Source organism: Suncus etruscus, chromosome 14 (genome assembly GCF_024139225.1).
Source record: "Suncus etruscus isolate mSunEtr1 chromosome 14, mSunEtr1.pri.cur, whole genome shotgun sequence".
Lineage (NCBI taxonomy): Eukaryota > Metazoa > Chordata > Mammalia > Eulipotyphla > Soricidae > Suncus > Suncus etruscus.
Genome location: NC_064861.1, coordinates 4,398,384 through 4,470,472, shown reverse-complemented (window position 1 = coordinate 4,470,472; position 72,089 = coordinate 4,398,384). Strand labels below are relative to the sequence as shown.

The 72,089-nt window shown below is 38.5% G+C and overlaps 1 pseudogene; it reads left to right on the top strand.

Moving 5' to 3' along the window:
- The first annotated feature begins 39,266 nt into the window (after nucleotides 1–39,266).
- Nucleotides 39,267–46,167, top strand: LOC126027487 (protein MEMO1-like; annotated as a pseudogene).
- Nucleotides 46,168–72,089: the final 25,922 nt, after the last annotated feature.

The window sequence follows — 72,089 nt, the reverse complement described above, 5'->3', positions numbered from 1 at the left end:
TGTAATCATTCTCAGAGACAAATATAGGAGGGCTAGAAGGTCCAGCTCATGACATGTAGCTCACCACAAAGAGTGATGATTGCAGTTAGAGAAATAATTACACTGAGAACCACCATAATAAAATGTAAATTAGACAAAACTACACCTGACCAATGGGGCCCGACTGTGAAAAATTGTGAGTGCTGCCTGTGTGAGTCTGTCTAGAGTCCTGTTGCATGAACCTTTCGGGAGTGGGCCGAAAAGAGGCTCCAGCAGAGCATGGCCGATCCGCTTTGCTCGGTGGCCGTGCACTCTTTCTAAGGAAAGAACACGATCACAACAAGAAGAAAAAAATCACACTAAGAACTGTGCTGGATCACTGAAGCCCAGCATTTCTCTCCCGACTGTATTCTCTGCAGCGTGTTCAGGCCTAAGATTTGATCCTGTGTAAGGCTTCATCCACGGAGGACTCCCCTCCCTTGGAGGCAAATCGACCCATCCAGAAAGGGTGGATCCAGAGGAGTGTGGCTGCCTACATCATTTAGCCAATGAATACCACCACAATATGTAGAAAAACACACAATACTAGTGTGACAATGGGGAAACAACGCAGGCCAGCATCAGACATAGAGAAGGAAGATGACAATTCTGATGACCAGATAATGACCAACCAACTAATCAACCTCTCAGATAAGGACTTTAGACAAGCAATATGGAAGATGCTCAATGAACTCAAAGAAACCATGGATCGAGTTGAACAGAACACTAATAAGAACCAAGAAAATATGAAGACAGAAATCACAAAACTCCAAACTGAAATAACATGTCAACTAACAGGCCTGAAAAATTCAGTAAATGAAGTGAATGACAAAATAGATAAGCTCTGGGACAGGGTATCAGAAGCTGAGAATAGACTTGGTGCTGTAAAAGATGAGATAAATAACAATTCCATACAGCAGGAAAGATTGGAAAAAACTTAAAGCAAATGAACAGACAATGGAAAAATTAGTCAAAGAATGGGAACAGATGAAAATAGAAGTCTATGATAAGCTCAACAGAAACAACTTAAGAATCATTGGAGTCCCAGAGACCCAGGAAGAAAATTTCCAGGAAGAATCAACGGTCAAGAACATCATTAAAGAGAAACTTCCAGAGCTAAAGAATATATGTGATCAAATCCTGCATGCTCGAAGAGTACCAACCAAAAGAGACCCCAGAAAAAATGCCCCAAGACACATCCTAGTCACAATGACAAATCCCACAGATTTCAGACAGAATTCTGAAAACAGCAAGATCAAAAAGGGAAATTACATTCAAGGGAGCATCCTTGAGATTTACAGCAGAGCTGTCACCAGAAACACTCAAGGCCAGAAAGAAACACTCAAGGACAGAAAGCAGTGGTGGGATATTGTGACAAGACTGAATGAAATGAATGCTTTAACTAGAATACTGTATCCAGCAAAACTCACCTTCCAGCTTGATGGAAGAATACATGGTTTCACAGACAAAAAACAGCTCAGAAACTTTACAGACTCAAAAGCAGTCTTAAGAGAAAAACTGAAAGACCTAATTTAAGACAAGACTAACCAAAAGACACACCAAATTTTGATATAAAGATGGCATTAAATCCCAGGACAATTCTTTCTCTCAATATCAATAAACTAAACGCACCAGTTAAGAGACACAGAAGTGGCTAAATGGATCAAAAAACTCAATCCAACCTTCTGCTGCCTACAAGAAATGCATCTGAATAGTCAGAACAAACATAGACTCAAAATAAAAGGCTGGAAAAAAATTATCCAAGCAAACAACACCCATAAAAAAGCTGGAGTGGCCATAATAACAGATAATGCAAACTATATACTCAGGAAGGTTGTAAGGGACAAAGATGGACATTTTATATTAATCAAAGGGTATGTAGAACAGGAAGAAATAACTCTCCTAAACATATATGCACCGAATGAGGGCCCTGCAAAATATTTAATACAATTGTTGACAAATCTAAAAAATAATATCAATAACAACACAATAATTGTGGGGGACCTCAACATGTCTTGTCAACAATGGATAAGCCCACCAGACTGAAACCCAACAAGAATATACTAGACCCGAAGAGAGAAATGGAAGAAAGACGCCTAGTGGATATATATAGGACACTCCATCCCCAGAAACCTGGATACACATTCTTCTCCAATAAACATGGGACATTCTCCAGGATAGACTACATGCTGGAACATAAAACATACCTTCATAATATCAAGAGGATAGAAATTTTGCAGGCTACCTTGGCTGACCACAATGCTCTGAATTTATTTGTGAATCATAAAGGAACACAGAAGAAAAACTTTAACACCTGGAAGTTAAACAGCCTCATACTGAATCACCAGTGGGTCTGAGATGAAATCAAGGAGGAAATCAAAAGGTTCCTGGAAACAAATGACAATAAACACACAAACTATCAGAACTTTTGGGATGCAGCAAAAGCAGTACTGAGAGGAAAATTTATAGCTTTGCAAGCACACATCAGGAAGGAAGAAGGGGCTTACCTGAGTAGCTTAATGACACAGCTAATAGAACTAGAAAGTGCTCAATAAAAGGACCCAAAAATGGGGAGACAGAAGGAAATAACAAAGCTGATAGCAGAAATCAACTAAGTGGAAACCCAAAAATCAATCCAAAAGATCAACAAAAGCAGCAGTTGGTGCTTTGAAAAAATAAACAAGATTGATAGACCACTGCCAAATTAACAAAGAAAGAGAGAGCGAGAAACTTGATAACTCATATTACGAATGAAAAAGGAGAGATCACTACTGATATGGCAGAGATTCAAAGGGTAATCAGAAATTACTTTGAGAAACTCTACGCCACTAAAAATAAAAACCTAGAAGAAATGGATAAATTCTTGGACTCTATAATCTTCCATGGTTGAAGGAAGAGGATGTAGCATATCTAAACACCCCATCACTATTGATGAAATAAATGGTAATCAAATGTCTGCCCAAATACAAAAGCCCAGGCCCAGATGGATTCACTAATGAATTCTTTCAAACTTTCCAAGAGGAACTACTACCAATCCTGGCAAGACTCTTTCATGAAATTGAATAAATGGAGACACTTCCAAATAACTTTTACGAAGCCAATATTACCTTGATTCCTAAACCAGACAGAGTTGCTACCAAAAAATATTATAGAAAAATATCGCTGATGAATGCAGATGCAAAGATCCTCAACAAAATCCTGGGAAATAGGATTCAATGCCTCATTAAGAAGATTATCCACTATGATAAAGTAGGTTTCATCCCAGGAATGCAAGGCTGGTTTAACATCCATAAATCTATCAACATAATACACAACATCAACAACAAGAAAAATAAAAATCACATGATCATATCAATAGATGCAGAGAAAGCATTTGATAAGGTCCAACACCCATTCTTGATCTAAACTCTTACCAAGATGGGAATGGAAGGAACCTTTCTCAATATAGTTAAGGCCATCTACCACAAGCCAGAGGCAAATATTATCTTCAATGGAAAAAAAATAAAAGCCTTCCCTCTAAATTCTGGCACAAAACAAGGCTGTCCTCTCTCACCACTCCTATTCAACGTAGTAATGGAAGTACTTGCTATAGCGATTAGGCAAGAAAAAGATATCAAGGAAATCCAGATAGGAAAGGAAGAAGTCAAGCTCTCACTGTTTGCAGATGACATGATACTCAACTTAGAAAACCCTAAAGACTCTATCAAAAAGCTTCTAGAAACAATAGACTCATATAGCAAGGTGGCAGGCTCCAAATTTAACACACAAAAATTGATGGCCTTTCTATACACCAATAGTAATAAGGAAGAAATGGACATTAAGAAAACAACCCCATTCACAATAATGCCACACAAACTCAAATATCTTGGAATCAACTTGACTAAAAATGTGAAGGGCCTATACAAAGAAAACTATAAAACTCTGCTCCAAGAAATAAGAGAGGACACGAGGAAATGAAAACACATACCCTGCTATAAATTGGCAGGATTAACATCATTAAAATGGCAATACTCCCCAAAGCATTATACAAATTTAATGAGATCCTTCTAAAGATACCAATGACATTCTTCAAAGAAGTGGATCAGGCACTTTTGAAATTCGTTTAGAACAATAAACACCCTAGAATAGCTAAAGCAATCATTGGGAAAAAGAATATGGGAGGCATTACTTTCCCCAACTTTAAACTTTACTACAAAGCAATAGTTATCAAAACAGAATGGTATTGGAATAAGGACAGGCCCTCAGTTCAGGGGAATAGGCTTGAATACTCAGAGAATGTTCCCCAGACATACAATCACATAATTTTTGATAAAGGAGCAAGAAATCCTAAATGGAGCAAAGAAAGCCTCTTCAACAAGTGGTGTTGGCACAACGGGCTAGCCACTTGCAAAAAATTGAACTTAGACCCCCAGCTAACATCATGTACAAAGGTAAAATCCAAATGGATTAAAGACCTCGATATCAGCCCCAAAACCATAAGATATATAGAACAACACATAGGCAAAACACTTCAGGACATTGAGACTACAGGCATGTTCAAGGAGGAAACTGCACTCTCCAAGCAAGTGAAAGCAGAGATTAACAGATGGGAATATATTAAACTGAGAAGCTTCTGCACCTTAAAGGAAATAGCACCCAGGATACAAGAGCCCCCCACTGAGTGGGTGAAACTATTCACCCAAAACCCATCAGACAAGGGCCTAATCTCCAAAATATACAAGGCACTGACAGAAATTTACAAGAAAAAAATATCTAATCCCATCAAAAATGGGGAGAAGAAATGAACAGACACTTTGACAAAGAAGAAATACAAATGGCCAAAAGACACATGAAAAAATGCTCCACATCACTAATCATCAGGGAGATGCAAATCAAAACAACGATGAGATACCACCTCACACCACAGAAAATGGCACACATCACAAAGAATGAGAATAAACAGTGTTGGCGGGGATGTGGAGAGAAAGGAACTCTTATCCACTGCTGGTGGGAATGCCATCTAGTTCAACCTTCATAGAAAGCGATATGGAGATTCCTCCAAAAACTGGAAATTGAGCTCCCATACCATCCAGCTATACCACTCTTAGGAATATACCCTAGGAACACAAAAATACAATACAAAAACCCCTTCCTTACACCTATATTCATTGCAGCACTATTTACCATATCAAGACTCTAGAAACAACCAAGACGAATGGCTAAAGAAACTGTGATACATATACACAATGGAATATTATGCAGCTGTCAGGAGAGATAAAGTCATGAAATTTTCCTATACATGGATGTACATGGAATTTATTGTGCTGAGTGAAATAAGTCAGAGAGAGAGAGAGAGAAAAAAGCGAAAAGGTCTCACTCATCTATGGGTTTTAAGAAAAATGAAAGACATTCTTGCAATAATAATTTTCAGACACAAAAGAGAAAAGATCTGGAAGTTCCAGCTCACCTCAGGAAGCTCACCACAAAGAGTGATGTGTTTAGTTAGAGAAATAATTACATTTTGAACTGTCCCAATGATGAGAATGTATGAGGGAAATGGAAAGCCTGTCTAGAGTACAGGCGGGGGGTGGGTGGGGAGGAGGGATATTTAGGACATTGGTGATGGGAACTTTTCACTGGTGATGGGTGGTGTTCTTTACATGACTGAAACCCAAACACAATCATGTATGTAATCAAAGTGTTTAAATAAAATATAAAAAAATTAAAAATTAAAAAAATATAAATAAAATGTGAATTGATGAGGGAAGTATAAAACCTATCTAGAGAACAGGCGGGGATGGGGTGGGAAGGAAGGACATTTGGGACATTAGTGATGGGAATGTTGCACTGGTAAAGGGTTTTTTTTATAAATATATATATATAACAAAATAAAAATGAATCCAACCTTCTGCTGCCTACAAGAAACACACCTGAATAGTCAAAACAAACAGATTCAAAATCAAAGGCTAGAGGAAAATCACCCAAGCAAACAACACACTTAAGAAAGCTGGGGTGGGAAAAAAAACGAAATATTTTTCCATGTTTATTTCTACAGTATGCTAGATAGATGCTCCTTGAGTAGAGAGAAAACATTTTAGGTAATGAAATATTTCCAGGTACCATTTTAATAACCAGCACAGGGAAATAACTTTGTCATGTTGAATAAATGTATTATGTGTATCATATAATAATCCAGATTTAATGAATTTTTAGAAAGATATAAAGAAACAGGCTGGAGCAGTGGTGCAGGGTGCAAGGCATCTTTCTTGCCATGCTACCCTAGGATAGATTGTTGTTCCATCCCCTGGCGTCCCATATGGTCCCCCAAGCCAGGAGCAATTTCTGAAAACATAGCCAGGAGTAACCCCTGAGCATCACTGGGTGTAACCCCCCAAAAAAGAAATTTAAACCCAATTCAGCCTTTAAATGTCAAAACAGCTATGATGTTTTTTCTTACACTCAGAATTCAATCACCAAGTTATGTAAGATTTTCTGCTTAAAACATGAGGTATCCTGAAATCTATAGACTTTTATTTTTATATTTTAGATAAATTATATTCAGTTATATAATTGGGTTTTATACACACACATATATATATTATAAACTCCCCAAGAAATTAAAACTACATTTAAAAATTCCTTATGCAAATTGTTAGTATTAAATACACGATTTTCTCTTATAAATTTTGAAGTACCTGTCCAATAAGCTTACTATTTCCAGGACCCAGATGTTTTCTGCAGTGCCTTATGCATCAGTTCCTAGTAAGATGCTGCAGGTCCTTCCAAAGACATTTTGAGGCAGCTATTTACTAATCATGAAAAGATATGCCTTACACATTGCTGATCGTTTCCAAAAATATCCTCTATGGATACTGGTGTAAGATTATAGTAAATCACACAAATTAATTAAAAATGAATTTAAAATCCCAAAATTAGACCAAAATTCTTAAAATACAATGAGTAAAACGTAAGTGAAACTTCAAGATATGGGCTTCAGTAGTGTTTTCAATTATTTGACTCTATTGGCAAAAACAAAACATAGAAGAAAATGGCACCATATCAAATTAAGAAGCTTTTACTACATTTCCAAAAGCACTCGTGTAAAATAGACACACTATTAAAATTCAAAAAATATTAGCATAGAATACACCACATAAAAGGCAAATATCTAAGACACACAAAATTCAAGAACCACAACAAAACAATAGCCTCCTTCTAGTCTACTTTCTGGGAGGTAAAGTGGAGACGGGGATGGAATATGGAATATGGAGAGAAGTGGACACAGATGGTGAAATATATGCTTTAAATTCAATTATCAATAGCTTTGTAAAAATTATGGTGCTTTAGTTTAAAAATAAATAAATAAATAAATAAATAAATAAATAAATAAATAAATAAATAAATAAATAAAGGTGCTGAAGCTGTGGCACAGTGGTAAGACATCTTTCATGCTAGCCTAAGACGGACTGCGGTTTGACAGACCCTGGTGTTCCATATGGTCTCCCAAGCCAGGAATAATTTCTGAACGCATATCCAGGAGTAACCCCAGAGTGTCACTGGGTGTGGCCAAAAGCAAAATGAACAAACAAATAAATAAATAAAATCTAAAAGGAATTACAGATACAAAGATCCTCAACAAAATTCTGACAAACAAGATCCAATGTCTCATCAAGAAGATCATTCACTACCAAGTAGGTTTCATCCCAGGAATGCAAGGATGGTTTAACTTCCATAAATTAATCAAAATAATACACCATATCAAAAAAAGAAAAAGAAAAACCATATGATCCTATCAATAGATGCAGAGAAAGCATTTGATAAGGTCCAACGCTCATTCTTGATAAAACCTCTCATCAAGATGGGAATAGAAGAAACTTTTCTCAATAACGTAGAGGCAATCTACCACAAGCCAATAGGATATATTATTCTCAATGAAATAAACTAAAAGCCTTTCCTCTAAAATCTGGTACAAGACAAGCTGCCTTCTCTGACCACTACTATTCAACATAGTGCTGGAAATTCTTGCCATACCAATTAGGCTAGAAAAAGATATCAAGGGCATCCAGATAAAAAAGGAAGAAGTTAAGTTCTCAATGTGTGCAGAGGACATGATACTATATTTAGAAAACTTTAAATACTCTACCAAATAACTTCTAGAAACAATAGACTCATATAGCAAAGTGGCAGAATACAATATTAGCACACAAAACTCAATGGCCTTCTTATACACCAATAATGATAAAGAAGAAATGAATATCAAAAAATAATCCCATTCACATTACTGCCACACAAACTCAAATATCTTTGAGTCGACTTAACTGAAGATGTGAAGGACTTATACAAAGAAACTACAAAACTCCGCTTCAATAAATAAAAGAGGACACATGGAAATGGAGGCATATATCCTGCTAAAATGGCAATACTCCCCAAGGCATTGAACAAAATTAATGCAACCTCTCTGATATCCATAACATTCTTCAAAGATATGGATCAAACACTCTTGAAATTCATCTGGAACAATAAACACCCAAGAATAGCTAGAGCAACCCTTGGGAAATGGAATATGGGAGGCATCACTTTTCCCAACTTTAAACTGTACTACTAATAGTCATTAAAACAGCATGGTATTTGAATAAAGACAGACTCTCAGATTAGTGGAATAGACTAGAGTTTTCGGAGAATGCTCCCCAGATCTACAATTAAATAATCTTTGATAAAGGGGCAAAAAATGCAAAATGGAGCAAGGAAAGCCTCTTCAATAAGTGATGTTGGCACAACTGGTCAGCCACTTGCAAAAAAACAAACTCAGACCTCCAGCTAAGACCATGCATCAAGGACATATTCAAATGGATTAAAGACCTTGATATCAGGCCTGAAACCAAAAAGTTTTTATGAAGCTCATATAACCTTGATAACAAAACCAGACTGTGATGCCAGAAAAAAAAGAAAACTGTATAGACCAATATCCCTGATGAACACAGATGCAAGATCCTCAACAAAATTCTAACAAATAGAATCCAATGCCTCATCAGAAGGTCATACTCCATGACAAAGTAGGTATCATTCCAGGAATGCAAGACAGGTTTAAGGTATGTAAATAAATCTATATAGTGCACTGTATCAACAAAAAGGAAAACAAAAACATATGATCATATCAATAGATGAAGAGAAATCATTTTATAAGGTCCAACACCGATTCTTGATTAAACTCTCATCAAGATGGGATTGGAAGAAACTTTTCTCAATATAGTCAAGGGCATCTACCACAAGCCAATAGGAAATATTATTCTCAATGGAGATAAACTAAAAGCCTTTTCTCTAAAATCTGGTACAAAAAAAGGTTGCCCTCTCTCACCACTCCTATTTAACATAGTGCTGGAAGTTCTAGCCATACCGAATAGGCAAGAAAAATATATCAAGGACATCCAGATATAAAAGGAAGAAATCAAGCTCTCACTGTTTGTAGATGACATGTTATTATATTTAGAAGACCCTAAAGACTCTACCAAAAAGCTTCTAGGAACAATAGATTCATATAGCAAAGTGGCTGGCTACAAAATTAACACGCAAAAATCAATGGCCTTCTTATACACCAATAATAATTGAGAAGAAATGAACAATAAAATACCAGTCCTATTCACATTACTGCCACACAAACACATACCTTCGAGTCTATTTAACTAAAGAGATAAAGGACCTATACAAGGAAAACTACAAAACCCTGATTCAGAAATAAAAGAGGACACAAAATAATGGAGACACATACCCTACTCAAGGATTGGTAGGATTAATATCATTAAAATGGCAATACGCCCCAAAGCATTGTACATATGTAATACAATCCACCTAGTGATACCCATGAAATTATTCAAAGAAGTGGATCAAACATTCATGAAATTAATCTGGAAAAATAATCACCTGCAAAAAGCTAGAGCAACCCTTAGGGAAAAATATAGGAGGCATCACTTTCCCCAAATTTAAATTGTATTACAAATCTAGAGTCATTAAAACAGCATGATATTGGAATAAAGACAGACCCTCAGATCAGTAGAATAAACTTGAATATTCAGAGAATGTGCCCCATATATACAATCAATCAATTTTTGATAAAGTGGAAAGAAATGCAAAATGGAGCAAGGAAAGCCTCTTCAACAAGTGGTGTTGGAACAACTTGTCGGCAACTTGCAAAATACCAACTCAGACATCCATCTAACACCATGTACAAAGGTCAAATTCAAATGGATTAAGGACCTTGATATCAGGCCTGAAAAAATAAGTTATATAGAACAATACGTAGGTAAAACATCCATGACATTGAGATTAAAGGCATCTTCAAGAAGGAAACTGTACTCTCTAAATAAGTAAAAGTGTAGATAAATAGATGGGACTACACTAAACTGAGATGCTTCTGCACCTCAAAGAAAATAGTAGGGAGGGACTTCAGAGCATAAAAACTGGCTAACCTTTGCAAAAGCTGGCTCCCTGTGTGTGACACCAGGCGGGGAAAATCCGCGAAAGTACACCGGCCCAGTGGGGCTCAGCTGTGAAAGACTGTGAGTGTGACCTGTCTATGTCTGTCTACTGTCCTCTTGCGTGAAACTCTTGCGAGTGGGGCAAAAAGAGCCTCCAGAAACCTCGCTCGCCCAGACACCATTTTCAGGGAGGGACTTCAGAGCATAAAAACCGGCTAACCTTTGCAAAAGCTGGCTCCCTGTGTGTGACACCAGGCGGGGAAAATCCGCGAAAGTACACCGGCCCAGTGGGGCTCAGCTGTGAAAGACTGTGAGTGTGAACTGTCTATGTCTCTCTACTGTCCTCTTGCGTGAAACTCTTGCGAGTGGGGCAAAAAGAGCCTCCAGAAACCTCGCTCGCCCAGACGCCATTTTCAGGGAGGGACTTCAGAGCATAAAAACCGGCTAACCTTTGCAAAAGCTGGCTCCCTGTGTGTGACACCAGGCGGGGAAAATCCGCGAAAGTACACCTGGCCCAGTGGGGCTCAGCTGTGAAAGACTGTGAGTGTGAACTGTCTATGTCTCTCTACTGTCCTCTTGCGTGAAACTCTTGCGAGTGGGGCAAAAAGAGCCTCCAGAAACCTCGCTCGCCCAGACGCCATTTTCAGGGAGGGACTTCAGAGCATAAAAACCGGCTAACCTTTGCAAAAGCTGGCTCCCTGTGTGTGACACCAGGCGGGGAAAATCCGCGAAAGTACACCGGCCCAGTGGGGCTCAGCTGTGAAAGACTGTGAGTGTGACCTGTCTATGTCTGTCTACTGTCCTCTTGCGTGAAACTCTTGTGAGTGGGGCAAAAAGAGGCTCAGAGGAGCACGGCCGCTCCGCTTCACTACGCGGCCGTGCACTCTTTCTAAGGAAAGAACTCCATTGCAACAAGAAGGAAAAATCACACTAAGAACGGCGCTATATCACAGAAGCAAACATTCCTCTCTGGACTGTCTTCTCTGTTGCATGCTCGGGCCTAAGATTTGACCCAGTGTGAGGCTTCATCCACGGAGGACTCCCCTCCCATAGAGGCAAGTCAGCCCATCCAGAAAGGGAGGAGCCAGAGGAGTGTGCTGCCTACATCATATAGACAATGAATACCACTACAACACGTAGAAAAACCCACAATACAAGTGTGACAATGGGGAAACAACGCAGGCCAGCATCAGACATAGAGAATGAAGATGACAATTCTGAGGACCAGATAATGACTGAACAACTAATCAACCTCTCAGATAAGGACTTTAGACTAGCAATATGGAAGGTGCTCAACAGACTCCAAGAAACCATGGATCGAGTTGAACAGAACACTAATAAGAACCAAGAAAATATGAAGGCAGAAATGACAAAACTCCAAACTGAAATAACATGACAACTAACAGGACTGAAAAAGTCAGTAAACGAAGTGAATGACAAAATGGATAGCTCTGGGACAGGGTATCAGAAGCTGAGAATAGACTTGGTGCTGTGGAAGATGAGATACATAACAATTCCATACAGCAGGAGAGATTGGACAAAAAACTTAAAGCAAATGAGCAGACAATGGAAAAATTAGTCAAAGAATGGGAACAGACGAAAATAGAAGTCTATGATAAGATCAACAGAAACAACTTAAGAATCATTGGAGTCCCAGAGACCCAGGAAGAAAATTTCCAGGAAGAATCAATGGTCAAGAACATCATTAAAGAGAAACTTCCAGAGCTAAAGAATATATGTGATCAAATCCTGCATGCCCGAAGAGTACCAACCAAAAGAGACCCCAGAAAAACCACCCCAAGACACATCCTAGTCACAATGACAAATCCCACAGATAGAGACAGAATTCTGAAAACAGCAAGATCAAAAGGGGAAATCATGTTCAAGCAAACTTCCCTGAGATTTACAGCAGACCTGTCACCAGAAACGCTCAATGCCAGAAAGCAGTGGTGGGATATTGTGACAAGACTGAATGAAATGAATGCTTCACCCAGAATACTATACCCAGCAAAACTCACTTTCCGGTTTGATGGAAGAATACATGGTTTCACAGACAAAAAACAGCTCAGAAACTTCACAGACACAAAACCAGTCTTAAGAGAAAAACTGAAAGACCTAATCTAAGACAAGACTACCCAAAAGACACACCAAATTTTGAAATAAAGATGGCGTTAAATCCCAGGACAATTCTTTCTCTCAACATCAATGGACTAAATGCACCAGTTAAGAGACACAGAGTGGCTAAATGGATCAAAAAACTCAATCCAACCTTCTGCTGCCTACAAAAAACGCACCTGAATAGTCAGAACAAACATAGACTCAAAATAAAAGGCTGGAGAAAAGTTATCCAAGCAAACAACACCCATAAAAAAGCTGGAGTGGCCATACTAATATCAGATAATGCAAACTTTATACTCAGGAAGGTTGTAAGGGACAAAGATGGACATTTTATATTAATCAAGGGGTACGTAGAGCAGGAAGAATTCACTCTCCTAAACATATATGCACCGAATGAGGGGCCAGCAAAATATTTAATACAACTGTTGACAAATCTGAAAAATAATATCTACAACAACACAATAATTGTGGGGGACCTTAACACGGCTTTGTCAACACTGGACAGGTCAACCAGACTGAAACCCAACAAGAATATACTAGACCTGAGGAGAGAAATGGAAGAAAGAGGCCTAGTGGATATATATAGGACACTCCATCCCCAGAAACCTGGATACACATTCTTCTCCAATGTACATGGGACATTCTCCAGGATAGACTACATGCTGGCACATAAAACATACCTCCATAAGATCAAGAGGATAGAAATTTTGCAGACTACCTTCGCTGACCACAAGGCTCTGAAATTATTTGTGAACTCCAAAGAAACTCAGAAGAAACACTTTAACACCTGGAAGTTAAACAGCCTCATGCTCAATAACCAGTGGGTCCGAGATGAAATCAAGGAGGAAATCAAAAGGTTCCTGGAAACAAATGACAATAAAGACACAAACTCTCAAAACTTATGGGACACAGCAAAAGCAGTACTGAGAGGAAAATTTATAGCTTTGCAAGCACACATCAGGAAGGAAGAAGGAGCTTACCTGAGTAGCTTAATGACACAGCTAATAGAACTAGAAAATGCTCAACAAAAGGACCCAAGAATAGGAAGACAGAAGGAAATAATAAAGCTGAGAGCAGAAATCAACGAAGTGGAAACTCAAAAAACAATCCGAAAGATCAACGAAAGCAGAAGTTGGTTCTTTGAAAAAATAAACAAGATTGATAGACCACTGGCAAACCTAACAAAGAAAGAGAGATAGAGAAACTTGATAACTCATATCAGGAATGAAAAAGGAGAGATCACTACTGATATGACAGAGATTCAAAGGGTAATCAGAAACTACTTTGAAAAACTCTACGCCACTAAAAATGAGAACCTGGAAGAAATGGATAAATTCTTGGACTCTTATAATCTTCCACGGTTGAAGGAAGAGGATGTAGCATATCTAAACACCCCCATCATCATTGATGAAATTAAAACAGTAATCAAATGTCTGCCGAAAAACAAAAGCCCAGGTCCAGATGGATTCACTAATGAATTCTATCAAACTTTACAAGAGGAACTACTGCCAATCTTGGCAAGACTCTTTCATGAAATTGAACAAACAGAAACACTTCCAAATAGCTTTTATGAAGCCAACATCACCTTGATACCTAAACCAGACAGAGACGCTACCAAAAAAGAAAATTACAGACCAATATCACTGATGAATGCAGATGCAAAGATCCTCAACAAAATCCTGGCAAATAGGATTCAATGCCTCGTTAAGAAGATCATCCACTACGATCAAGTAGGTTTCATCCCAGGAATGCAAGGCTGGTTTAACATCCGTAAATCTATCAACATAATACACAACATCAATAACAAGAAAAATAAAAACCACATGATCATATCAATAGATGCAGAGAAAGCATTTGATAAGGTCCAACACCCATTCTTGATCAAAACTCTCAGCAAGATGGGAATGGAGGGAACCTTCCTCAATATAGTGAAGGCCATCTACCACAAGCCAGTGGCAAATATTATCCTCAATGGAGAAAAACTGAAAGCCTTTCCTCTAAATTCTGGCACAAGACAAGGCTGTCCTCTCTCACCACTCCTATTCAACATAGCACTGGAAGTACTTGCTATAGCGATTAGGCAAGAAAAGGATATCAAGGGAATCTAGATAGGAAAGGAAGAAGTCAAGCTCTCACTGTTTGCAGATGACATGATACTCTACTTAGAAAACCCTAAAGACTCTATCAAAAAGCTTCTAGAAACAATAGACTCATATAGCAAGGTGGCAGGCTACAAAATTAACACACAAAAATCAATGGCCTTTCTATATACCAATAGTAATAAGGATGAAATGGACATTAAGAAAACAACCCCATTCACAATAGTACCACACAAACTCAAATATCTTGGAATCAACTTGACTAAATATGTGAAGGACCTATACAAAGAAAACTATAAAACTCTGCTCCAAGAAATAAGAGAGGACACACGGAAATGGAAACACATACCCTGCTCATGGATTGGCAGGATTAACATCATCAAAATGTCAATACTCCCCAAGGCATTATACAGATTTAATGCCATCCCTCTAAAGATACCCATGACATTCTTCAAAGAAGTGGATCAGACACTTTTGAAATTCATTTGGAACAATAAACACCCTCGAATAGCTAAATCAATCATTGGGAAAAAGAATATGGGAGGAATTACTTTTCCCAACTTTAAACTGTACTACAAAGCAACAATTATCAAAACAGCATGGTATTGGAATAAGGATAGGTCCTCAGATCAGTGGAATAGGCTGGAATACTCAGAAAATGTTCCCCAGAGATACAACCATCTAATTTTTGATAAAGGAGCAGGAAATCCTAAATGGAGCAGGGAAAGCCTCTTCAACAAGTGGTGTTGGCACAATTGGATAGCCACTTGCAAAAAATTAAACTTAGACCCCCAGCTAACATCATGTACAAAGGTAAAATCCAAATGGATTAAAGACCTCGATATTAGCCCCAAAACCATAAGATATATAGAACAGCACATAGGCAAAACACTACAGGACATTACAGGCATCTTCAAGGAGGAAACTGCACTCTCCAAGCAAGTGAAAGCAGAGATTAACAGATGGGAATATATTAAGCTGAGAAGCTTCTGCACCTCAAAGGAAATAGTGCCCAGGATACAAGAGCCACCCACTGAGTGGGAGAAACTATTCACCCAATACCCATCAGATAAGGGGCTAATCTCCAAAATATACAAGGCACTGACAGAACTTTACAAGAAAAAAACATCTAACCCCATCAAAAAATGGGGAGAAGAAATGAACAGACACTTTGACAAAGAAGAAATACGCATGGCCAAAAGACACATGAAAAAATGTTCCACATCACTAATCATCAGGGAGATGCAAATCAAAACAACGATGAGATACCACCTCACACCCCAGAGAATGGCACACATCACAAAGAATGAGAATAAACAGTGTTGGCGGGGATGTGGAGAGAAAGGAACTCTTATCCACTGCTGGTGGGAATGCTGTCTAGTTCAACCTTTATGGAAAGCAATATGGAGATTCCTCCAAAAACTGGAAATCGAGCTCCCATAAGATCCAGCTATACCACTCCTAGGAATATATCCTAGGAACACAAAAATACAATACAAAAACCCCTTCCTTACACCTATATTCATTGCAGCTCTATTTACCATAGCAAGACTCTGGAAACAACCAAGATGCCCTTCAACAGACGAATGGCTAAAGAAACTGTGGTACATATACACAATGGAATATTATGCAGCTGTCAGGAGAGATGAAGTCATGAAATTTTCCTATACATGGATGTACATGGAATCTATTATGCTGAGTGAAATAAGTCAGAGAGAGAGAGAAAAACGCAGAATGGTCTCACTCATCTATGGGTTTTAAGAAAAATGAAAGACACCCTTGTAATAATAATTTTCAGACACAAAAGAGAAAAGAGCTGGAAGTTCCAGCTCACCTCAGGAAGCTCACCACAAAGAGTGATGAGTTTAGTTAGAGAAATAACTACATTTTGAACTGTCCTAATATTGAGAATGTATGAGGGAAATGTAGAGCCTGTTTAGGGTACAGGCGGGGGTTGGGGGGGGAGGAGGGAGATTTGGGACTTGGGTGATGGGAATGTTGCACTGGTGATGGGTGGTGTTCCTTTTATGACTGAAACCCAAACACAATCATGTATGTAATCAAGGTGTTTAAATAAAAAAAAATTAAAAAAAAAAAAAAGAAAGAAAATTTTACTTACATAAAAAAAAAAAAAAAGAAAATAGTACCTAGGATACAAAAGCCACCCACAAAATGGAAGAAACTATTCACCCAATACCTATCAGATAAGGGCCTAATATCCAAAATATACAAGCTACAGACAGAACTTAACAAGAAAAAATATCTAACACAGTAAAAAAAATGGGGAGAAGAAATGAACAGACACTTTGTCAAAGAAAAAATACAAATGGCCATAAGACATGAAAAAATGCTTCACATCACTGATCATCAGGAAGATGCAAATCAAAACAACACTGAGGTACCATCTCATGCCACAGAGACTGGCACACATCACAAAGAACATTAACTATCAGTGCTGGCAGAGATGTGGAGAGAAAGGAACTCTCAATCACTGCTGGTGGGAATGCCCTCTAGTCCAGCCTTTTTGGAAAACAATATGGAGATTCCTCAAAAGACTGGAAATTGAGCTCCTATATGATCAAGCTATACCACAATACAAAAATGCCTTTCTCATACTATATTTATTGCAGCATTATTTACAATAGCCAGAATCTGGAAACAGCCAAGATGTCCTTCAACAGATGAGTGGCTAAAGAAACTGTGGTACATATACACAATGGAATAGTATGCAGCAATCAGGAGAGATGAATTCATGAAATTTTCCTATACATGGTAACATGGAAACTATTATGCTGAGTGAAATAAATCAGAGGTTGAGAGATAGACAAAGCATAACTTCACTCATATATTGGTTTTAATAAAAACAAAAGACATTTATGTAATGATGCTCAGAGACAACAGAGATGAGGGCTTGAAGGACTGGACCTTGATGTGAAGCTTACCACAGAGTGGTGAGTTTAGAGAGATAACTCCACTAACTATCATAAAAGTGTTAATGAGTGAGAGAAGTAGAATGACTGTCTCAAATACAGGCAGGGCTGAGGAAGGAGGTTGATGGGGGCACTGGTGATGAAAAGGTTGCATTAGTGAAAGGGTGTGTTCTTTTTATGACTGAAACCCTGCCACAATCATATATGTAATCATGGTCATTAAAAAAAATAAATGGCGGGCCCGGAGAGAGAGCATAGCGGCGTTTGCCTTGCAAGCAGCTGATCCAGGACCAAAGGTGGTTGGTTCGAATCCCGGTGTCCCATATGGTCCCCCGTGCCTGCCAGGAGCTATTTCTGAGTAACCCCTGAGCACCGCCGGGTGTGACCCAAAAACCAAAATAAATAAATAAATAAATAAATGTCAATAAGATAGCATCTTACACCAATGAAAATAGAATACTTCAAAAAATAAAAGCAAACATCTCCATCTTTAGCAGGGATATGATGGGAAAAAAGAATCCTTACTCACAGTCACAGGGAATGTCCTCTGTTTCAGCATCCATAGAGTATGGAGAAAGTTTCCGGGGCACATGGCAGGTGGGTCACATGGGGCTGTGTTAAAGCTTATTCTGTTTCTAATCTGAGGAATCATTACTGGTGGAATTTGGAGGACCATAGTTGATGCTAGAAATCAAATTAGCATCGGTTGTCTTCAAGGCAAATGCCTTATCCTTGTACTGCCTCTCAGACCCTGGAGAATTCTTAAAAAAAAAAAAAATAGGGCCAGAGGAGAGCACAGTGGTAGGGTATTTGCCTTGCATGCAGCCAATCCAGGATGGATGTTGGTTCGAAACCTGGCATCCCATATGGTTCTTGGAGCCCACCAGGAGTGATTTCTGAGCGTTGCCAGGTGTGACCCAAAAACCAAAAGAAAAAAGAAAGAAAAAGAAAAAGAAAACTAATAGAGCTTCCATGTGACCCAGCAATCCTACTTCTTGACATGTATTCCAAGAGCACAAAAACCATTTGTATGTAAAATTCTTTCAAGTTAAGTATGCCTTTATATCAGTAATTCTTCACACTGGCTTTTTGTTTAGATGACATTGGTCTATGAACAGTTCACTAGATTACTTAAAAGGTGTTTATATAACATCAGATAGACTTTTACTGGTAAAAGTCCCAAACTTCTGGAAAGAAAATGGAGTCCTAGAAAATACTCTTAAATACTGCTTTTGACACTCCATTGAAATTATGAGCACATAAAGTGAAGCAATTTTTAAGTCCTTCCATTATAATGAGGTCCAAAAGTGAGAAATGGTTTGTTTTCTTATCTCCAAGTTACAAATATGCATATCCACATGAGACTATGGAAGCGTCATAAATGTATTTCATGATTCATTTTAAAGAAAGTTCTAATTTTTGGGAGCTGTCATAGTTGCCAATAAACAAGGAAAATGCATAGTACGTATTATTTAATTATGCATAATTCACATTCTTCCAATGTTTACTTCACAAGAAAATGTTTTAAGACAATATGAAAAGCAGCTGATTAAATTGGATAGAACTGGGGTTGGAATGCAATAGGCTGGGATCTTGCCTTGTACAAGGCCACCTGGAGTTTGATCCCCAGTATCCTATATGGTCTCCAAGCACCACCAGGAGTAATTTCAGAGTGCAGAGCAAGGACTAATCTGTAAGCATTTCTGGGTGTGGCCCAGAAACAAATTGAATAGGATTTGTAATAATGTGCATTTAATTAACAGTATTTATTTCTTAAGATTTGTATATGTCTTCTAAGACCAAAATGGGGCATTTCCTGTCTATTTCAGCTTCAAATTTAAGAGACTGCCCTCTATTTTTTATTGTAATGGAAAATTTATTAAATTGTAAATAGTAACATATTTAAGACAGTGAGAGAAACCAGACACTACTAAGTTATTTCACTTCAAATTTATATTACTGCATATCAGTATTATTTTTAAAACTTGGATATTAATTATTATTAAAATGCAGTGAATTAATAAGCTAAATATATTTAAGTTGTCAGTACACGTTCTGTATAACATATCATACAACTAAGGAAGTGATACAAAGTTAGATAGCATGTTTTTCACGTTATTATTACTTATTAATATCTTTTAATAACAAATTAATAAATATCATGGAGGCAACAAATTGATATATATTTTAACACCAAGGAAACCCAGAGAGAGGCCACTCAGTACTATTGAATTAACCTTACAAAAAAATTTAACTCTCTTCTGCTTATTCCTTCTCCACGCTGTCTCTACATACCTCCAGTTCCACCCAGATCATGGCAAGAAGTCCATGATCACTATTACTATCTGCTGAGTATCTTCTCCCAGATGCCTGCCCTATTTCCTGGAAGTTGCAAATGTGTACAATTACGTTGTAGACCTATTCTCTGGGGACATAATCAAGATTATAAAGACTGTGAATAGGAAAAGTCTTCTAGATGATCCCAGTAGGGGTGGGGAAGGAATCCATGCAATCCCAAGAAGCCTGAGCAAGTAGAAAAATAACTTTTTTTCATCTGGAGTCACAGAAAAGCCAATGCTTCTGTAGAATTCAGTGATTTCAAGTATAACTTCACGTAAATGCATTAACTGGCTCTGAGAATTAGTTCAAGACTAGTGAGAGATGTCCCAGGAATGAGGGTAGCTGCCACCGACAGCCAATAAGGACACTAAGCCCTCGACCTACAGACTAACTCAACCAAATCTGCTACAATTTTCATGACTTTGAAAGATCCTTCCCAGGGTCTTTTAAGAAGAGCACAACCACAAAGACCTTGGAGTGGAACCCAGAGTTAGTCAAATCAACTCACCTCAAAGAACCATGTGGTAACTATTGTATGAACTGTTGAATGGGTAGTACTTTTAGGAAACATCACAGAAATCTCATTTGCCTAGTCATATCCAGTTTCAAGTGAGTCTGGGAAATGCAGACTTCCTGAACAAGTTACAGTTCATGCAGCTGGAAACTCTGGGTGAGATGGTCTGAAGAATTAGAAGGTAGCTGAGATGGTGGCCAGGAGTTAAGTGTCAGCACACATGTCTTCTAGGTGCAAGGCCCTGAGTTTTACTCCCAGTAATGCATACCCCACACCTCCAGCTGAGCATCGCTGGGGTACCGCTTCTTCCTGGCAACACTGGGTATGATTCCTAAGAGGATGAGAGAAGTATGGGGTGAAGGTATATATCTTAGTCATAGCTTCTACCACAGAAAGATTTGGATTAATGGGTAAAAAGAAAAGAGTCAAGGTGTGTTTATTATTTTACCCTAAATAAAATAGAATTAAAATTGGTGAATGTAGCTCTCAATGAGGTTCAAAAGTTGTTAAAGGAGACTGGAGAGATACAACCAGCTTTGCACACAACTGACTCATATTTTAACCCTGACACCTCCATTTAATCCCTGAGCCCTGCCATAAATAATCCCTGACCACAGAGCTAGTAGTAAACACTAAGCACAGTAGGTGTGACTTCTCAAAAAAATTAAACAAACATTCTTTCAATTTTTCCAGCAAATATACTAAGAGCCATTTCAACTGAATACAATGCAATACCATCAATGCTCTTTTTCTGGTAGGGTTGAAGGGTGAGGGAAGAGATGGATCCCTGAGCAATGATGCAATGTTCTATGAGCCACTCTGCACAACACCAGCCCAGCTGTGTAGCCATTCTCAATGCTTGGGATCACCAGCGCCACACCACATGGTCCTCAGTAAAATCCAAGCCCTTTATCATGCATGACACTAATGTTCTAAAATATCAGTTCCAAGATATTTGAGTTTGTGTGGCACTATTGTGAATGGGGTTGTTTTCTTAATGTCCATTTCTTCCTTGTTACTATTGGTGTATAGAAAGGCCATTGATTTTTGTGTGTTAATTTTGTAGCCTATCACCTTGCTATATGAGTCTATTGTTTCTAGAAGCTTTTTGGTAGAGTCTTTAGGGTTTTCTAAGTAGAGCATCATGTCATCTGCAAACAGTGAGAGCTTGACTTCTTCCTTTTCTATCTGGATTCCCTTGATATCTTTTTCTTGCCTAATCGCTATAGCAAGTACTTCCAGTGCTATGTTGAATAGGAGTGGTGAGAGAGGACAGCCTTGTCTTGTGCCAGAATTTAAAGGGAAGGCTTTTAGTTTTTCTCCACTGAGGATAATATTTGCCTCTGGCTTGTGGTAGATGGCCTTAACTATATTGAGAAAGGTTCCTTCCATTCCCATCTTGGTAAGAGTTTTGATCAAGAATGGGTGTTGGACCTTATCAAATGCTTTCTCTGCATCTATTGATATGATCATCTGGTTTTGATTTTTCTTGTTGTTGATGTTGTGTATTATGTTGATAGATTTATGGATGTTATACCAGCCTTGCATTCCTGGGATGAAACCTCCTTGATCATAGTGGATGATCTTCTTAATGAGGCATTGAATTCTATTTGCCAGGATTTTGTTCAGGATCTTTTCATCTACATTCATCAGCGATATTGGTCTGTAATTTTCTTTTTTGGTAGCATTTCTGTCTGGTTTAGGTATCAAGGTGATGTTGGCTTCATAAAAGCTATTTGGAAGTGTTTCCGTTTGTTCAATTTCATGAAAGAGTCTTGCCAGGATTGGTAGTAGTTCCTCTTGGAAAGTTTGAAAGAATTCATTAGTGAATCCATCTGGGCCTGGGCTTTTGTATTTGGGCAGACATTTGATTACCGTTTTAATTTCATCAATAGTGATGGGCTGTTTAGATATGCTACATCCTCTTCCTTCAACCATGGAAGATTATAAGACACCAAGAATGTATCCATTTCTTCCAGGTTCTCATTTTTAGTGGCGTAGAGTTTCTCAAAGTAGTTTCTGATTGCCCTTTGAATCTCTGTCATATCAATAGTGATCTCTCCTTTTTCATTCCTAATACGAGTTATCAAGTTTCTCTCTCTCTTTCTTTGTTAGTTTTGCCAGTGGTCTATCAATCTTGTTTATTTTTTCAAAGAACCAACTTCTGCTTTCGTTGATCTTTCGGTTATCTTGGAATCAACTTGACTAAAAAGGTGAAGGACCTATACAAAGAAAACTATAAAACTCTGCTCCAAGAAATAAGAGAAGACACACAAAAATGGAAACGCATACCCTGCTCATGGATTGGCAGGATTAATATCATCACAATGGCAATACTCCTCAAGGCACTATACGGATTTAATGCTATCCCTCTAAAGATACCCATGACATTTTTCAAAGAAGTGGATCAGGCACTCTTGAAATGCATTTGAAACAATAAACACCCTAGAATAGCTAAAGCAATCATTGGAAAAAAGAATATGGGAGGAATTACTTTCCCCAACTTTAAACTTTACTACAAAGCAATAGTTATCAAAACAGCATGGTATTGGAATAAGGACAGACCCTCAGATCAGTGGAATAGGCTTGAATACTCAGAAAATGTTCCCCAGACATATAATCACCTAATTTTTGATAAAGGAGCAGGAAATCCTAAATGGAGCAGGGAAAGCCTCTTCAACAAGTGGTGTTGGCAAAACTGGCTAGCCACTTGCAAAAAATTGAACTTAGACCCCCAGCTAACATCATGTATGAAGGTTAAATCCAAATGGATTAAAGACATCGATATAAGACCCCAAACCATAAGATATATAGAACAACACATAGGCAAAACACTCCAGGACATTGAGACTAAAGGCATCTTCAAGGAGGAAACTGCACTCTCCAAGCAAGTGATAGCAGAGATTAACAGATGGGAATATATTAAACTGAGAAGCTTCTGCACCTCAAAAGAAATAGTGCCCAGGATAAAAGAGCCACCCACTGAGTGAAAGAAACTACTCACCCAATATCCATCAGATAAGGGGCCAATCTCCAAAATATACAGGGCACTCTCAGAACTTTACAAGAAAAAAACATCTAATCCCATCAAAAAATGGGGAAAAGTAATGAACAGACACTTTGACAAAGAAGAAATACTAATGGCCAAAAGACACATGAAAAAATGCTCCACATCACTAATCATCAGGGACATGCAAATCAAAACAACTATGAGATACCTCCTCACACCACAGAGAATGGCACACATCACAAAGAATGAGAATAAACAGTGTTGGCAGGGATGTGGAGAAAAAGGAACTCTTATCCACTGCTGGTGGGAATGCCGTCTCGTTCAACCTTTATGAAAAGCGATATGGAGATTCCTCCAAAAACTGGAAATCGAGCTCCCATATGATCCAGCTATACCACTCATAGGAATATACCCTAGGAACACAAAAATACAATACAAAAACCCATTTCTTACACTTATATTCATTGCAGCACTATTTACCATAGAAAGACTCTAGAAACAACCAAGCTGCCCTTCAACAGACGAATGGATAAAGAAACTGTGGTATATATACACAATGGAATATTATGCAGCTGTCAGGAGAGATGAAGTCATGAAATTTTCCTGTACATGGACGTACACGTAATCTATTATGCTGAGTGAAATAAGTCAGAGAGAGAGAGAAAAACGCAGAATGGTCTCACTCATCTATGGGTTTTAAGAAAAATGAAAGACATTCTTGCAACAATAATCTTCAGACACAAAAGAGAAAAGAGCTGGAAGTTTCAGCTCACCTCAGGAAGCTCACCACAAAGAGTGATGAGTTTAGTTAGAGAAATAACATTTTGAACTGTCCTAATAATGAGAATGTATGAGGGTAATGGAGAGCCTGTTTAGAGTACAGGCGGGGGTCGGGTAGGGAGGAGGGAGACTTGGGACATTGGTGATGGGAATGTTGCACTGGTGATGAGTGGTGTTCTTTACATGACTGAAATCCAAACACAATCATGTATGTAATCAAGGTGTTTAAATAAAAAAATGTAAAATATAAACAAAAAATAAATAAAATAAAATAAAATAAAATATCAGTTCCACAAGAGAATCCCTTCCAGTTTGATTCTCTTTAAAATAGAGCAAAATGGAGGACAGGAGAGAAACAGGGGATATTAGTGGCAGGAAATGTGCACTGATAAAAGATGTTGGACATGGTATGACTGAAATTCAATCATGAACAACTTTGTAACTGAAAAAATACTGTCTTATGAACAACCTTGTAAAAAAGTGTTTAAATAAGGCAATTAAAATTAAAAGTAAGTGTCCGGAGAGATAGCGCAGCGGCGTTTGCCTTGCAAGCAGCCGATCCAGGACCAAAGGTGGTTGGTTCGAATCCCGGTGTCCCATATGGTCCCCCGTGCCTGCCAGGAGCTATTTCTGAGCAGACAGTCAGGAGTAACCCCTTAGCGTCGCCGGGTGTGGCCCAAAAAACAAAATAAAATAAAATAAAATATCCAGGAGACCTGAGTGTGATGCAGTGGGGAAAGTGGAGAGATTTTGTAAAGATTCCTGATTCCTCCCCACTGTTCTTGAGTGTCTCTCCTACATCCAGTTCCTCATGATTCCTGGACTCTCATACTTCAGGCTTTCCAAAATAGTCCACTTCTTTTTTTTCAACTTCCATTGTGTGTTTATCCCTTGTTGATTTTATTAATGTTCCTGAGTCCAGTTCTAAAGATCAGGCACAGAAATGGAATGTGCTGGGGGTAGACAGAGACCATGAACCTGGGAGTTGAGTCACAGTGCTATACCCTGATTTTTTATTTTGGTTTTGGTTTTTGGGTCACACCCGGCATCGTTCAGGGGTTACTCCTGGCTCCACGCTCAGAAATTGCTCTTGGCAGGCTCGGGGGACCCTATGGGATGCTGGGATTTGAACCACCGTCCTTCTGCATGCAAGGCAAACACCCGATATTCATGCTATCTCTCTGGCCTCTGTCCCCTAATTTTTAGGGATCTGTGGGTAACCTGTTATTCCCACTTCTCAAGTAAGCAGGTCACATGACAAGTATGATTTATACATTTTCACTCTGCCAAAGAAAACTAAAGAGAATATAAATAACTAAAAATGCTACAATACTACATTGATCTCTACTCCCAGCATGACATCTTGTTTCATGAAAAACTTTGAGCTGTGTCTCTTCAAGCTAAGAGAAACCTCAGTCACTTCTCACCCCAAGACATGGTAAGCAAATAATAAGCAAAATCCTGCACCCCAGTTCACTCTTTCTCTACAGACTCTGGCTTCCATAGCCTCGAAAACAACCAGAGATGAGGCTGAAGATGGAGGTCCTCGTCCATAAATGCCCCGTTTCTTAAATGCCAATTTAAGTGCAACTTTCTGAAAGGAAAAAGAAACATTCATATCTGGCAAAACAATTACCAACTTTCTCCTCGTGAGCTCAAACTTTATTAGCTAAAGATCGATTCCTGACTCCCAAAGTGTTAACTAGATTTGTCATTTTTATTTGAGAATGATTTTGCTAATTTTTCTCAATAGCTTACTCTATCAATAGACCTCCCCCTGGTTTTACTTATAAAAGATGTTAATGACAAAGTTCCAGAGCCATAAAACATTTTCTTTTTTTTTTAATCAAATTTATTTATTTTTTTTTACTTAAACACCATGATTACGTACATGATTGTGTTTGGGTTTCAGTCATAAAAGGAACACCACCCATCACCAGTGCAACATTCCCATCACCCAAGTCCCAAATCTACCTCCTCCCCACCCAACCCCCGCCTGTACCCTAAACAGGCTCTACATTTCCCTCATACATTCTCAATATTAGGACAGTTCAAAATGTAGTTATTTCTCTAACTAAACTCATCACTCTTTGTGGTGAGCTTCCTGAGGTGAGCTGGAACTTCTAGCTCTTTTCTCTTTTGTGTCTGAAATTTATTATTGCAAGAATGTCTTTCATTTTTCTTAAAACCCATAGATGAGTGAGACCATTCTGCGTTTTTCTCTCTCTCTCTCTGACTTATATCACTCAGCATAATAGATTCTGTGTACATCCATGTATAGGAAAATTTTATGACTTCATCCCTCCTGACAGCTGCATAATATTCCATTGTGTATATGTACCACAGTTTCTTTAGCCATTCGTCTGTTGAAGGGCATCTTGGTTGTTTCCAGAGTCTTGCTATGGTAAATAGTGCAGGAAGGGATTTTTGTATTGTATTTTTGTGTTCTTAGGGTATATTCCTAGGAGTGGTATAGCTGGATCATATGGGAGCTCGATTTCCAGTTTTTGGAGGAATCTCCATATTGCTTTCCATAAAGGTTGAACTAGACGGCATTCCCACCAGCAGTGGATAAGGGTTCCTTTCTCTCCACATCCCCGCCAGCACTGTTTGTTCTCATTCTTTGTGATGTGTGCCATTCTCTGTGGTGTGAGGTGGTATCTCATTGTTGTTTTGATTTGCATCTCTCTGATGATTAGTGATGTGGAGCATTTCTTCATGTGTCTTTTGACCATTTGTATTTCTTCTTTGTCAAAGTGTCTGTTCATTTCTTCTCCCCATTTTTTGATGGGATTAGATGTTTTTTTCTTGTAAATTTCTGTCAGTGCCTTGTATATTTTGGAGATTAGCCCTTTGTCTGATGGGTATTGGGTGAATAGATTCTCCCACTCAGTGGGTGGCTCTTGTATCCTGGGCACTATTTCCTTTGAGTTGCAGAATCTTCTCAACTTAATATATTCCCATCTGTTAATCTCTGTTTTCACTTGCTTGGAGAGTGCAGTTTCCTCCTTGAAGATGCCTGAAGTCTCAATGTCCTGGAGAGTTTTGCCTATGTGTTGTTCTATATATCTTATGGTTTGGGGTCGGATATCGAGGTCTTTAATCCATTTGGATTTTACCTTCCTACATGATGTTAGCTGGGGTTCTAAGTTCAATTTTTTGCAAGTGGCTAGCCAGTTGTGCCAACACCACTTGTTGAAGAGGCTTTCCTTGCTCCATTTAGGATTTCCTGCTCCTTTATCAAAAATTAGGTGATTGTATGTCTGGGGAACATTTTCTGAGTATTCAAGCCTATTTCACTGATCTGAGGGTCTGTCCTTATTCCAATACCATGCTGTTTTGATAACTATTGCTTTGTAGTAAAGTTTAAAGTTGGGGAAAGTAATTCCTCCCATATTCTTTTTTCCAATGATTGCTTTAGCTATTCTAGGGTGTTTATTGTTCCAAACAAATTTCAAAAGTGCCTGATCTACCTCTTTGAAGAATGTCATAGGTATCTTTAGAGGGATAGCGTTGAATCTGTATAACGCCTTGGGGAGTATTGCCATTTTGATGATGTTAATCCTGCCAATCCATGAGCAGGGTATGTGTTTCCATTTCCGCGTGTCCTCTCTTATTTCTTGGAGCAGAGTTTTATAGTTTTCTTTGTATAGGTCTTTCACATTTTTAGTCAAGTTGATTCCAAGATATTTGAGTTTGTGTGGCACTATTGTGAATGGGGTTGTTTTCTTAATGTCTATTTCTTCCTTATTACTATTGGTGTATAGAAAGGCCATTGATTTTTGTGTGTTAATTTTGTAGCCTGCCACCTTGCTATATGAGTCTATTGTTTCTAGAAGCTTTTTGGTAGAGTCTTTAGGGTTTTCTATGTAGAGCATCATGTCATCTGCAAACAGTGAGAGCTTGACTTCTTCCTTTTCTATCTGGATTCCCTTGATATCTTTTTCTTGCCTAATCGCTATAGCAAGTACTTCCAGTGCTATGTTGAATAGGAGTGGTGAGAGAGGACAGCCTTGTCTTGTGCCAGAATTTAGAGGGAAGGCTTTTAGTTTTTCTCCATTGAGGATAATATTTGCCACTGGCTTGTGGTAGATGGCCTTAACTATATTGAGAAAGGTTCCTTCCATTCCCATCTTGCTGAGAGTTTTGATCAAGAATGGGTGTTGGATCTTGTCAAATGCTTTCTCTGCATCTATTGATATAATCATGTGGTTTTTATATTTCTTGTTGTTGATGTTGTGTATTATGTTGATAGACTTACGGATGTTAAACCATCCATGCATTCTTGGGATGAAACCTACTTGATCGTAGTGGATGATCTTAATGAGGTACTGAATCCTATTTGCCAGGATTCTGTTGAGGATCTTTGCATCTGCATTCATCAGCGATATTGGTCTGTAATTTTCTTTTTTCGTAGCATCTCTGTCTGGTTTAGGTATCAAGGTGATGTTGGCTTCATAAAAGCTATTTGGGAGTGTTTCCACTTGTTCAATTTCATGAAAGAGTCTTGCCAGGATTGGTAGTAGTTCCTCTTGGAAAGTTTGATAGAATTCATTAGTGAATCCATCTGGGCCTGGGCTTTTGTTTTTGGGCAGACTTTTGCTTACCATTTTTATTTCATCAATGGTGATGGGGGTGTTTAGATATGCTACAGCCTCTTCTTTCAACCGTGGAAGATTATAAGAGTCCAAGAATTTATCCATTTCTTCCAGGTTCTCATTTTTAGTGGCATAGAGTTTTTCAAAGTAGTTTCTGATTACCCTTTGAATCTCTCTCATATCAGTAGTGCTCTCTCCTTTTTCATTCCTAATCCGAGTTATCAAGTTTCTCTCTCTCTCTTTCTTTGTTAGGTTTGCCAGTGGTCTATCAATCTTGTTTATTTTTTCAAAGAACCAACTTCTGCTTTCGTTGATCTTTCGGATTGTTTTTTGGGTTTCCACTTCGTTGATTTCTGCTCTCAGCTTTGTTATTTCCTTCTGTCTTCCTATTTTTGGGTCCTTTTGTTGAGCATTTTCTAGTTCTATTAGCTGTGTCATTAAGCTACTCAGGTAAGCTCCTTCTTCCTTCCTGATGTGTGCTTGCAAAGCTATAAATTTTCCTCTCAGTACTGCTTTTGCTGTGTCCCATAAGTTCTGATAGTTTGTGTCTTTATTGTCATTTGTTTCCAGGAACCTTTTGATTTCCTTCTTGATTTAATCTCGGACCCACTGGCTATTGAGTATGAGGCTGTTTAACTTCCAGGTGTTAAAGTTTTTCTTCTGAGTCCCTTTGGAATTCACAAATAATTTCAGAGCCTTGTGGTCAGCGAAGGTAGTCTGCAAAATTTCTATCCTCTTGATATTATGGAGGTATGTTTTATGTTCCAGCATGTAGTCTATCCTGGAGAATGTCCCATGTACATTGGAGAAGAATGTGTATCCAGGTTTCTGGGGATGGAGTGTCCTATATATATCCACTAGGCCTCTTTCTTCCATTTCTCTCTTCGGGTCTAGTATATTCTTGTTGGGTTTCAGTCTGGTTGACTTATCCAGTGTTGACAAAGCAGTGTTGAGGTCCCCCACAATTATTGTGTTGTTATTGATATTGTTTTTCAGATTTGTCAACAGTTGTTTTAAATATTTTGCTGGCCCCTCATTTGGTGCATATATGTTTAGGAGAGTTATTTCTTCCTGCTCTACATACACCTTGATTAATATAAAATGTCCATCTTTGTTTCTTACAACCTTCCTGAGTATAAAGTTTGCATTATCTGATATTAGTATGGCCACTCCAGCTTTTTATGGGTGTTGTTTGCTTGGACAATTTTTCTCCAGCCTTTTATTTTGAGTCTATGTTTTTTCTGACTATTCAGGTGCGTTTCTTGTAGGCAGCAGAAGGTTGGATTGAGTTTTTTGATCCAGTTAGCCACTCTGTGTCTCTTAACTGGTGCATTTAGTCCATTGACGTTGAGAGAAAGAATTGTCTTGGGATTTAATGCCATCTTTATATCGAAATTTGGTGTGTCTTTTGGTCAGTCTTGTCTTAGATTAGGTCTTTCAGTTTTTCTCTTAAGACTGGTTTTGAGTCTGTAAAGTTTCTGAGCTGTTTTTTGTCTGTGAAACCATGTATTCTTCCGTCAAACTGGAAAGTGAGTTTTGCTGGGTACAGTATTCTAGGTGAAGCATTCATTTCATTCAGTCTTGTCACAATATCCCACCACTGCTTTCTGGCATTTAGTGTTTCTGGTGACAGGTCTGCTGTAAATCTCAAGGATGCTTGCTTGAATGTAATTTCCCCTTTTGATCTTGCTGTTTTCAGAATTCTGTCTCTATCTGTGGGATTTGTCATTGTGACTAGGATGTGTCTTGGGGTGGTTTTTCTTGGGTCTCTTTTGGTTGGTACTCTTCGAGCATGCAGGATTTGATCACATATATTCTTTAGCTCTGGGAGTTTCTCTTTAATGATGTTCTTGACCGTTGATTCTTCCTGGAAATTTTCTTCCTGGGTCTCTGGGACTTCAATGATTCTTAAGTTGTTTCTGTTGATCTTATCATAGACCTCTATTTTCATCTGTTCCCATTCTTTGACTAATTTTTCCATTGTCTGTTCATTTGTTTTAAGTTTTTTTTCCAATCTCTCCTGTTGTATGGAATTGTTATGTATCTCATCTTCCACAGCACCAAGTCTATTCTCAGCTTCTGATACCCTGTCCCAGAGCTTATCCATTTTGTCATTCACTTTGTTTACTGATTTTTTCAGGCCTGTTATTTGACATGTTATTTCAGTTTGGAGTTTTGTGATTTCTGTCTTCATATTTTCTTGATTCTTAGTAGTGTTCTGTTCTATTCTATTCATGATTTCTTTGAGTTCTTTGAATATATTCCATATTGCTACTCTAAAGTCCTTATCTGAGAGATTGATTAGTTGGTTGGTCATTAACTGGTCATCAGAATTGTCATCTTCATTCTCTATGTCTGATGCTGGCCTGCGTTGTTTCCCCATTGTCACACTTGTATTGTGGGTTTTTCTACGTGTTGTGGTGGTATTCATTGGTTATATGATGCAGGCAACACACTTCTCTGTCTCCGCCCTTTCTGGATGGGCCGACTTGCCTCCAAGGTAGGGGAGTCCTCCGTGGATGAAGCCTCACACAGGATCAAATCTTAGGCCCAAGCACGCAGCAGAAAAGACAGTCTGGAGAGAAATTCTTGCTTCTGTGATCCAGCACAGTTCTTAGTGTGGTTTTTTTCTTCTTGTGATGGTGTTCTTTTTTTTAGAAAGAGCGCACGGCTGCGTAGTGAAGTGGAGCTAAGTGCCTTCTGGAGCCTCTTTTCAGCCCACTCTCAGGAGGTTCACGCAACAGGATAGCAGAGAGACACACACAGGCAGCACTCACAGTTTTTCACAGTCGGGCCCCACTGGTCAGGCGTAGTTTTCACTCGCTCGCTGGGCAGCTTCAGAATGCTGTATTTTTGGGGTTCACTTCCCAGGACTCTGAGGAGAGTCACTGGCTCGCTGGGTAGCTTCCGAATGTAGTTTCTTTGGGGTTCGCTTCCCAGGGCTCTGAGGAGAGCTTCCAGAGTTCAGGAAAGACAGAGAAGGGTAGGACAGGGCTCCCTTCCGGTGCTCAGTTTCCTCAGAAGAAGCACAGCCGGGTGGAGACTCTGCAGGTAGAGCAATCAGCACTCTGCCTGGAAACCCCCACATCCAGCCATTTCTTACTCACTCACTGGCTCGCTGGGTAGCTCCCGAATGTAGTTTCTTTGGGGTTCGCTTCCCAGGGCTCTGAGGAGAGCTTCCAGAGTTCAGGAAAGACAGAGAAGGGTAGGACAGGGCTTTCTTCTGGTGCTCAGTTCCTCAGAAGAAGCACAGCCCGGTGGAGACTCTGCAGGTAGAGCAATCAGCACTCTGCCTGGAAACCCCCACATGCAGCCATTTCTCACTCACTCCGCCATAAAACATTTTCTAAATAAAAGCTTACTATGATTCTTAGCATGGTGAGAAAATAATTTTCTTTTTAAATGGTCTTTTCCTGGGTTCTACTTCTATGCAAATACATTTTGATATAACTGTAAACACTTCTGTTTTATTGTATTTTTATCTTTTCCATTTACTATTATGTTAAAACAGTCTTCCATGTTTGTTAAATAGTTATTACAGTGACCACTGGGGGGAGGTTATTTTCAAACCTGCATGTGAGCTCTGTAATTCTTTGTACCAGAACCTTGGTTTTTTTATTGTGCTGAGCATGGCAGAATGGATCATTAGAAATATGCAAGCATTGAGGGCTTAGTGAAGAATGTGGGCTGTGGAACCACAGGTTTTGCTTTAAGGCCAGGCTCTGAGGAGTGGGAGCTCTGACCCTGGGCCTCTGGTCTCATCTCTACATCTCTCACTTGTAATCTGGAGGAAGATGAGTATTTGAGGCCATACTGTGCACAGGCTCAGTGTCCACAACTTCACTCTGCCTGGTCCTTCAGGCTGACCAGACCTTTTCTTCTCAAAATCTTAGCCACCCAAGGCCAGAAGGACGTGTTTGTCCTCAAACATCCAGAGGAAGATGAAGTCACTTTTCCTCAGCGGCAGCTCCAAAGGACCCTCTATGCCCAATAATTATGCATGGTCCTAATGGTCCTTGCTTCCAACTTGGCTCCCTCCCTTCCACTTTCCAACTGGCTTGTACAATTTCTCCTCTTCTGCCTTGACTGGCTTTACACATCTTCTAAATTACTGTTAAGAACATTTGGATTTGAAGAGAGAGATTGTGGTGGAAGAAAATGTAGTTTTGGGTGGAGAATAAAGTATTCCAAAACTTAAAGTGGGTAAATAAATGTAAAACGTTTGTTTAAACTTGTTTTCCATTGTATTTATTTACTGTTACAAATCCTTTATTGAAGGAGTCTTAAACACAAACATATTTGAAGCAAGAGGTTTCTAAACATATGTGCAGACATTATTCAAATCTATGCAATAAGCCCTAGACACAGAATCAGCCAATTTTACTGAGCTTTGCAGGTTTCAAAACTGACTTTTTACAGTTGGGCCCATGGAATAACAAACTTCCTTGTATCTGGCAGTTTATAACTTGAGTCCCACATACACCAATCTCCAATGACACAAAGATTGAGAAAAGTCCATTTTGATGACCACAGGACAGTTCATGAAAATCAAATAAAATCTGCCTCTGTTGATTCACATGTGTGACCTGAGAGGAACATCCATCAGCTGGCAAGTGCTGGACTTGGATCTATTCGTCACATTTTATTCAGCTGTTGTCAAATCAAAAGTTATTACTTTTGGGCTGGAGAGATAGCACAGCAGTAGGGCATTTGCCTTGCGTGCAGCTGATTCAAGATGGACAGTGGTTTGAATTTCCGCATCCCATATCATCTCCTGTGCCGGCCAGGAGCGATTTCTGAGCATAGAGCCAGGAGGAACCCCTGAGTGCCTCCAAGTGTGACTCAAAAACAAACAATAAAAAGTTATTACTTTTGAACTCACTGGGTCCTTCACATACTACAGATTATAAAAAGGAAATGTCCTGCTGGCCACCATTTGGGGTCCAGAGGCAGAGAAAATAACATCACAGGTGTTGAAGAGTGTTCAAAGTCTTGGTATCATTTTAAACATGATGTTACTTGTGAGTTATGGGCACCATTTAAACTGGTCAAAGCTTTATTTCTGGTGCTTAGGTTTGCTTGGGACAAAAATTGTATCTGACTAAAACTAAATTTGTAGAGCTCAGTCTCATAAATATGTGCAAAGGTCCACCACAGATCAGAGACATTCACTGAAACAAAGTATCCGCTGCCTTCCAGCACCGAATATTGGAGAAACTCAAAGGAGCACGATGGTGGGTTCCATCTGTTGTTCTCTCATACCCATAGCTTCTCTTTGTGAGGAGCTATTACCTCAGATAATGATCAGCAGATATAATCAATGGATGATAATGATTATAAATGGGGGAAAGGACAATTATTAAAGAAAAACAGAAGACTTGTTACACTAAAAAGTAAAATAGAAACTTATTTAGCCACTCATTTAACCAGTAGAAATGTTTGTAGCAGCTCTTGACTAGAGTCTCTTCTTCCCATCTCTGCAGGTCAAACCTTGCCCTTGTGCTCCACAACCTCCTGAGGGAGGACCCAGAACTAGAGCACCATCTGCTGTCTTTATCACGTGGTTCTAGGGAGTTAGGCCAAGTCTCTCTCTCCTAGGAGACTTGTAGACAGATTTTGGAGCCATCTCTTGGGACCACCCATCACCTATCCTTACACACATGCACCTCAGCTTAGCACACAGCAACTTGTCCTCCTGGAGTACCCCCTCACAGTCCTCATAGTAACAGAGACCTTTGGGTGTGGTGCGATCTTGATCCCACCAAAACCCAGGTCCACCGATTGATAACAAGTTTGCCTTGCTATTCCTCTTGGACCCAAGCATGAAGCATGGCCCATCATCCCCAGTGGTTATCATGAGCTGGAGAACCTCTGATTCTCAGTGCTGTAGAGTTACCTAAGAGATGAAAGAGAATTGAATGGAATAAAAACCCATGCCTGTCTTTGCTCATTCACCAGAGTTCTAAGAGTGGCACTAGAGCAGGGTACAATTCTTTGTCTGTGAAGGTAGGAGATGCCTGGCCCCTGTTGTGTGCGTAGCAATAGGAAAAGAGACTGAAAGGATCTGTCGCCTTCACCTATTTATCTTCTCTTCTGTCTCCTGAAACTCTCCTAAGAAGGCTAAGAAAGACCTAGTGAAAACTGTCCCCTAGAGGCTCCAGAAGAGCATGGCTGCTCCGCTTCACTTCACAGCTGTACGCTTTTTCTAACTAATGAATCTTACCATAACACGTAGAAAAAAATCATACTACAAGCGTGACAATGGGAAACCTAGTATGCAAACACCATGCACAGAGAATGATGATAGTTCTAATGACCAAAAAAATATCAATAATCTGATTAATCTTTCAGATAAGGAGTTTAAAATAGAAATATGGAGGATCCTTAAAGAAATCAAAGAAAACATAGATCAAGCTGAACAGAACACAAAGATAGAAATAAAAAAAAAAAACTCCAAACTGAAATAACAGGTCTGAAAAACATGGTAGCTGAACTGAATACCTCAATAAAAAGTCTCTCCAACAGGGTAACAGCAGCCAAGGACAGACTCAGTGAATTGGAAGATGAAATGCAGAAAAACTTCATACATCAGAAGAGATTGAAAAAGAACTCTTTTTTATGTTTTTTTGTTTTAATTTCTATTTGGGGTGTGTCACACCAGGCAGAGCTTAAGGGTTACTCCTGGCTCTATGCTCAGAAATAGCTTCTGGCAGGCTTTGGGGACCACATGGGATGCCGGGATTCCAACTACCATCCTTCTGCATGCGAGGCAAATGCCCTACCTCCATGCTATCTCTCTGGCCCCGGAAAATAACTTTATGGCAAATGATCAAACAATGATAAATGTACTCAGAGAATTAAAACAGATGAAAATAGAAGTCTTTGATAAACTCAACAGAGACAACATAAGAATCGATGGAGTCCAGAGGCCAAGGAAGAAGACCCCTAGGAAGAATCACAGAGAAGCTCCTAGAGCTAAAGACTGCATGCAACCAAATCCTGCATGCCCAAGACATATCCTAATCACAATGATGAATCCCACAGATAGAGATAGAATACTGAAAGCAGCAAGATCAAAAAGGGAAATTACATTCCAGGGAGCATCCTTGAAATTTACAGCAGACCTGTCACCATAAACACTCAAGGCCAGAAGGTAGTGGTGGGATATAGTGACAAGACTGAATAAAATGGATGCTTCACCTAGAATACTGCATACAGCCCAACTCACATTCAGGTTTGAAGGAAGGATAAATAGCTTCATGAATAAGCAACAGCTAAGAAACTTTACGGAGGCAAAACCAGCCTTAAAAGAAAAGTTGAAAGCCTACTTTAAGATGAGACAGACCAACAGACACAGCAAACTTATACATAAAGATGCCATTAAATCCCATGACAATCATCTCCTTCAACGTCAATGGACTAAATTCACCAGTTAAGAGACACAGAGTGGCTAAATGGATCAAAAAATTGAATCCAACCCTGTACTGCCTACAAGAAACACACAAGAAACACACCTGAATAGTTAGAACAAACAGACTCAAAATCAAAGGCTGGAGAAAAAACATCTAAGCAAACAATACCCTTAAAAAGCTGGAGTGGCCATATTAGTATTAGATGACAACTTCAGACTCAGAAAAGTTGTAAGGGGCAAAGATGGACACTCGGACTAATCAACGGATATGTGCAACAGGAAGAAATAACACGACTAAACATACACACATCTAATAAGAGGCCAGCAAAATATCTAATACAATTATTGACAAATTTGAAATAGCATATCAATAATAACACAATAACTGTGGGAGACCTCAACACGGCCCTGTCAACTCTTGATAGGTCAACCAGATTGAAACCCAGCAAAAATATACTAGCCCTGAAAAGAGAAATGGAAAAAAGAGGCCTCGCAGATATATGTAGGCAGCTGTGTGCCCTGGGCATGCTTTTTACTTGCTTTTATGTTTCATCTATTTGATTCCTTAGTCTATGCTAAAACTGTCTTATTCAGGAGGTTCCTTACATCCAAACAGGTAATACAAAAAATTGTTGCACCACTTGCAGATAAATAAAATAATAAAAAGTAGGGGCCGGGAAGGTGGCGCTAGAGGTAAGGTGTCTGCCTTGCAAGCGCTAGCGTAGGACGGACCGCGGTTCGATCCCCCGGCGTCCCATATGGTCCCCCCCAAGCCAGGAGTGACTTCTGAGCGCATAGCCAGGAGTAACCCCTGAGCGTCAAAACGGATGTGGCCCAAAAAAACAATAAATAAATAAATAAATAAATAAATAAATAAATAAATAAATAAATAAATAAATAAAATAAAAAGTATCCCCATGTTCCTATTTTACCTAAATATTTTTTCTGTTCTAGGGCCAATATTAAGACTATGTTTCAAGAGTTCCTTTTTTCATTTGCTATTGAATCAGCATGCTGAAATTAAATAATATTTTTTTAAAAATTTCTCTGAGACTACTTATGTTCTTTTACTATAGATAATTGGCATCAAAGTCAGTGACATAAGCAAATGATAGTCTTTACAATAAAATAACTTTCTGTGGGCCAGACGTTTCATCAGTCTCTTCCCTGTCCCAACTTTGGAAGCTTCTTTTTTTTCCAAAAGCAATCTGCCATTCTTTTGGTTAACCAATTACAACAAGGCACAATAATTTACCTCTCTGAATAAAAGGCTGGAAAGCATTTTGCTTTCTTGACTAGCCAAGTTGTATAGTTTTGTATATGCTCTATTTCTTAATGAGGTCTTGAGCAACTAATTATTTCAAGACCCTAGAGCAGTCTTCAAAATTCTCAAAATAAACCTTGACATTTTTAGTTACTAATTAGCTACAGCTGAGGAAAAAATTTCAGAAGCATTAATGGAATAGACCAATGATGCATACATACATTTAAGTTTCAAAGCCAAATATTCTCTTTTTATCCTAAAATTAGCATAATTCTTTTTTTTTTTTTTTGGTTTTTGGGTCACACACGGTGGTGCTCAGGGGTTACTCCTGGCTGTCTGCTCAGAAATAGCTCTGGCAGGCACGGGGACCATATGGGACACCGGGATTCAAACCAACCACCTTTGGTCCTGGATCAGCTGCTTGCAGGGCAAACGCCGCTGTGCTATCTCTCCGGGCCCTAAAATTAGCATAATTCTTAATCAATATTAAATCAAGGTTTTGTAATCTTTTCTTACTCCTTTGAAAAGGTAGGAGAATTCATAGACCCAGAACTAGTAGGCACAGTACTCTGCTTCCTCTTTCTCCAATATTCTTTCTTTATATTCTGCTTCTTTTTTCTTTTTCTATTTCATATGCATAACATTAGTTTAACTAGGGGGCCTGAGGGATAGTATAATGGTAGGGCATTTGCCTTGTGCACTGCCAACCCAGGATGGACCTGAGTTTGATCCCCAGCATCCATTCAGTATCCTAAGCCTGCCAGGAGTGGTTTCTAAGTGCAGAGCTAGAAGTAACCCCTGAGTTCTGCTGGATGTGGCCCAAAAACAAAAACAAATAAAAACAAACAAAAAACATTAAAACTAATGTTAAAATCACAATCTATTGTTCATGACAATCCAATTATTATTATTTTAGGGGCTTATTTACTTAGTTATTTTATTTATCATTTTAATAAGGAGATAATTACTTATAATTTCACCACTTAAAACATAACAAAGCTCCTTGTGCTCCAGGAGATAATCAATGATAATATTCCAGTGGACAGAGGAATTCAACAAATTTTAGGTAAATACAGCTTGTTCAAAAATAACTGAATATCTGAAACACACAGAGTGAAAGTAGCAGAAGGTGATGAGTTTAATCTCCATTTCTGAGAGGCTGACAGGCTAGGATCTTCCATCCAGTTATATTCAACTGTTCTATCCATGCTCACACCAGCGAAAATGCCCATGAGACACTTAAAGCCCCCACTGGAACTCAAATATACTACTCAGTTCTGAGAATCAGCCCTGCCACTCTTCCCAGGATAGGTTGAAAGTATTTTATGCATCATATTCCCTCCTCATGACTACCTAAAAACACCTAATAGACAACTCTTTTCCTTACCAGAATTGGCTACACATCTCCTGCCCACCTATATCTAAGAATTCATTCATCTCTAGAAAGTTTCTAAAAACTTCCCACCTGAGCAGCGCAAAGACACATTCTTCTCTTTTGATAATCTTTCTATGCTCCTATCTTAATAGTCCCTCTCCTGGTCAATTTCTTTACTAGTCCACAACTCAATCCTAGCAGGGAGAGGTTTGAGCACCTGCTCTCCATTCACCAAAAAGCATCTGGGAGCCTGTAAATATCCAAAGCTGAAACAGGGCCAAGCATTACAGAGAATGACCAGCTGAACCATGGCTCAAAAGATCTGGTCTAACTTTGGATTCCAGTTTTGGAACCGGCAATGATTCTGCAACAGTACCAGGAATCAAACTTCTACCAGGAAGACCCTAATTCTACTCTGGCACTGACTTACTCCAGAGTGAGTTCATAGGATACCCTGATGACTTGGAAACAGCAACTACTTGCTTTCAGGGAAGGGTTCCCTGCATTGCCACCTAATGGTGAGATGAAACCAGAAGACACTCTGTGACACCCTGACTTTGACATAGGATCTGTGCAAAAACCAAGATCTCTAATTACAGATGCCTGACTGAGACAACTGTGATTGAAGAGAACTTTTCCTAGTACCATGAAGTAAGACTTTGGGGCTAAACAACCTAGTGTGCCTGGAGCCTGTATTTGGTCTTAAGGCAGGATGCTTTATGGGTAGGAACACCCTGTTTTTCCTTTCTATTTTTCTCAACTTTTGCTGCGCATATGCAAAAAAACTGCCACTTCCCTTTTTTATTTTTTAGATGAGGGCATCTGCCTTTTTCATAGATACTTAGGACACAGGTTATTTTATCTCATAGTTCTTCATTTTTCTATAAAATTAAGAATAAAAGGAAAAAGTTATGACTGAAATCCAACTACAAATATGTTTGTAATCATAGTGCTTAAATAAAGATATTAATCAAAAAAAGAATAAAAAAAAATGAAAGGATGGGGGGCCAAACCCAATTGGTCTCAGGTGAATTGGTAGAGAAAAAAAGACAGAGATGCTGAAAAGATAGTACAGCAGTAGGACATTTGCCTTACTCACAGCCAATCCAAGATGGAGAGTGATTCGAATCCTGGCATCCCATATGATCCCCATGTTTGCCAGGAGCAATTTCTGTGCCCAGAGCCAGGAATAATCCCTGATCGCCACTGGGTGTGACCAAAAAGAACAAAAACAAAAACAAAAGGCATAACTAAATATCCGAGCCAAAATCGATTACAATAGAATCAAGATACCTAAACTTTAACAATCTAAACTTAAAATGGGCCTTTTATACTGGCAGGCCAGGGAGCAAAGTGTGGTGTTATAATGTGCACTTTGAGAACATTGGTAGAGGGAGGTCAATGCTGGTGGTGGGAATGGCCCTGATTCACTGTATTCTAAAATTCAACTATGAAGGTCTTTGTAGATCACAATGGTTTCAATAAAATAAAATTTAAAAAGAGATCAGGTCTAGGCAAAGACTGGAAAGAGAGGATCATTTATTCAAGTAGATATGTAGGAGAATATTTCAAGGTAAAAGTAACCTCCAAAGGAGAAATATCAAGGTATCAAATGTGAGGAGTCCCATGAAGCTTTCTGGAACTTTGAGTGATTATATGGGCAAGGGATTACCCTGAAAATGTTGGGGACACTTAGCTTGCATAAGATCTTGAGCTATTTTTGGCCTTATGTTCAGAAATGTCATGAACTGCATAAATTTTTAAGAGGTTTAATCTGGTTTACTCATTGACAATAAACACTTAAGAGAACAAAAAGTGGGAAACCTGCATACTGGTCTTAATGACACAGAGATGGTGGGAAATGGTCTATGTTGAGGATGTTAAAAAGCTAGAATTGCAAGATTTCCTGACAACTTGAATTCTGTCTCTAAATGGAGATGGCTTTCCATGTGTCATAGCAAAAAAGGGACAGGGTTACAAAACATGTATTTCTTCAATGGGATGAGAGCTGAGCAAAGGAGATAGGCGCCTATGGTTGAATATACTGAGTTGTAGACGTGTTAGTCATTGAGACAATGTGACCATTATATCTGGAAGACAGAACCTAGAATTGTGACTATGAGAGTACATCATCATTGATATGCTTATAAAACCAAGAGTGTAGATGAAGGGGAAGGGAAGAGGAGAAACCAGCCAAATCTTCCAAAATAAAGAAACCAGAAAGAAAAGTATTCAACTGAGGACTCTGTGATAGGAATATTCACAATATGGGAAATAAAAGCTGAATGTGATGTTCTAGAAACCAAGGGAAGAAAGTTTATCCAGAAGGATAAAAGGAGCAAACTCCATTACAGTGTACTATCCCAAAGATTTGGAGGAAATAGAATTTCAAACTCTATACCAAGTTTGACATTTTTAGCAGAGCACAAGGTTAAAGTTGAAAATGATAGATATTTTAGTGAAATGATTTTGAGAACTTCAGAGGACTTCACTTACATATGTTATTAGCATTTTACATTATCATGATATCTTCAGCTTTTATATCTGAGCACAGTTAAGAGCCTATAAATATACAACTCAAAATATAGTTTCAGAAAATAATGGAGACTATTTGTAGAAATCTGGCATCTAGGCATGCCTGGAAAAGATGCTTTTAGTTATAATTACAATAAAAAATGTGTTCATAATGACCTTTTACATGTTCATTATGTGTTCATAATTTCTTCCTGTAAAATTTACTACAGAAGATGTGTTAGCCTAATAGAATACTACCTGGGGTTTATATATAGCCTATTACTATAATGATATGATGATCATGGTATAATTATAATATAACAAAAATACATAACAAAGAGAAAAGCCTTGGCCCTCACCAGCACCCAGAATATCACTGTCAGTCAGATTAGCTGGTCCCTCCCTGAGGAAGAAAACAGAGGAAAGAATCAGCCTCCTGCCAGCACCTCAGACCTATCACTAGCCAGGTAAGTTAGCCCTGCCCTAAGGGAAAGAGCCAAAGAAGCACTGCCACTCCACTTTGCTCCACACTTCTCCTTGTCAATAAACACATCATGGCATGTTTAAAATACTATACTGTAAGTGTGATAATAGAAAAACAAAGCAGATCTCCACCATGTTTAGAAAATGAAGATGGGAGGTCTGATGACTAAAAATTACCAGCCACCTATATAGCTCCTTAGAAAAGGGCTTTAGAGAAAAAACATAAGGAGGATGTTCAAAGAACTCAAAGAAAGCATGATACAAACCACAACAAGACTCAAGAAGATATGAAAACAAAAATGAGAAAAATTCAAACTAAAAAAACAAGGCTGGAAAACTTGTTAGGCAAAATGAAAAACTTATGAGAAGGCATCACCAGCAGAGTAACAGCTACTGAAGACAGTAACAGTGTGCTGGAAGATGAGTTGTTGGTCTCTTCTAGACTACAGAAGAGACTGGAAAAGTGTCTTAAAATAAATGACCAGACAATGAAGAATCTTCAAAGAATCTGAACAGATAAAAATAGAAGTCTGTGATAAATTCAACAGAAACAACGTAAGAATCATTGAATTCCAAGATACCCAGGAAGGAAATCCCCATTAAAAAAAAAATCAATAGTCTAGGACTTCACTGCAGAGAAGTTCCAAGAACTAAAGAGTGCGTGCAACCATACTCTGGATGCTCAAAAATTACCAGCTAAGCACGCCGCTACCTTCTTATCATGTACTCCTCTTCCGCTGTGCACATTCTAGCATGGACACAAACAGAACTCCTGTAAGGCCTTTGCAGACCAAAAGATTTATGAAGAACTCTGGAAGACAGTAATGTTTAAATGCATGTCTGCAGACAGATGCAGATGAACACAGCTAAAGCCATTGAAAGCCATAGGGTGAGTTTACCATTATTCCTGTACCGGTTGGCACTCTGAATGAGTCTAAAGAACAGAAATTTGGAAAATTCTTCAGTAAACATCTAGTGGATCCTAATAATCTCTTTGTGATTTCTTCTGCTTTCTGCCACGGGGTCAAATGTTTCATTACAGTTACCATGATGAATCCCGGGGGTGAGATATATAAATGCATGACATATCTAGATAAAATGTCTAGGAATATTATAGAGCAATTAGACCTTGTATCTTTTAGCAATTACTTGAAGAAATACCATAATGCTATATGGATGACATAACATTGATGACATAACATTGGGGTTTTACTAAATACTCTCAAAGAAGGCAGAAGAAAGAAAAGAATATAAACTTCCCTTTTAAGAATTATGCCCAGTTGAGCCAGTGCAGAAACTGATAAGACAGTTCCATGAGTTACAAGGCCAGAGAACTCACAAGTCAGTGAAGCTCGGAGTTTTCAGGGATGCTACCTGCACATCTTCTTTTAATTCTGACTCATTTAAAATGCTTTCTAGTTCTGGGCAGTGGAAGGAAGATTGACATCAAGGAAATCTTGATCCAAAAAAAAAGAAAGAAAAAATTGCTGACAGTTGTCAAGATCCTGAAAAGTTCTTTGTTTTGGGGGGCGGGGGACTTGTAAAGCATTGACCATCTCCTAAATTTACACTCTTTGCAGACTTGTACACATATATTATGCTTTCAGAATAATTTTGCAAATTGTACACAAAGGGTGGAAGCTTTTTAATAAAATGCACTTATAAGTGACCTGTATTTGAATATACTCAATCTCCAGTTATAGTCAATTATTACCCATATTTTACAACAGATACCTTATACTTTAGTTTCTAATAAAGGGCTTCACAACTCAAAAAAAAGTACCAACTAAAAGAGATCCAAAGAAAAACACCCCAAGGAACATTTCCCACCATCTCTGTGTCATTAAGACCAGTATGCAGGTTTCCCACTTTTTGTTCTCTTAAGAGATCCAAAGAAAAACACCCCAAGGAATATTTTAGTCACAATGATGAATACTACAGATAATGATAAAATACTAAAGATAGAAATCTACAACAAACTGTACAAGGGAGGAACAGTTGCACTAGCATTACAAGGGTAAAGGAGGGAGATGTGGGATGCATGCTGGAAACAGGGGTGGAGGGAGGACAACACTGGTGGTGGGAATGTCCCTCACTTATTGTCACTATGTGCTTCAAATATTACTGTGAGAGAATTATAATTCACTTTGACCATAATAAAATAAAAAAATGCATAAGAAAGAAACACCATAATTTAACAGAATGGACAGCTAACAAGTGCTTGCTAAAGTTTCTGTCATTGTATTAATGACTTCATTGGAGATACAGTAATTTTTACAAATGTACTTGCTACTGTACTTTTTCTTTTTTCTTTCTTCCTTTCTTTTGTTTTATTTTCTTCTCTTCCATTTAATTTTTGTTTCAATTTTTTCAATAACTTTGCCTCACTTATTTGGAAATAAATGTATTATGATCAAATATGTCAACTATGTGGCACATTTCCTTTAAATAAATTAATTAATTTAAAAAAAGAAAATTGAATACAAAGAAGCATCCTTAAGATTTATAGCAGATTTATCACAACCCTCAAGGACCAAAGACTATGGTGGGATGTTGGGACAAAAGTCAACTACATGAATGTCTCACCAAGGATATTTAACCCAGCTAAGCTTACATTCAGGTTTGAAGGAAAAATACATAGCTTCACAGATAAACAACAGCCCCCAAAATTTACAGACTCAAAATCAAACTTTAACGAGTAACTGACGGGTCTATTTAAGGCAAGGAATACCCAACAAACACACCAAACTCCTAAAAAATAAATGATATATAATCCCCTGACAGTCATCTCTCTCATTACCAATGAGCCAAATGCATCAGTTAAGAGACACAGAGTGGAAAAAAAAAAAAACAGATTAAAAAGTTGAATCCAACATTTCACTGCCTGCAAGAAACACGCCTGAATAGTCAGAGCAAACATAACTAAAAATTAAAGGCTTGAGAACAATCATTCAAGCAAACAACTCTCTTAAAAGGCTGAGGTGGCCATACTAATATCAGATAACACAGACTTTATGCTTAAAAAATTTTTAAGAGACGGGGATGGGCATTTCTGATTAATCAAGGGATGTGTACAACAAGAAGAAATTATTCTTCTAAACATTTATACACCCAATGAGGGGCCAGAAAAATACTTAAAACTTTTGGTAAACATGAAGAAAGATACCAATAGCAGCAGAATAATAGTGGGAGACTTCAACTCTACCTTGTTACCCCTTGATAGATCAACCAGGCTAAAACTTAACTAATATAAACTGGCTCTGAAGGAAGAAACAGAAGAGAGTGGCTTAGTAGATATAAAGCTAGAGAGAGAGCTCTTCATCCCCAGAAAACTAGATACACATTTTTTTCCAATACACATGGGACATTTTCCAAGATAGACCAAATGTTGGGCCAAAAAGCATACCTCCATAAAATCAAGAGGATAGAAATTGTTTCTGCTACCATATCAGATCATGAAGCACTGAAAATAGAGCTGAATTACAAGCAGACATAGGGACATAACTTTAAAACTTGGAAATTAAACAGTTCACTGCTGAATAATCAACAGGTCAGAGGAAAAATCAAAGAGGTAATCAAAAGATTCCTGGAAACAAATGAGAATAAAGACATAAATTATCAAAATATGTTGGACATAGAAAAGGCACTATTAAGAGGAAAAAGTATAGTTTTACAAGCATTCATCAGAAAGGAAGAAAGGGCCTACAGAAATAATTCAATGGCATAGCTAAGAAAATTGAAAAATGACCAACAAAATGAGTCAAAAGTAAGGAGGCAGAAAAAAATAATAAAACTTAGAGCAGAAATTAATAATCTGAACACCCAAAAATAAACAATGCAAATGATGAATGAAGGCAAGAGCTTGTCTTTGAAAGAATTAATAAGATTGATAAACTACTAGCAAGACTCACAAAGAAAGGAAAAGAGAGAAACTTAATATACAGAATCAGAAATGAAATGCGGTTGTCATTACAGATACTATAGAAAGTCAAAGGGTAACTGGAGGTTACTATGAGAATCTTTATGGCACAAAACAAGAGAAGCTAGAAGAAACTGATAAGTTTTCGGATTCTTACAACCTTCCAAGTTTGAACCAATATGATCTGGAATACTTGAACCGACCTATCACTTTTGAGGAAATTGAAAAGGTAATCAAGTCAAACAAAAGCCTTGCCCAGATCCAGATGGATTCACTAGCGAATTCTTTCAAACCTTTAAAGAAACCTACTGTCAAGCCTTTTCATGTTCTTCTAGGAAATTGAAGAAGCATAAATACTGCCAAATAGTTTCTATAAAGCTAACATCATCCTGATACCAAATGCAGATAAAGACAACAAAAAATGAGACTCATAGTCTCATATATCTTGATAAACACAGTTGCAAAGATCTTCAACAAAATATTAGCAAATAGAACCTAACTACTTATCATAAGCTTATACACCATGACTAAGTAGGAATTCTAGGGATGCAAGGATGGATTAACATTTGCAGGTCATTTAATATAATGCACCATATCAATAAAAGAATAAAAACAAAATGGTCATATTGATAGATGCTGAGAAAGCATTTGACAAGATTTAGCACCCATTCATGATAAAAAAAAAAACTCTCAACAAAATGGAAATTGAAGGAACTTTCCTCAACATTGTCAAACTCATTTAACCAATCCATTGCAAACATTAATACAATAGGGAGGAAACTGAAAGCATTTTCACTAAGATCTGGCACAAGCAAAGTTGTTTCCTCTCACAACTTCTATTGAATATAGTACCAAAGTACTTCCATATTAATTAGGTGAGTAAAATACATCAAAAGCATCCACATAGGAAAAGAAAAAGAGAGCTCTCATTGTTTGCAGATGACATGATGCTGTATCTAGAAAATACTAAAGACTTCCCAGAAAAACTTCTAGAAACAATAGATTTGTATAGTAAACTGGCAGGCCACAAAGTTAATACCCAAGGACAGGAGAGATAGCACAGTGGTAGGGAGTTTGCCTTGCATGCGGCCAACACAGGACTGAATTGGTTTAATTCCCAGCACTCCATGTGGTCCCTCGTGCCTGGCAGGAGCAAGTTCTGAGTGCAAAGACAGGAGTAACCCCAGAAAGTCACCAGGTGTGACCCAAAACCAGAAAACATGCAAAAATCTGTTACTTTTCCTATATAAAAATGACAGAAAAGAAAAAGATATTTTTAAAAACTCCCATTGACAAGTGTGCCTTAGAAAATTAAGTACCTTAGTGTATAAATTTAAATAAAGAGGTGAAAGAACTGTATATAAAAAAAACTACAAAACACTGCTTCTAGAAATAAAAGAGGACACAAGGAAATAGATACATTTACTTTGCTCATGAATTGGGAGGATTAACATCATTAAAATGCCAATATTTCTTAACGCATTCTATGTACTTAATGCAATCCCTATAAAAAAAATTCCCATGACATGGGGCTGGAGCAATGACGCTAGTGGTAAGGTGTCTGCCTTGCAAGCACTAGCCTAGGATAGACCGCAGTTTGATCCCCCAGGGTCCCATATGAACCCATATGGTCCCCCAAGCCAGGATCAATTTCTGAGCACATGGCCAGGAGTAATCCCTGAGCATCAATGGATGTGGTCCCAAAACAAAACAACAACAACATACTCCCAAGACATTGTTCAAAAAATAAATCAGATACTCCTGAAATTCATATGGGAAATAAATATCCATGAATAACTAAAGCAACCCTTGACAAAAATAAGATAGGAGGTATTACTTTCTCCAACTTTAAACTGTACTATAAAGCATTAGTCATTAACACAGCATGTTATTGGAATAAAGACTGACCCTTAGATCAATGGATTAGACTTGAATATTCAGATATTCACCCACACATTTCTGAACAATTAATTTTTAATAAAGGAGCAAGAAATAAAAAATGTAACAAGGAAAGTCTCTTCACAAAGAGTTCTGGGAAAACTGATCAACGACATGAAAAAATAATGACCTCGGCCCTCTCCTTAACACCATGCACAAAGGTCAATTCAACATTGATTAAAGACCTTGATAATCAGACCTGAAACTTTAAGGTACATAGAGGTAAAAATAGACAGAACACTCCATGACATTAAAGCTAAAGGAATCTTTAAGGATGAAACACCACTAGAAAAGCAAGTGGAAGCAAATATTTTAAAAATAAGACTACATTAAACTCAGAAGCTTTTTTACCTCAAAGGAAATAGTAACTAGGATACAAAGACTATCCAGAGAATGGGAGAAACTTTCCACACAATACCGATCAGATAAAGGGTTAATGTCTAAAATATACAAGGCACTGTTTGAACTTTACAAGAAAGACATCTAACTCTATCAAAAAATGAAGAAAAGAAATGAACAGACATTTTCTCAAAGAAATGCAAATGGCCAAAAGGCACTTAGAAAAAATGCTTCCCATCACTAATCATTGCCAGAGACCAAACCCTAATATGGAATTCAGTAGGACAATCTAGTCTGTGTGGCCGGAGTATGTAACCTAAGGCATTGGCTAGCCCCAGAGCCCAATGAAATACAACAGTGTCCTATCAGTCGAATATTCCAGGAAGCTTGTGACATCCTTAAAACTTCACTAACCTTGAGATGTTCCTGTGCTCCTTATGTAAAGATGGTATGTAAAGATTACCCACAAGATGGCCTCTGTAGTGCAGGCTGTTTCATCCTGCCTTCTCTCCTCCCCCTGTAAAAGCGTGCTTTAAAAGAGACCTGCCCAGTTCAATAAACGAACCTTGACAAGTCTTCATTTGCTTGGTTCCCTTCTTTCCCCCCCATTCTCTTTTTAGGCTGGACCCCCTCTACACCCATGAATAACCTGTCCTGCAGGAACTGTGACTACCACCGCATAAGTTATAATAAGGCCATACACAGGAGCAACCGTGAAGACATGCTGGCATGGTACTTTACCCCAGCATGGGCCCTTAAAACGGCATGTCAAGGAATACTGCACGGCCTGTGGGCTAAGTTTAGCAAGGTCAAGTCAATGAATAGGGCAGTTTGGGAAAATCCAAAAAAATAAGGTTTCTCTTTTTCACATCTTCCTTAATAGAGTTGCCCATCTCCATCCTGAAATCTTCTAGTGAGGCCACGCACTGGTTCCTTTGGAATTTCAGGACTGGAAAGGCACAATCAGGCCCAGAGTATTTGGAATTAAAGCACTAAAACATTATTCATGCGGGCTGAGCCTACACAATGGCAAAGCACAGTGACATATAAGGAGACCCTGGAATACTACCCCTTTGGTCCCCTTAACTGGGTACCATCTATTGCCAGTGGGATTCTGTAGGTGATAAACCTCGGTGAAACTCCTTGTAACTACAAACATAACCTGTGCATTACTTGGCATTTGCGTGACGAAAGTACTAAAGCTAATCCAAACAGGTTAAATGAAAATAATCTGGTGCTTGCCATATAAAGTGGGCTAACCTTAAATGGACACCTGGACCTCTTTGTTAAGCAACAACCTATTGGCTATATTCCTATGTTTGGATAATTTTCTCTAGTATTGCCAGGGGAACATTGACTTCCTTCTGCTTTTGTTATACAGGCAACATCTGATCTGGGAGCTGAAGCTCCTTTAAGAACAGACAGAAAATACAGGATTAAAATGTAGGGCCTTATGACAAGCATAGAATTTTGCTAAAAGCAGGCAGATTTGAGAATTGATTGTTAGCCATTTAAGATTTAAAAGCACCAAACAGGGATCCATAAAACAGGTAGCCTCGAGAAGTAAAGGTAAACATTTAAGATCCCCTTATCTGTATATTCCACCTGCCGGAGATAGGTTCCATTATCAGGACATCCCCGACCTGATGGAGACAGAGCTCAGTATCAGCACATTCCATCTCACCTGCCAATGGATCCTGTTTTTCATCCTGTTCAATATATTTTCCTCTTATTGACATATTTACGAGTGGAGCTGTGCCCACAAAAAAGTAAAATTATGTGGAAAATGTTGAGGTTAGCCTTTTAAGATGATATTGTTAATTTGAGGAGTAATTAATATTATAAAAGTAACTAAATTTTATAAGCTGGTTGTCGACAAGTATCAAATGTAATTTTGGTCTTAAGCTCCAAGTGCTGATGTATTCAACTGTCTTTAACTATATGTCATCAAATGTCTTTAACTATATTTTATAATGATCTAAACATTTTGTTAATTTGATATATAATATTTTTTTACAAATTATTCACTTGAAGTCTTCAAAGTAAGAACAGTTGTTTGTTTTATAAAGTCAGTTTTTCATACCTCTAATAGTCATAGTTTATGCTATTTTGTTTAATCATTGAAATTTTAACAATTTGTTGCAGCTGTCTTACTGTTCTACTGTGAAACTAATTTAAAGGAAACCTACTTATTTACAGCAGATGATATCATACTTCAGAGTGGAGACTCCTTCTACAGTGCTCATTAACCATTTTACTTAAACATTTTAAACTGCTTAATTTACTTAATGTTTTAAACTTCAAATTAGAACTGTTTTGAAAATGTTTTGTGCTAAATTTAAACATTAAAGCTTTTATTTTCAGCAAAGCTCCACTCCATCTACGTTAAGGACTTCTAAAAGCTGAAAAAGTTTTTCTACAAAAATTTTTCTTACAAACATGCCGGCTAAATATGTTAAAGCACTTGTCCAATTCTACCCGGGTAAATTTTTCTAACGAAAGTTTTGGATTCATCCTTTAGTCTGTTCATGCGTGTGTTGTGCTGAACAAAGTGGCCACTAGTGTGAAAAGTTGTGTTTAGTGGTGTCTTGTGTTGTCTGTTTATTTGGTATCTCTATGTTTCGTGATACAATACAGTTTTCATAGCCTTATCCATTTTTGAAATTTCAATTAATTTTTTCACAACTTGGTCAGTCTGGTCACTTAGCAGCTGACAGACTGTGGCATCCTGCAACTAAAGATCATGTGTTAAAAATTATGTGTTAAGCTGGCTTTGTTCTTCTGGGAATATGGCAGAGGGTGTAGAGAATCGTAAACCCCAAATTTCTCAATGGGCATCGGGGATAAATTTTCCCTGGAGAATTTCTAGACTTTACTATCACCCAGCTTTCCTGCCATGTGTTAGTTAAAGGCCAGAAATATATGGACATGTGGCTAGAGAGAGAAGCATCAAGGTTAAACAAAATAACTAAGAAGTTTAAGAAGAATCATTAAGGTTCAGTTTAAAAGTTTTTGAAAGTTTGGCGATTGTTAATTATAAAATTCTTTATAGTCTAAAGTCTGACAGAAGTTAGTGAGCATTCCCCCTGGTATTCGGAATTAATTTGTGTAATGTAAATTGCTGGCGTCTTCTGCCTGTAAACCAAGGCAAAAAGACTAAGTAAACTCATATTTTCTATATGAAGAATTATTAATTGCTGCCAAGAATTTTAATAAGTGTATCACAAAAGGCTTTGTGAATATGATTATGGTCTAAAAAATTAAATTTATGAAAAATTTTATTGTGAAAAGAACCTCCCAAGTATGCCTCTGTAACTACAGGCCCCACTATTATGCTACATCCCGTGGCCCACTCCCTCCCAAACCTATAACCATTTTGCCTCCTGACAAGCCATTTCCTTATAGACCTCCTGTAGTCATGTTTTCACCCACCTCAAAAGAGCCTGCCACCTCTGCGTCACCCACCCACCGGTCCAGTCCTTCAACCCACCATTCCTGCCGGACCTGTTCTGACTAACCCTGCCCAAGCAATGACCCTGCTGACCTCCAATGGGGAGCTGAGATGCATCAAGGAATAACTTTTAGTCAGGTCATGGGCGTGGGACTTTGCTTACTCGGACCACATATGTGCCCCCCTCCCCCGTCCAATTGTTGGACATTTGCAATAAAACCATTGTTGTTCCCAACTTTTCTGTCTTCATTCAAGCCCCCAACTCCACTTATTTTGCTTGCTCCACTGAACTTTCTCCCCATATTGTTACTGAAATGTTTCTTGCTTATCATGATTATTGTGTTTTAGTTTTGTTAATGCCTAGACTAACCATTAGACCTGTTGATGATTTGCTTTGGGATAAGAAGATTCCTATGTTTAGACATAAGCATGAACCTATTACTACTATTACCCTTGCTATTGTTTTGGGTTTGAGTTTTGCGGGAGCGGGAACTGGTATTACTTCTTTAATCACTTCACAAAGTAATCAGCTTGCATTTACTGTAGATAGAGATGTTCAGGAATTACAAAGAGGTTTAATATATTTAAAAAAAATAAAACAATGGCCTCTCTTGCGGAGGTAGTCCTCCAGAATAAAAGGGAATTAGACTTTGTCTTTCTAAAAAAGGGGGAATTATGTATCGCCCTTAAGGAAGAATGTTGCTTTTTTAAAGATAACCTAGGACTTGTTAAAGATAGTATCAAAAAAGTCGAGCATAGCCTGGAAGAAAGGCAAAAACAGAGAGAGCAAAGTGAATCCCGGTATCAGAATTGGTTTTCAACATCCCCCTGGCTCTCAACCTTACTCCCTAGCTTGCTAGGACCATGTATAGGATTTCTGCAGCTCTTTTCTTTTGGCCCTTGGGCATTTCATAAATTAATAAATTTTGTTAAAACTCAGGTTGACTCTGCCACCAAAAAGACAATAGCTGTCTGGAGGTGTCAGAGCCTCTGGATGCTGACTTTATTGACCCCGCTTCTGTTGGGCTTTTAAGCCCTGAAGGACGACTTCCACAAAATGCCCTGCAGCTTGAAAAGCTAATCATACCATCCTTGTGGTCCTGGCTGTGGAGCTTCCAAAGACAGGAATAGTTCAGTGCCAGGAGTCAGAGTCACACTCCCGCATATAATTAATGATTGGGCAGAACAAAATTATTTCATTGTTTTGAGTGCTGAGCCTGGAAGCCCATTGGGTAGCCTAAGACAGGCTCTCCACCCACCTTTTCTTTTACACACAGAAGGGGGACATGCCAGAGACCAACCCTAATATGGAATTCAGTAGGACAAACTAGTCTGTGTGGCCGGAGTACGTAACCTAAGGCATTGGCTAGCCCCAGAGCCCAATGAAATACAACAGTGTCCTATCAGTCAAATATTCCAGGAAGCTTGTGACATCCTTGAAACTTCACTAACCGGGGCCGGGCGGTGGCGCAAGAGGTAAGGTGCCTGCCTTGCCTGCGCTAGCCTTGGACGGACCGCGGTTCGATCCCCCGGTGTCCCATATGGTCCCCCAAGCCAGGAGCGACTTCTGAGCACATAGCCAGGAGTAACCCCTGAGCGTTACCGGGTGTGGCCCAAAAACCAAAAAAAAAAAAAGAAAGAAAGAAACTTCACTAACCTTGAGATGTTCCTGTGCTCCTTATGTAAAGATGGCATGTAAAGATTATCCACAAGATGACCTCTGTAGTGCAGGCTGTTTCACCCTGCCTTCTCTCCTCCCCCTGCAAAAGCATGCTTTAAAAGAGACCTGCCCAGTTCGATAAACGAACCTTGACAAGTCTTCATTTGCTTGGTTCCCTTCTTTCCCCCCATTCTCTTTTCAGGCTGGACCCCCTTTACATCCACAAATAACCTGTCCTGCAGGCCAGGACAAATCATCAGGGAGATTCAAATCAAAACAACAATGAGACATCATCTCACACCAGAGACTTAACACACATCACATACACACACACACACACATATGCACACACACATGCACACAGAAAAGAACAACTAGTGCTGGCTTGGATGTGGGGAAAAAAAGTGACTCTCATTCACTGTTGGTGGGAATACAGACTGGTCCAGTCTTTTTGGAAAACACTATAGACATTTCTCAAAAAGCTAGAAAGTGAGCTTCCATATAACTAAGCAATATCATTTGTAGGGTTATACCCCAGGAACACAAAAACACAGTACAAAAATGTCTTCTGCACTCCTATGTTCAGCAAAGTACTGTTTACTATAGCCAGAATCTAGAAGCAATCTAGATGACCGACAACACATTTAGTGGCTAAAGAAAAGGTGGTACATCTACACAATGGAATACTATGCAGCTGTTAGGAAAAAGTGAAGTCATAAAATTTGATTATACATGGATGGACATGGAGATTATTATGCTGAATAAAATGAGCTAGCAGGAAAGGTATATATGTATATATAATATATATACAATAATATCACTCTTTTGTGAGATAGAAGAAAAGTAAGAAATAGTATGGTAATAATATCCAGAGACAATAGAGATGAAGGTCAGGAGTCAAGCCCAATGTAGAAAGCTTCCACACAGATCAGTGAGTGTTTGTAGGGTAGAGAAATGTCTACTAGGAAAATGATAGTTTGAACTGATAGCTCTGAACAAAATCTTGGCACTGAAAGTGGAAAAACTAACATGCAAGGCATCATTCATTAACAATAGTGCAAATCACTGTCAAAAAAGAAAAGAAGTGAGGAGAGCGTGAGAGAGAGAGAGAGAGAGAGAGAGAGAGAGAGAGAGAGAGAAAAGCAATTTTCTTGCCCTAGAATAAGGCAGGAGTTGTGGAGAAGGGGGTGAGAGAAATGAGAGACATCGGTGATGTGAAGGGTGCACTAGTGAAAGATGGTATACATTGTATGACTAAAACCCAACAATGAACAATTTTGTAACCAAGTTGCTTAAATAAAGCAATTAAATATATATTACATGTGTATCATAAAATCAAAGTACATGATATAATTTCTATTAATATTCAGGTCTAATCTGGATTACTTAATGTTATATTGAATTCTTCAATATTAAAGTTGTAACCTTTTTTGTTTGTACAAAATTTGTTTGTAACTTTTTTGTGAAAAGATTTCCAATATTTTCCTGGTGGAAAAGGCATTCAGCAGTATATGTTAAGTCCTGGGTTAGAACCTTGCACCGCATAAAACCAAGACTGGTTATAATAACACAACTATATTATATTGATATAAAATTATCCAATGATAGAATATCCAACAAAATATAAATTATCCCTCATACTAATAAGAAGTGATTGTCTTATTTCCTACACTTTTCTGTGTACTTTGACTTGTGGGGAGAGCTGAGGGGACCACACTCAGCAGTTTTCAGAGATTCCTCTTGGCACTGCTCAGGGATCACTCTTGGCAGGGCTCAGGAGACCATATGGATTGTTAGGGATCAAACTCAGGTCAGTCATGTTAAAGACAAATGCGCCTTACTCACTCTATTATCTCTCTGGCCTGCTTTAAATTATTTTAATGTCATATTTTTAAAGTATAATAAAGTCATTTTACTTTAAATCATAAAAGAGGCAACAGAAAATAACAAATTAAACAAACAACAATGTAATATTAATGAATACTACCAGATAGCACCATTGAATAGATGTAGAATGCTCAATCTTAACCTTAATATGACCACTTTGGAGTTTGTGTGGTCAAATTTAAGCAATCACAAAGTCATTTGTATGACTATTGTCTCATTGCAAAAATGATAATAAAGAATGATTACACCAGGGTGTGGTGGATTAAATAATCAGTGCTTGAAAGAAGCTTTGAAAGAGTGACGTAAGTAATTTGGGGGTTCTACTTTAATTTGTAGATTAAAGTTTGTGTTTTTCCAGGGGATGGGGGGGAAGAGCCCCAGAGACTTGCAGCTCTAAACTCTGCCCTCAGTAATGTGTGCAATTAGCTGCATGCACAGAATTGAGAGCAGAATTTAGCCAATAAAATATGAAATAATCTGAAAAAAATTTTTAGTCTGGAAAAAATTAAAATCTGTTTGATAAAATCAATTTGATGTGACCCAAATCAGATGTGCTTTGATGTATTGAAGAAACAGTGTTTTCACTTATGTGAGAAAATAAAATTTTCATTTATCCCAGTCTAGAACAGACAATTCTTGAGGGTTAGGATGGGGGAAAAAATCTCAGCACTTTCTTTCCCCAGGGTTACAAAGATCATGTCTATAAGAAGTGAGTTTACATTCTCTTCTACTGAGGAATGCCTCACAATAACAAAAAAGGAAGCGAGGGGAGGGGAAGGGTGTGTGCAAATTCTCTTGAACTCCCCAGAGAATTCACTACTGGGGCTTTCACAGGCATCTGGTATTCCTTTATTATAAGCAAATCCCCTGTCCCTCTCACTATTAGAGTGAGTTCTGCAGAGACCTTCCCACAAGCCATCTATCAAAGATAAAACCAACCTGAGCCAAGCAAGTTTTCTTGGCAGCCTTTGTTTCTACATCAGTTTTCTTCCTCACATGTCATCTAAACTAGACCACCAAAGCTTTTGCTTCTAATAATAGCTGAAGTCACTTTCAAGTTTTCATTTTTAAAACGGAAATTGGAGGATTGGGGCTAGGGAATATGGTACATGAAGCCCTATACCTAGATCTTATCCAATTGTAAACCAGCGTTTTCCATATCATACTTTAATTACTGACACATCTTTTTGTCTAAGTCACCAAATGAGGGTTGGAATGAATATATAACCACTGGGGCTCTTCACCCTCATTTCTGCCTTTAAACAAAATCATGTTAGATGTGCCCTGTATCCAATGTTCATTCTTGGCTACTTATCAACCCACAAAGCATGATGTGTTTCTCCTTTATGGGCCTTTCAACACACACACAAAAAGATATTGGCCTTGTTTCTCCCTGCCTCTCAAGAGACTTATCTGGACCATAACTGCGTGGCCCATGGGACCCAACTACTTGCAAAGAAGTGAGGCCTTTGGGTTTTGACATTGAAACGCTGAAACCATTCTAGACTCTTCTCCTAAAAAGGTTTCAAGAAACAGTGCTGTGTGTGCTCTACAGGCATCTTTACAAGTTCTTGTGAAAGGATACATGTGACTGGTTTGAATTTTATATGTTCATTATTCCAAAAAAGCCTTGCCTATCACCATATATACAAGGCTATAAAATTCCAAGGAGAAAGCCAACATCTTGTAAATGACCTTTATTTTTTTTTCAGAGAAGGTACAAAAGGCAAAACTCTTTCACAATGAGTTATGAACATGCTCTTGTCCTATTGTTCCAATAGTCAAAGTGAAAAAAATGGCTCTGAAACTAAGCTGCCCTGGTAAAGCAGAGAGCCTTCATTTCAACTTCCAAAGATAGATCTATTTTGTAAAAATCTAAACCTGTTTTGTTTCACACTTCTGATCTAGAAAAGACCCACTTAGTTTCAGCAGTTTCATCCTCTTGGAAAGTCGGTTTCTAACAAAGATGAATGAAATGAAAACAAACACTTAGACTGTAAGACCAGCTGGAAATTGCCATCAGGAAATGAGAGAGCATAGGTAGAGAAAATTGGACACTGGTGAAAGAATTGGTGTTGACACTCTGAATACCTGAAACCTATTCACGAATAATTTCATAATTTTATGGAGAGTATGTTAATAAAAAATAAATTCTGGGGGCTGGAGATATGCTACAGGGGGTTGGGCACTTGTCTTGCACACAAACAACTCGGATAGTTCTATCCTTGGTTCTTTATCCTGCACCACATATGCTCCTCCAAGCACTATCAGAAGTAGCTGGGCACAGAGTCAGAAGTATGCTTTGTGCACAGCAGGGGTGACCCAAATCTCCTCTTCACCACCCCAAATATGTGAATACTGAAATGAAGCAACCATGTTGATTCATGGTTAATAGAAAGATATTCATGGAAGATTAAAAAAAATTGACAAATATGGAACTAGAAAAGAAAAGAAAACATGTAAGGGGCCAATGCAATAGCGTAGGTAAAGGATCTGCCTTGCACATGGCCAACCCGGGCTTGATCTCCCAAAACCATTAGGAATGACACTTGAATGCAGAGCCAGAAGTAACCTCTGAGCACCATCAAATGTGGCCCAAAAGAAAACATATTGTATTAAAAAATTGAGGTGTAGAAAAGAAAAAAATTCAGGTTCATATTAAATTAAATTAAATTAAAATTAAATATGAAAAAGTTTTATCTGTTTAAATCAATCTTTTTTCTCTGAAATGGGCCACATGATAAAGCAGAGAGATGTTTTACATAGATGCAGTGTTTGAATTTTCTAAAAGGAAAAATAACGATTGCTAGTGACATGAATAAAAAATATTTGGGGTCTCAACATCCTATAAAAGTAGGATTAAAGTTCAGCTTGGTTTTACTATAATACCATAGTGTCATAGTAAAACAAAGGTTAAGAAAGAACTTGTACAATTATTTGAAAACAGTTCTTAAGTTCTTCTCATAAAAAATATATCCCCCTAGGCTATTTAAAAATATTTAAAGGGATATGTATAGCTCCTTCAAAAATTTCTTTAGATGTAGTTCCTTTACAGTATAATTCTTATTGTCTATCTTCTTATTAGAGGCAGTTTTCCCATTTTTTTGGATCTATTTATTCAGAAATTCTAGTAGATAAGTCCTCTGTGCTCCGAGTTCATATTAGAACCAGGATATTGGCTTGCTATTTTTACACCAATACTCACCAGTAATACCATGTGGCAATATTCCTTTTTACATAGGCGCATTAAAATTGGAAAATCTTACCTGTGAAAACAATCTGATAGAGATAGAATAGTTTATATACTAGAGATAGGAATACATAAACCTTAGAGCCGGTGAGGTGGCGCTAGAGGTAAGGTGTCTGCCTTGCAAGTGCTAGCCAAGGAAAGATCGCAACCGCAGTTCGATCCCCCGGTGTTCCATATGGTCCCCCACCCAAGCCAGGGGCAATTTCTGAGTGCTTAGCCAGGAGTAACCCCTGAACATCAAATGGGTGTGGCCCAAAAAAAAGGAATACATAAATCTTATCTACTAGATATATGAATACATAAATTTTATATTGCAGTGGTGCCTTACACACTGTACACTTGTCTCAGTGACTAGGCTTAGGCTACAGAAGATCAAACATGGTCATTTATCCCTAGATTTTGGGTTCCAACTATGGAACCAGCATGGTTTTCTTCACCAGCACCAAGAATTGGTCTTATACGAGGGATGGCCCTAATGCTGCCCTGGCATCAACTTGCTCCAGAGTGGGTTCATATGACACCCTGATGACTTGGTTACAGTAACAACTTGTTTTCAAAGCAGGACTCCCTGCATTGCCACTTAATAATGAGATAAAACCAGAAGATGCTCCATGTCACCCTGACTTTGACATAGGATCTTTAAAAAACAACAACAACAAACCAATTATCTCTAACTACAAAAAATCTGATCAGAATACCTGTTATTGTGAAGAACTTTTACTGGGACCACAGAGAAAGACTTTGGAGTTAGACAACTTAGTATGCCTGGAGTCTGTAGTTAATCTTATGTTAGGATGCTTTATAGGTAAGGTCTCATTTTTATAGGCCAAAAGTTTATCCTTTCCATTTCCCCATATTTTATTGTGCCTATGCAGAAACAGACAAAAAACCTGCCACACATATACACCTTTCTTTTAATTAATTATTTTTAATCTCTTATTTTTTAAAATTGAGGCTCCTGCCTTTTTTATAGAACATTAGGACAGTGATTATTTTACCACGTATTCCCTCATTTCTCTATAAAACTAAGAAAAAAGAATCAAATAAAGGCTGGGGGCCAGGGGCCTAGTGGTCTTGAATGCATTGGCAGGGAAATAATTAAGAACAGTACTAAGTAGCCAAGCCAAAGTCAATGATAATATAATCAAGGGACCTAAACTTTAACTATCTAAACTTAAAAAAACCTGTTTTACTGGCAGCCAGGGGGCAAAGGATGGTGGTATAGGATACATTCTGGGGCCATTGGTGGAGGAAGATTGACACTGGTGGTGGGAAGGGCCCTAACTCATTGCATATCTCAAATTCAACTATGAAGGATTATGTTGATCACATTGTTTCAATAAAATAAAATTTAAAAAAGAACATATATAAATCCTTATTGCTGAAATTTCTCATGTTCATTTTTCTGTCTAAAGATAGTTTTCCTTAGAAAATATGAAGACTTTGACTCAACTTATGAATTATCTGTATGGTTATAAACCATACTTTAAACTTCTCTTTCAAAAACATAGTTTGGAATTATCTGAGTAAAAACTGTTTCAAAAAGTAACTTTGAATTTTTTATGTATCAAATGCCTCTTTGATATATTAGGTGGAAAATGCACCTTGAATTATAAATAGCTAAGTTGAAAAGGCTTCAAAGTTTTGTTCAAATTACCTCAAATATTGAATTTTCCTCTGAAACTTTAGAAAACTCAAAGAAAAGGATGTATTCCAAATTTCTAGAGCAACAAACATTATAAAAGTTTTCATATTAAATCATTAAGATATGAGATAAAAGAATAAGTATTCATTTATTCCTTGCTCATAAAAATAAGTATTTGCTTTATATCATTTTCCAAGCAATGTTAAGTATTCAGGTTTTATTTATTTGCTTTCTTGTTGTTCACAAAATGAACAGAATAGTCATTAAAATTTTAGTTCTGTCTGAGATAGATTATAATCTGAGAAATAGATTATAAAGAATATATGCAAAATATTTAGCATATTATTGCTAAGTGCTTGGAATAAAATATAAAACAGCTAAGGAAAGAGACAATTTTTATAGGGAAAGGGATTAAATAACTCTACATTGATATGCTGCTAAGATTGTTGACCTACTTTAAAAATCAGTTAAAGAGCTAATATCCAAGGGCTATAAATCACTCACAATACTCACCACAACAAAATCTAATAACTCCATCCAAAAATGAGAGAGAAGATGAATATACTCTTTCCCAAAGAACACATACAGAGGACCAAAAGGGATACAAAAAGAACTGTTCACTGTCACTAATGAAAGATGAAAATTGAAATAACATTGTAAGAAATACTACCTAGAGCATATCATTCTAAGTGAAAGGAGTCAGAGGGAGAAAAATATAGAATAATCTCACTTATATGCAAGATACCAAAAAACAGAAGGATATGGTTAATGCCCAAATGAAACAGATGAAGAGTAAAATAACTGGTCCTTAGTAAGAATCTTTCCAATGTGGAGGAAGGAGAAAGGTCAGGGTAAGGACCACTGGGACAATGACAGGCAGAAGTAGTCACTTTAAGTGCTGAAAGGAGGTCAACAGATATGTGTGGATGCCCTTCCAGTAACAGTATTGTAAACTACAGTGCACCATAAAGTCAGGATGTGGAAACAAAGGAAACTGGGAATTGGTAGAGGGAATTGGGCGCTAGTGAAAGAATTAATATTGGAACATTGATTGCCTGAAAATCATAAATAACAGGAACTCTGATGGAACTCATATGCCAGCACCCCATCTGCCTGTCTTCTGTGCTGTGCTCCATTTTCGGCCTGATTTCATGCTGTGTGTGGCTCATCTGTGGACAGCTCGCCTTCCCTGGAGCCCTCCCTGGAGGTGAGTTTACACACCCAGAAAGAGGAAGCCGCTGAACTCTACTGGAACTCATATGCCAGCACCCCTATCTGCCTGTCTTCTGTGCTGTGCTGCATTTTCGGCATGATTTTATCCTGTGTGTGGCTCATCTGCGGACTGCTCGCCTTCCCTGGAGCCCTCCCTAAAGGTGAGTTTACACGCCCAGAAAGGGAGGAGCCAGAGGAGCACTCCACTTTGCTTCCCAGCCATACAAATCATTTAGCGAATGAAAACAACCACAACAAGTAGAAAAACCCACAATACAAGTATGACAATTGGGAAACAAAAAAGGGCAGCACCAGATATAGAGAATGACGATGGCAATTCTGATGACTTGAACATGACCAACCAACTAGTCAGTCTCTTAGATAAAAAGTTTAGAGTCACAATATGGAAGATGTTCAAAGAACTCAAAGAAAGTATAGAAAAGAACACTAATAAGAATCAAGAGAATATTAATATAGAAATCAGAAAACACCTAACTGAAATTTCAGGTCAAACAATAGGTCTGAAAAACTCAGTAGATGAATTGAAGAAAAACATGGTTGAGCTTTCCCAAGGGTTAACAGCAGCTGAGGATAGAATTAGTACACTGGAAGATAAGATGAATAGCAATTCCATACAGCAAAACAAATAGGAAAAAAGCCTAAAAGCAAATGATCAAACAATGAAAAAATTACTCAAAGAATTGGAACAGATGAAAATAGAAGTCTATGATAAGCTCAATAGAAACAACTTAAGAATCATTGGAGTCCCAGAGACCCAGGAAGAATCAATGGTCAAGAACATCATTAAAGAGAAACTACCTGAGCTAATGAATTCATGTGATCAAATCCTGCATGCCCGAAGAGTACCAACTAAAATAGACCCCAGAAAAAAACACCCCAAGACACATCCTAGTCACAATGACAAATGCCACAGATAGACACAGAATTCTGAAAGCAGCAAGATCGAAAAGAGAAATTACATTCAAGGGAACATCCTTGAGATTTACTGCAGACCTGTCACTGGAGACACTCAAGGCCAGAAGGCAGTGGTGGGACATAGTGACAAAACTCAATGAAATAAATGCTTCACCTACAATACTGCACCCAGCAAAACTCACTTTCAGGTTTGAAGGAACAATACATGGTTTCACAGACAAACAACACCTCAGAAACTTTACAGACTCAAAACCATTCTTAAAGAAAAACTGAACAGCCTACTTTAAGACAAGACTGACCAACAGACACACCAAACTATGATATAAAGATGGCACCAACTCATAGGACAATTCTCTAAATGTCAATGGAACATATGCACCAGTTAAGAGACACAGAGTCTCTTACGAGTGGGCCGAAAAGAGGCTCCAGAAACCTCACTCTCCCAGAGGCCAATTCCAGGGTGGGACTCCGTAATGTGAAAACCGGCTATGCTTTGCAGAAGCTGGGTGCCCTATTTGTGAAGTCAGGCTGGGAAAATCCACTAAACTACGCCTGCCCAGTGCGCCCCAACAGTGAAAAACTGTGAGTGCTGCCCCTCTGTGTCTGTCTACTATCCTGTTGCATGAATTTCTTGGGAGTGGGCCAAAAAGAGGCTCCAGCAGAGCACTTTGACTCCGCTTCCATGCGCTCTTTCTAAGAAAAGAACACTATCACACAAAGAAGAAAAAATCACACTAAGAACTGTGCTGGATCACAGAAGCAAGCATTTCTCTCTGGACTGTCTTCTCTGCTGCGTGCTCAGGCCTAAGATTTGACACGGTGTGAGGTTTCATCCATGGAGGATTCCCCTCCCTTAGAGGAAAGTCGGCCGATCCAGAAAGGGTGGAGCCAAAGGAGTGTACTGCCTGCATCATTTAGCCAATGAATACCACCATAACACATAGAAAAACCCACGATACAAGTGTGACAATGGGGAAACAACACAGGCCAGCATCAGACATAGAGAAGGAAGATTACAATTCTGATGACCAGATAATGACCAACTAACTAATCAACCTCTCAGATAAGGACTTTAGACTAGCAATATGGAAGATGCTCAACGAACTCAAAGAAACCATGGATCGAGTTGAACAGAACACTAATAAGAACCAAGAAAATATGAAGACAGATATCACAAAACTCCAAACTGAAATAACATGTCAAATAACAGGCCTGAAAAAGTCAGTAAACGAAGTGAATGACAAAATGGATAAGCTCTGAGACAGGGTATCAGAAACTTAGAATAGACTTGGTGCTGTGGAAGATGAGATACATAACAATTCCATACAGTGGGAGAGATTGGAAAAAAACAAAGCAAATGAACAGACAATGTATAAATTAGTCAAAGAATGGAAACAGATGAAAATAGAAGTCTATGATAAGCTCAACAGAAACAACTTAAGAATCATTGGAGTCCCAGAGACCCAGGAAGAAAATTTCCAGGAAGAATCAACGGTCAAGAACATCATTAAAGGGGCCGGAGAGATAGCATGGAGGAATGGCGTTTGCCTTTCATGCAGGAGGTCATCGGGTCGAATCCTGGCGCCCCATATGGTCCCCTGTGCCTGCCAGGAGCAATTTCTGAGCCTGGAACCAGGAATAACCCCTGAGCACTGCCAGGTGTGACCCAAAAACCAAAAAAAAAAAAAAAAAGAACATCATTAAAGAGAAACTTCCAGAGATAAAGAATATATGTGATCAAATCCTGCATGCTCAAAGATTACCAACCAAAAGAGATCCCAGAAAAACCACCCCAAGACACATCCTAGTCACAATGACGAATCCCACAGAGACAGAATTCTGAAAACAGCAAGATCAAAAGGGGAAATTACGTTCAAGCAAGCATTCTTGAGTTTAAAAGCAGACCTGTCACCAGAAACACTCAATGCCAGAAAGCAGTGGTGGGATATTGTGACAAGACTGAATGAAATGAATTCTTCACCTAGAATACTGTACCCAGCAAAACTCACTTTCCGGTTTGATGGAAGAATACATGGTTTCACAGACAAAAAACAGCTCAGAAACTTTATAGACTCAAAACCAGTCTTAAGAGAAAAACTGAAAGACCTAATTTAAGACAAGACTAACCAAAAGACATACCAAATTTTGATATAAAAATGGCATTAAATTCTTTCTCTCAACATCAATGGACTAAATGCACCAGTTAAGAGACACAGAGTGGCTAAATGGATCAAAAAACTCAATCCAACCTTCTACTGCCTACAAGAAACACACCTGAATAGTCAGAACATAGACTCAAAATAAAAGGCTAAAGAAAAATTATCTAAGCAAAAACCCATAAAAAAAGCTGGAGTGGCCATACTAATATAAGATAATGCAAACTTTATACTCAGGAAGGTTGTAAGGAACAAAGATGGAAATTTTATATTAATCAAGGGGTATGTAGAGCAAGAAAAAATCACTCTCCTAAACATATATGCACCTAATGAGGGGCCAGCAAAATATTTAATAAAATTGTTGACAAATCTGAAAAATAATATCAATAACAACACAATAATTGTGGGGGACCTCAACACAGCTTTGTCAACACTGGATATGTCAAACAGACTGAAACCCAACAAGAATATACTAGACTGGAGGAGAGAAATGGAAGAAAGAGGCCTAGTGGATATATATAGGACACTCCATCCCCAGAAACCTGGATACACATTCTTCTCCAATGTACATGGGACATTCTCCAGGATAGACTACATGCTGGCACATAAAACATACCTCCATAATATCAAGCGTATAGAAATTTTGCAGACTACCTTCGCTGACCACAAGGCTCTGAAATTCTTTGTGAATTCCAAAGGGACTCAGAAGAAAAACTTTAACACCTGGAAGTTAAACAGCCTCATACTCAATAACCAGTGGGTCCGAGATGAAATCAAGGAGGAAATCAAAAGGTTCCTGGAAACAAATGACAATAAAGACACAAACTATCAGAACTTATGGGACACAGCAAAAGCAGTACTGAGAGGAAAATTTATAGCTTTGTAAGCACAAATCAGGAAGGAAGAAGGAGCTTACCTGAGTAGCTTAATGACACAGCTAATAGAACTAGAAAGTGCTCAACAAAAGGACCCAAAAATAGGGAGGCAGAAGAAAATAACGAAGCTGAGAGCAGAAATCAACTAAGTGGAAACCCAAAAAACAATCCGAAAGATCAACGAAAGCAGAAGTTGGTTCTTTGAAAAAAATAAACAAGATTGATAGACCACTGGCAAAACTAACAAAGAAAGAGAGAGAGAAACTTGATAACTCATATCAGGAATGAAAAAGGAGAGTTCACTACTGATATGACAGAGATTCAAAGGGTAATCAGAAACTACTTTGAGAAACTCTATGCCACTAAAAATGAGAACCAAAAAGAAATGGATAAATTCTTGAACTCATATAATCTTCCACGGTTGAAGGAAGAAGATGTAGCATATCTAAACACACCCATCACCGTTGATGAAATTAAAACGGTAATCAAATGTCGACCCAAAAACAAAAGCCCAGGCCCAGATGGATTCACTAATGAATTCTTTCAAACTTTCCAAGAGGAACTACTACCAATCCTGGCAAGACTCTTTCATGAAATTTATCAAACGGAAACACTTCCAAATAGCTTTTTTAAGCCAACATCACCTTGATACCTAAACCAGACAGAGATGCTACGAAAAAAGAAAATTACAGACCAATATCACTGAAGAATGAAGATGCAAAGATCCTCAACAAAATCCTGGCAAATAGGATTCAATGCCTCATTAAAAAGATCATCCACTACGATCAAGTAGGTTTCATCCCAGGAATGCAAGGCTGGTTTAACATCCGTAAATCCATCAACATCATACACAACATCAATAACAAGAAAAATAAAAACCACATGATCATATCAATAGATGCAGAGAAAGCATTTGATAAGGTCCAACACCCATTCTTGATCAAAACTCTCAGCAAGATGGGAATGGAAGGAACCTTTCTCAATCTAGTTGAAGCCATCTACCACAAGCCAATGGCAAATATTATCCTCAACGGAGAAAAACTAAAAGCCTTCCCTCTAAATTCTGGTACAAGACAAGGCTGTCCTCTCTCACCACTCCTATTCAACATAGCACTGGAAGTACTTGCTATAGCGATTAGGCAAGAAAAAGATATCAAGGGAATTCAGATAGGAAAGGAAGAAGTCAAGCTCTCACTGTTTGCAGATGACATGATACTCTACTTAGAAAACCCTAAAGACTCCACCAAAAAGCTTCTAGAAACAATAGACTCATATAGCAAGGTGGCAGGCTACAAAATTAACACACAAAAATCAATGGCCTTTCTATACACCAATAGCAATAAGGAAGAAATGGACATTAAGAAAACAATCCCATTCACAATAGTGCCACACAAACTCAAATATCTTGGAATCAACTTGACTAAAAATGTGAAGGACCTATACAAAGAAAACTATAAAACTCTGCTCCAAGAAATAAGAGAGGACACGCGGAAATGGAAACGCATACCCTGCTCGTGGATTGGCAGGATTAACATCATCAAAATGGCAATACTCCCCAAGGCATTATACAGATTTAATGCTATCCCTCTAAAGATACCCATGACATTCTTCAAAGAAGTGGATCAGGCACTTTTGAAATTCATTTGGAACAATAAACACCCTCGAATAGCTAAAGCAATCATTGGGAAAAAGAATATGGGAGGAATTACTTTCCCCAACTTTAAACTGTACTACAAAGCAATAGTTATCAAAACAGCATGGTATTGGAATAAGGACAGGCCCTCAGACCAGTGGAATAGACTTGAATACTCAGAAAATGTTCCCCAGACATACAACCACCTAATTTTCGATAAAGGAGCAAGAAACCCTAAATGGAGCAGGGAAAGCCTCTTCAACAAGTGGTGTTGGCACAATTGGATAGCCGCTTGCAAAAAATTGAACGTAGACCCCCAGCTATCATCATGCACGAAGGTAAAATCCAAATGGATTAAAGACCTCGATATCAGCCCCAAAACCATAAGATATATAGAACAGCACATAGGCAAGACACTCCAGGACATTACAGGCATCTTCAAGGAGGAAACTGCACTCTCCAAGCAAGTGAAAGCAGAGATTAACAGATGGGAATATATTAAGCTGAGAAGTTTCTGCACCTCAAAGGAAATAGTGCCCAGGATACAAGAGCCACCCACTGAGTGGGAGAAACTATTCACCCAATACCCATCAGATAAGGGGCTAATCTCCAAAATATACAAGGCACTGACAGAACTTTACAAGAAAAAAACATCTAATCCCATCAAAAAATGGGGAGAAGAAACGAACAGACACTTTGACAAAGAAGAAATACTAATGGCCAAGAGACACATGAAAAAATGCTCCACATCACTAATCATCAGGGAGATGCAAATCAAAACAACGATGAGATACCACCTCACACAACAGAGAATGGCACACATCACAAAGAATGAGAACAAACAGTTTTGGCGGGGATGTGGAGAGAAAGGAACTCTTATCCACTGCTGGTGGGAATGCCATCTAGTTCAACCTTTATGGAAAGCGATATGGAGATTCCTTCAAAAACTGGAAATCGAGCTCCCATACGATCCAGCTATACCACTCCTAGGAATATACCCTAGGAACACAAAAATACAATACAAAAACCCCTTCCTTACACCTATATTCATTGCAGCTCTATTTACCATAGCAAGACTCTGGAAACAACCAAGATGCCCTTCAACAGACGAATGGCTAAAGAAACTGTGGTACATATACACAATGGAATATTATGCAGCTGTCAGGAGAGATGAAGTCATGAAATTTTCCTATACATGGATGTACATGGAATCTATTATGCTGAGTGAAATAAGTCAGAGAGAGAGAGAAAAACGCAGAATGGTCTCACTCATCTATGGGTTTTAAGAAAAATGAAAGACACCCTTGTAATAATAATTTTCAGACACAAAAGAGAAAAGAGCTGGAAGTTCCAGCTCACCTCAGGAAGCTCACCACAAAGAGTGATGAGTTTAGTTAGAGAAATAACTACATTTTGAACTGTCCTAATATTGAGAATGTACGAGGGAAATGTAGAGCCTGTTTAGGGTACAGGCGGGGGTTGGGTGGGGAGGAGGGAGATTTGGGACTTGGGTGATGGGAATGTTGCACTGGTGATGGGTGGTGTTCCTTTTATGACTGAAACCCAAACACAATCATGTATGTAATCAAGGTGTTTAAATAAAAAAAATTATGCATTAAAAAAAAAAAGAAAAGAAAAAAAAATCCCGGCAAATGGAATTCAATGCCTCATTAAGAAGATCATCCACTACAATCAAGTAGGTTTCATCCCAGGAATGCAAGGCTGGTTTAACATCCATAAATCTATCAACATAATACACAACATCAACAACAAGAAAAATAAAAATCACAATATCATATCAATAGACACAGAGAAAGCATTTGATAAGGTCCAACACCCATTCATGATCAAAACTCTCAGCAAAATGGGAATAGAAGGAACCTTTCTAAATATGGTTAAGGCCATCTACCACAAGCCAGAGGCAAATATTGTCCTCAATGGAGAAAAACTGAAAGCCTTTCCTCTAAATTCTGGCACAAGACAAGGCTGTCCTCTCTCACCACTTTTATTCAACATAGCACTGAAAATACTTGCTATAGCTATTAGGCAAGAAAAAGATATCAAGGGAATCCAGATAGGAAAGGAAGTAGTCAAAATCTCGCTGTTTGCAGATGACATGATACTCTATCTAGAAAACCCTAAAGTCTCTACGAAAAAGCTTCTAGAAACAATAGACTCATACAGCAAGGTGGCAGGCTACAAAATTAACGCACAAAAATCAATGGTCTTTCTATACACCAATAGTAATAAGGAAGAAATGGACATTAAGAAAACAACCCCATCCACAATAGTGACAAACAAACTCAAATGTCTTGGAATCAACTTGAGTAAAATTGTGAAGGACCTATACAAAGAAAACTATAAAACTCTGCTCCAAGAAATAAGAGAGGGCACGCAGAAATGGAAGCACATACCCTGCTCATGAATGGCAGAATTAACATCATTAAAATGGCAATACTCCCCAAAGCGCTGTACAGATTTAATGCGATCCCTGTAAATATACCCATGACAATCTTCAAAGAAGTGGATCAGGCACTTTTGAAATTCATTTGGAACAATAAACACTCTAGAATAGCTAAAGCAATCATTGGGAAAAAGAATATGGAAGGAATTACTTTCCCCAACTTTAAACTGTACTACAAAGCAATAGTTATCAAAACAGCATGGTATTGGAATAAAGACAGGCTCTCAGATCAGTGGAATAGGATTGAATACTCAGAGAATGTTCCCCCGACACACATTCACCTGATTTTTGATAAAGGAGCGAGAAATCCTAAATGGAGCATGGAAAGCCTCTTCAATAAATGGTGTTGGCACAACTGGATAGCCACTTGCAAAAAATTGACTTAGACCCCCAGCTAACATCATGTACGAAGGTTAAATCCAAATGGATGAAAGACCTCAATATCAGACCCAAAACCATAAGATATTTAGAACAACACATATGCAAAACACTCCAGGACATTGAGACTACAGGAATATTCAAGGAGAAAACTGCACTCTCCAAGCAAGTGAAAGCAGAGATTAACAGATGGGAATATATTAAACTGAGAAGCTTCTGCACCTCAAAAGAAATAGTGCCCAGGATACAAGGGCCACCCACTGAGTGGGAGAAACTACTCACCCAATACCCATCAGACAAGGGGATAATCTCCAAAATATACAAGGCACTGACAGAAATTTACAAGAAAAAAAAATCTAATCCCATCAAAAATGGGGAGAATTAATGGACAGACACTTTGACAAAGAAGAAAAACAAATTGCCAAAAGACACATGAAAAAATGCTCCACATCACTAATCATCAGGGAGCTGCAAATCAAAACAACTATGAGGTACCACCTCACACCCCAGAGATTGGCACACATCACAAAGAATGAGAACAAGCAGTGTTGGTGGGAATGTGGAGAGAAAGGAACTCTTAACCACTGCTGGTGGGAATGTTGTATAGTTCAACCTTTATGGAAAGCGATATGGAGATTCCTCCAAAAACTGGAAATTGAGCTCCCATACGACCCAGCTATACCACTCCTAGGAATATACCCTAGGAACACAAAAATACAATACAAAAATCCCTTCCTTACACTTATGTTCATTGCAGCACTATTTACCATAGCAAGACTCTGGAAATAGCCAAGATACCTTTCAACAAATGAATGGCTAAAGAAACTGTGGTACATATACACAATGGAATATTATGCAGCTGTCAGGAGAGATGAAGTCATGAAATTTTTCTATACATGGATGTACACGGAATTTATTATGCTGGGTGAAATAAGTCAGAGAGAGAGAGAGAAAAATGGAGAATGGTCTCACTCACCTATGGGTTTTAAGAAAAATGAAAGATATTCTTGCAATAATAACTTTCAGACACAAAAGACAAGAGAGCTGGAAGTTACAACTCACCTCATGAAGCTCACCGCAAACAGGGATGAGAATAGTTAGAGAAATTAAATAACGTTTTGAACTATCCTAATAATGATAATGTACAAGGGAAATAGAAGCCTGTCTAGAGTACAGGCGGGAATTGGGTGGGGAGGAGGGCGATTTAATACATTGGTGATGGGAATGTTGCACTGGTGATGGGTAGTGTTCTTTACATGACTGAAAACCAAACAAAATCATGTATATAATAAAGTTGTTTAAATAAAAAAAATTAAAAAAAGAAAAAAATTATAAATAACTTTTGTAATTGTTTAATTCACAGTGATTCAATTTTTAAAAAGTGGTAGAAGGGATTTTCAAATCTAAAAATCCCCCAATCATGTTTACTATCCTTCTGCTTCATTTAGTTTGGTAAAAAAAATGCAAAAAGGAAAATAGCAACAGAGAAAAATGCAATTTACTTGTGGATTTTCATTAAGTCCAAGACTAACATACACTTTATTTTAAACGTTAATCAGGCTTTGGTTACATAGTGAATTTGATCATTAGAACAAACAAGTTTATTTAGTTTGGGTACTTATCTGTATTCTAGACTTGAATTATCCTAGGATGTTGATATGGTGTTGGTTTTTCTGTTTATCATTGTTGTTGTTAAGAACTGAAAACTTGAGAGGCTCGGCTGGGCTAGGAACACTACACATGCCAGGATTTCGTGGGCCTTTGACTGGTATGATGGGGGCTCTGGGCAGGACAGCTAGCCATAGGACCCCTGGGCTGACCACTTAGTCCAGGGGAACAAGATTCCCCCCACACCAGGCGGGTCTTCAGGGCCACGCCTGGTTAATCGGGCCCTGGGGGGAGGGGTGAGAAATTCCTCCCTAGGCATCCCAAAACTACAGAGGCTCGGCTTAGCTCAGAACACTCCACATGCCAGGATTTCGTGGGCCTTTGACTGGTATGATGGGGGTTCTGGGCAGGACAGCTAGCCATAGGCCCCCTGGGCTGACCACTTAGTCCAGGGGAACAAGATTCCCCCCACACCAGGCAGGTCTTCAGGGCCACACCTGGTTAATCGGGCCCTGGGGGGAGGGGGTGAGAAATTCCTCCCTAGGCATCCAAAAACTACAGAGGCTCGGCTGGGCTCATAACACTCCGCATGCCAGGATTTCTTGGTGTGTTTGCCTGGTATGTTGGGGGCTCTGGGCAGGACAGCTAGCCATAGGCCCCCTGGGCTGAGCACTTAGTCCAGGGGAACAAGATTCCCCCACACACACACCAGGCAGGTCTTCAGGCCCACGCCTGGTTAATCGGGCCCTGAGGAGAGGGGATGAGAAATTCCTCCCTAGGCATCCAAAAACTACAGAGGCTCGGCTGGGCTCAGAACACTCCACATGCCAGGA